Genomic DNA, 72,089 nt, shown 5'->3' with positions numbered 1-72,089 from the left:
AATACATAATGGAGCAGGGAAACACAAAAGATGGATTTTCATGTCGGAGGTGTGTGAAACAAAGATGTCATCCTACTGTAAATCTTTAAGCATTTTTTTTTTATCCACTTCATGGATTTGTTAATCTTAAAACCTTCCTAATGCTTTACTTCAGAGGCCTTTCTTTGTTGCACTTGTCTTAATTTTCAAAACAATATTTGAGCTGATTGTAGATGCTGACAGCAGTCTTTAGTTTTATGCATTGTGAGCTCAAATGGATTGCACACACTACATTCACATGAATCTTTGATGTGTGTTGCAAACAAAACTGGCAAGCAACAAATGGAAATCTCCAGTCAAATTGCCTCGCACCACCTTATTTGGATGCACAGGTGAAATGTCTTTCAAAGATACTATGTTGATGTTTTTAGTGCTTATGAGGAAGAACTCATTAATGAAACTTTGAAGGATATTTAAGTCAGAATTCACTATAAATTAATTGCACCCAGTGGTGTTTATTTGCACATGCTACTTGCATTGTTTAGCACCATATTCACTCAAAGAATTCTGCAAATCATGTAGTGGCATAAATTGACCCACAAAATTGTGATTGTGGGTGGTTAAAAAATAAAATGCAGTTTTTTGTGCTGAAACACCATATGCAAAAGTACCAAAATTACCATTTCATTATTTCAGTTTTATGCATTAGTATGATTGGGGAAGTGCTCGAAGACAAATACCTTATTCACGAAAGGCACGAATAATGACTTTGTAATGTCTGTGTTAATGTTTTTTTAAGCTTCCAAGCAAGCGAGAGATGTAGAATAACATCTTCTGCGTCTCAGTCGCTCCTAAAGCAGGCTGCACTCAGCATGTAGTGTATGAGGTGAGGAAGAGGTGACGTTTTGTTTTGTTTTTTCCTAAAACAATGAACACAGTCACCTGCAATGAAAAAGCATGAACTGTTATGTCATTAAGAAGTCACACAGTTGTTGTTATATATATTTTTATAGCAGAAGCCTTTTCATCTTTTTTTAGCTTTATTTTACCAATTGTTTTGCCATTTTTTTTTATTATTATTATTATTTTATAATGCTCTTTTGATTTGAATAGAGGTCCATGAGGCTGGATTCAAACTCGGGAAGCCCGCAGCACGATGGCGCTATATGTCGGCGCGTTAACCACGAGGCTATTGGCCAATTGGTTTAATTAAAATAAATGAATATGGAGCAGTTAGCTTTATATAGAACTTTTTTTGTTTTGTTTTGTTTTTTGTTTTTTGTTTTTTTGCATTCCACTGCACTGCTTATTTGAATGTGTGCTTGTCTCATATCTTCTGCAGCACTTCGCACGTGACATCTTAAAATTGCAGCAAGTAAAACAAGAGAAAACTTCTAGACCTCATGTTTGTTACTGAGTGCAGAAAAACGACCTGTTTAATTTATGTATAACAGACAAACATGAATTAAGTTTTTCAGTTTGTATTAAAACTGAGTCATCCCAATGTATGAAAAATGTATATGCAGTTCAAATACATAAATCTTAAATTTACGCCTAAACTTTTTTTTTTTTTGACTGTGGCCTCTCTTAGTGTACTACCGTTTATTTCATACAAGTCACTTAAATGACACATAAAAACTATGTGTATTTTGGTTGCTTTATGTGTCAATTCTAGGTCAGAATAGGCTAAATGCAAACTAAAGCAGAAAAAAAAAATCATGCTTTGTTGTTAGACAGATGAGGTTTAGTTATTCATGCACCTGTCTTATAAAACCAGGCTTCATCCACTGAAACTAGAAACACTACTGTATTGAGCTCCACTGGGAAGTGTACTTTTGGACTAAGTAAATGTTTGCTGTTAGCTTTTTCTCTCGAGTCCCTGCAGAGAAAACCAACAACTTACCTGATGTTGAATGTGCTTTTGTTTCAGTTACACTGCACTGCACCTTGCAACAGCATGTTTGCAACTCCCGTTTGACAGGTGTGATTAGTTACCTGTAAATTGGTGTAATTGAAACGGTGTTAAACAGTGATAACACCGTCTTTTGAGAAGGTAAGGCATGTGTTTAAAGGACATAATACATCATTAGTATAAAAGGAAAGTGTATGGAGGTCATATCATGAGAAATTGGATTTTCCTTGATCTCAAATACATTAGCACATGATAGCCCATATTTACATATCAATGACACCTGCTGGTGTTTAGCAGATTGGCCCACCCAGTCATGCTGAGGCAATAAGGAGGAAATAGCATAGACAGTCCAGCCTTAAGAGTTTGTGTGTCATATTTCAGCATGGGTTGTTTTGTGAACCTGTCACAATGTAATGTAGACTTTGAAAAGAGGCTGTTATTGCAGGATGGGCATCATAAACGACTGTATAATAGACCTGACAGCAGACCAGTAGCTTGTGAGTAATGCTGCATTTCATTCAAAGTCAGACGTTGGATACTCCTACTTGATATCTTTGGCTTCCATAAAGGCATTCTGTTGCCTGAAAATCAGAGGATTTATAAACGGCAATGTGATCATTAGCTTGTTCAACTGTCAACAAACATGTATCCTTTTGACACAAATGATAATTACAGGGGCAGATTACTGATTAATTAAGACTAATTTTTGCACATTTCCTTGCACAATACTATGTTATAACCTAAAAACATTTTTACCATAGTGCATGATTTATAAACTAATATGTTGACATTTGCCTCATGCAATCAGGTTTATATGTATGGCTTTTCTAATGTAGTAAACTTGCTCAATAGCTCATCTGGTGCAGCGATCTGGTGCATTTGTGATATGAAGCACTCGAGTCCTGTGAGACACCAGCTATAATTAAAGAGCTTGATAATTTGTAGAAACAAGCTAAAATGGCATGTTTTCATACGATTTTTCTTTCGATAACACTGCCGGTTAGGGTAGAGTTTAATGTAGGTGGTACTGTACATTATTTTAAAACATAATATATCATTAACCTAAAGCACCACTAACTGGACATTTCTTTGTCTTACTGCTGTGATATGTACAGCAACCAGTGTAATAAAACATTGACACGTATATTTATCTGAGAAAAAAAATGCTTTTAGTACCACTCACTGTACATTTCAGTTTGAAAGTGTTTGAAATGCACAACACTTGTGTGAAAAGAAGCAGCGTAATATATATTTTGTGAAAGTGCACATCTCATTTTTTTTTTTTTTTTTTTTTTTTTTTTTTAATAAGAAAAGAGTTGAAATGCAGTTATTCATTTGATATGTAAAGATGACTTCACATAGGATCCTGAAATAAGAATTGTCATTATGACTTTTTTGTTTGTTTGTTTGTTGAAGTTATCGACTGAAATGACTGAAGTCATTGCATTTGGAAGCAAAGAGGAAGTTCTTAATGTGAATGCATACCTTGACTCTAGGGGTCAATTAATAAAAATCAAGTCAGGAATCTTGGTGTGATTCTGGAGTCAGACCTTAGTTTCAGTAGTCATGTCAAAGCAGTAACTAAATCAGCATACTATCATCTCAAAAACATTGCAAGAATTAGATGTTTTGTTTCCAGTCAAGACTTGGAGAAACTTGTTAGTGCCTTTATCACAAGCAGCGTGGATTATTTTAATGGTCTCCTCACTGGCCTTCCCAAGAAAGCCATTAGACAGCTGCAGCTCATCCAGAATGCTGCTGCCAGGATATTTGAGCATATCACACCAGTCCTCAGGTCCCTACACTGGCTTCCAGTTATATTTAGAATTGATTTTAAAGTACTTTTACTCATTTATAAATCACTCAATGGCCTAGGACCTAAATACATTGCAGATATGCTCACTGAATACAAACCTAACAGACCACTCAGATAATTAGGATCGAGTCAGTTAGAAATACCAAGGGTTCACACAAAACAAGGGGAATCCGCTTTTAGCTATTATACTGCCCGCAGTTGGAATCTACATTTAAATCTAGACTCAAAACTCATCTGTTTAGCTGTGCATTTACTGAATGAGCACTGTGCTATGTGCTATGTCTGAACTGATTGCATTATGTATAATCCTTTTTTATTTGTCTTAAATCATTAAATCAATCAGTTTTAACTTTTTTTTTTTTTTGTTTGTTTGTTTGTTTTATTGTTGTGATCATTGTTTTTATGATTATTCTACTTCCTTTTTTGTGATTATTGTTTTTATTATTGTTTTTATGACTATTCTACTTTCTTTTATGTAAAGCACTTTGAATTACCTTTGTGTATGAAATGTGCTATATAAATAAACTTGCCTTGCCCTGTTTTTTGGTGCAAAAACTTTTATTAACCCTATAATAGACCTTAAGCAAAATGCTAAATACGTACAATATCATTCCTTTAGAAAATAAATTTAGACTTTATGATCTGCATAATTATAGCCTGATATTATTATTATTTTTTTTTTAATAGTAGAATTGCATAAAAGTATGCATGCAAAACTTTTGGACTAAATTGGTTATATGTGTATAATGGAGAGCAGGGGAAGAGGTCAGGAAAAATGGCTGATCGGACATGCTCAAGGGGATTTATAGAACTTGCTGGAAGGCTGGCAAGGATGTTGCAGAGATGCTGTAATGATCATATTTTGCTGTTGTTGTGGCAAATGAAAGTTTATTTATATAAAAAAACAAACAGTTTTTTTTTTTTTTTTTAATGAAAAAAATTGCATGAAAAATTCAAATTCATAAATAAAATAATGCGATAATTCTGGTTCTTACAGAAAAAAAAAAAGTTTACCCAGATACATAATTTGTCTTTAATTTGTTAATTTCCTGTAGAGTGCAGCTAGTGTATAGTCCGTTTAAGTGTTTTTAAAGTGTGACTTTTTGAAGAGTGATTTATTTTACCAGCCTATCATCAGTCAAGTAGAGTTTGCACCGGGGAAGCTCTTAAATGCTTTGTTAAGTTTGCCATCAATCAAAGTTGTGAGGTATGTGGTAAGTAGAGGGCAAATTTCTTCATCAGGACCTCACCGGCCCATGTGTATCCATCTGTGTGAGGCAGTGAGTTAAATAGACCAGACTGGATTTTAAGAAGGAAAATTGGCCTTGCCACCTGAAAATCAGTGATAGGAGTCAGCTCTGGACAGGGAGAGGATGGGACTATTTCTCTGGACTCCAAAAGACACTTATTAGGAGTGCTAGTGTGAATCCTGCTCCGAGTTCATGCCTCATCTCTGACGCTTGAGATCTGGGTGTAAATCTAACAAAGCTTAAATTTGAAGGTTGTTTTATATATTGCAATATGCTATAAGTATCCCCCTTTTTTTTTTTCATTTGCATTTAAAAAAATGAAGTGTGCAATTGGTAGACTCTCAAAAACTTTTGAAATTTTAAATGTGTCAAAATATTTTAAATGTGTAAGTGTGTCAAGTATTTCATGGTAAAATCACTGTGGCTTTGTGTGGCTTATTGCTTTAATTAACATCCAGAAAGCCATTTTAAGTAGCACTTTTATTTTTTTTTTTTTTATTTATTCTGTTATGTGTTGACAACTACTGTCATTATAAAATTATATGCTTCTGATACATAACAAAAATGTTTTGTTTTGTTTTTTTAAGTTGCTAAATATTCTAATTGCTCATTAACATGTCAAAACAATTCTGCATAACAATGTTGTCCCAGACACTCAAATTGAATAAAAGAAGGGTTTTATTCAGAATTAATTAGAAAAACCAAGGAAACAATATTTGACAAATAAGCCTTGCTTTTGACTGACACAGTGAAGTTAAACATTTCAAACGCATGTCAGATTAAAATATAATGTGGTTATTGTTATAAAGTCCCAAACTCTCTTGGCTTATTTTTGGCTTTTTTTTTTTTTTTTTTTTTTTTTTTTTGTACTTCCATGCTAAAAAAACAACCACAATGTGCACAATGAGAAATATCTCAAGTGTAAAGATTATTATATTATAAATCGCTGATGGGCCATAGACATTGTGTTCTTTTGAAGTGATTTATATGCACTTTGAATAGGACACAAATTAAAAGGGGAGCTCCTTTCACATTTTACAAAGGATTCATGACTTTTATCAAGAGGCTTCAGTTTCACATTTTATAGTAGTTTAACATACTACAGTTTTTTACAATTGCTTAGGCACGATTTTAAAAACAAGGCTCATTTTGTCAAAACCCTACACACAACTCACACATCTACACACACAAGTAGCAGAACATTTCAGATCTTTTGCAAAATGAAACACTTAATTCAAAACTGTACAATAATTTACCACAAGCCCATTTTGGTACCATATAGCAAACACATGGTTCATAGTCGGATTCTGTTTGAACCACTTACACACTGCTGTGCTCAATCTTAAACACTTGTAACATTTCTTCCTTTCTAATGATACAGTCTGGGTTTGATTTTTTTTTTTCTCTTTTTTGAGATATTGTTAAAGAACATGAATATATTGACCAAACACAACACACAAGACAAGTACTGCACCTTGATGAAAATATTTATTTCTTTTCATGTACTCAAGTCAGTCAATACTGAACATTTGAACGAAACATTCCTAACAAAACATTTTTCCAGTTTCCATACGGTATTACTGAACATACCATTGTACTGAAAGCTTACAATAATACTGTAACAAATTACATATCCAGTTCAGTACAGAATCAAAATAAAAAATAAAAACCTAAACATCTCTCCGCCTAGCTGGATCTGGCCACAGGGCCTCGTCAACATCACAGGCTATATTTTCATTTGCAAGGCAACATGGAAAGAATTTTTTGGAGTGACGAATCCACACTTGTATGGATGCTGCTTCAATTTGATCATATGCTTCCTCCATAGCTTGAATGAGGGCCATCTGGACATAGGGCCGGAGATCTTAAACCTTCCACCGCCATGCTGAAAAGAACTCCTTGATGGGGTTTAGGAAGGGGGAGTATGGTGGAAGGTATTGAACTGTAAATTGTGGGTGTTAATGAAACCAGTTTTGGACCAGAGCGGAACGATGGAAAGCTACATTGTCCCAGACGACAATGTATTGCATCTGGTCCCTTTGGTTTGCTGCTGTGATAATATTGTGTAATCTGTCTAAAAATGTAAGAATGACGTCAGTGTTGTAAGGACCCAAGCTGGCATGGCGGTGGAAGACCCCATTCTGTGTAATGGCAGCACAAAGGGTAATGTTACCCCCACGTTGCCCTGGTACATTGACAATAGCCCTGTGGCCAATGATGTTTCTTCCCCTTCTTCTCACTGTTGTCAGGTTAAATCCAGCCTCATCAATGTATATAAACTCATGCGGGACGTCTTCCGCATCCATTTGCAAAACTCTCTGAAATACAGCAAAATATCACATTGCGTAATCAATATACTGTAGGTCTGCTATACAGTAAAATTACATGTACTGTAAAAAGGTTATGTGTGCAGTACACAATGCTACAGTCAGTGAACAAAACATACCACCACATATTCACGCTGCAGGACTTTAACCCTGTCTGAATTTCTTTCAAATGGCACTTTATATAGTTGTTTCATCACAACTTGATGTTTTTTAAGGATACGGCCTATTGTTGACAGAGAGACCTGTTGGACATTATTGAAAATGATGATCATTGACAATATGGGCTTGAATTTCTCAAAGTCTGATTGCATTATTGGCCAAAACGAGGTTTATGATCTTTCTCTCTTGCTCCTGTGTGAATATAGGGCCCCTCCCTCCTTGGTGTTCTCGACGTTTAGTCCTATGTTGGCCAAACAAAATACATGTAGCTTACTGTAAAATGATACATGAATACATACCAAAACGGTTGATATAGTACATGCAGTAAGCTATGGATTTTCTGTTGACAGAAGATAAGTTTCTCACCTGTGCTCTTGACGAAATGTCCAAACTATTGATGCCACTGTGTACCTGCTTAGGTTAGGCTGTACTCTCAGTCCAGCCTCCCTCAGTGTTAGTCCGTGGTTTATTACATGGTCCACAATTGTAGCACGAATTTCGTTACACAGATTTGGTTGTCTTCTTCTTTGTGCATGTCCTACTCCTCCTCTAGGTCTTCCTCTCCTCTAGGTCTTCCTCTCCCTCTTCCTCTTCCCCTACCTTGGCCTCTTCCTCCACCTTGTTCTCTCCGGATTCCCCCTCTCATCCGTACTCTTCCTCTTCTTCTGACACCGTCCATTTTTGTTGAAGACAGGTGAACTTGCCTGTTGCCTTTTTATAGTGCTTAAACCTGATTGGTGTGTCTACAATTAAGCACCAGTGTGTGTGCACACCTGGTGGCTGTGGTTAACCAATTGGTTCATGGGGTGTGTTCATTTAAAAGCCTTTGCTTTAAAATTGCAAGAAAATGACACACTCAAAAAAATTACTCTTTGAATGAACATAAAAAAATCATGGAAAGGATTTCCACATGATTAACTTGCTTTATTTCAGCATTATGCAATTATGTTATTCCAAATTAATGTACTTACGTTGGGTCAACTTAATTTATTAAGTTTGATTCAACTTATTTACTATGGTTGGGCACAGCTTAATTTAATAGTGTCAGCCCAACTAATTAGCAATGTTTTGGACCAACTAATTTATTTAAGTTAGCCTAACAAAAGTGCTTAATGCTGAAAGAAAGCCATTTAATCACATGGAAATCCTTTCCATGATTTAATTACATTACTTCAAAGAATAGCTTTTGAGTTGAATAAATTAAAACCTTTTTAACAAAGTCTAATGGTGGAAACAACACACAACAAATGAGAAAAGGTGCAATCAAATTGTATTTCCAAAATTATAATGCACATTGTTTTACACAGTTGAATTGCTTGTTGATAACACAAGGAAATATATCTCAAGTTTGTTATGAGAATACAGGGAAATGGGCCCTCTCACTTGCATCCCACTTAATCTACTCTTAACATTTGCACTTTGTACATCTTGCACCTGTGGTTTTATGTGATTGTGAACTCACACAGAAGTTAATAAAAAATTTACCAAAGTTAGAACATTTTTTGCATAAATATATATTTAAATTTTTTACATTAAAATATTTGAAACGTAGGGACATTTTTTAAACAAGTTTCAACAACGTCTACAGTATGGTTGGCATCAAGGGTAAAAACAAGACAAATGGAGATCTTAAAATAAAGTTTAACTCCCAAAATTTGTAAATGTTTAAACTAAAAATTAAACATAGCTTAGTCTTAAAGGGATAGGCTGAACTATCCCTGTAATTTTTTATGAGAAACTGAAAAAATAATTCAGCATACAGCTTTCCTTAAGTGCCAATAGACTGGACCTTGCATCAGAGAGAACATTTTTTAATAAAAACAGAGCACAAAAAACCCCCAGATGAACTCAACACTGATATGGGAAACGGGGCCCTGTCTTTATACTCACATTACCCTTCAAGATTTGCACTTACACCTGTAGTTCCTAAACAACAAAACAGAAGGTACAAGTTTTCTGGTGTAGCTTTTGCTATGGCGATGTTTCTTAACGGGAAAGCAGTGTTTTGAGAACTTGTGCTTTGTTGGATAGTTTGTTTGCATCCAATTCCATAATGATCTTCTGCAGAACCTCAAAAGTGTACTTGAGCTCCTGGGGGTAGCTCAGGTTTAGCGCGTAGACAAGCCCCAGCAACATCACCACAGCAAAAGCTACATTGCCCAACTCACTCATCACTTCCACCCCCTCCAGGACAATACCAACATCCGCGGGGTCATCGCCAGGCTCTGCACCTTCTTGTCGAATGACAAAGATTCCAAATACTGTCTCCGCTATGGCCATTTGAGTGCTTTCATCGACATCCTGTGACAAAAAATAAAATGAACAAGGACAAAGATTTTTTTTACTGATGTGCATTACATGCATATTTATAGCACACAATCTTTACAGTATTACTGTTAAACAGCTATCACTAACTTGACCCATATTCATAATAATGCAAATGTAATCAAATAGCCAATTGACATTAAAATTGTTTAGCTGAGTCGGTGAAATACTTCAACTAAGCCATACCAAGGGCCTGTCTGTTGTAATCATGGGTTCAGTGTTAGTTATTCCATTCGAATAAAGGTATATTGTCTTATTGAAGGAAAAAAAAAAGTATGGGGTGTGTGTGTGTGTGTGTGTTATTGTCTGAGAGAAAGACAAGGAGAGAGGCTCCCAAACCGGCCTGGTTATTTCCAAAAAGATCAGTAATAAGTTACTTTACCGCAAACAGACATTTGATACACTGTTTTTGTTCATGTATAGAAGAATTACATGATGAAAAAAAACAGGCCAAATAATTTTTATGTGGTAGTGAGTTTTTATTTAAAGGATAATTCTGGTATTTAGCACTTTGAGTCTCTTTTCTGGTTTATGGATGAACTAGAGTCGTGGACACAGAAATGTTGATGATGGGTCCTGTCTCGACTTTTTGACTCGTTTAGAATCGCCTTTGAACGCTTCAGAGTGGCTGTCTACCAGCATTCACAAACCGTCCCAGGTTACGTATGTAACCATGGTTCCCCGAGGAACGAGACGCTGCGTCAAACGCTTGGGGAACGCCTCCAGCGTGAGCACGCTCTGAATCACATGTGTAATCAGTCCATAGAGAAGCGAGACGTCATAGGCGGGTGACGTCACGGACCAGGAAGCTTAAAAGCACGTGCGCCGGAGCCGGCATTCAGCTTAAATAAGAAGCGAAGTGCTAGCAGGGATGCAGGAAGTAGGGCCTGAGACGCAGCGTCTCGTTCCCTCGGGGAACCATGGTTACATACGTAACCTGGGACGTTCCCCTTCAGGAACTCGAGCTGCGTCAAACGCTTGGGGAACGCTATACCCACGCCGCCCTAGTTACAAGTCCCTGCCTAGTGTGTGTGCTAGGACAGGAGAACAGAGGAGCCAGGAGTGACTCGCAGGTCTAGATCATAAAATCTGACAAAGGTAAGGGGCGAGGACCATCCCGCAGCGTTGCAGATGTCCTGCATAGGGACACCAGAAATAAAGGCTTTAGAGGCAGAAATGCCTCGAGTAGAGTGGGCCTTAACCCCCAATGGAGAGGGAAGGCCCGAAGACTCATAAGAAAGAGTGATGGCATCCACGATCCAGCGGCTAAGGGTTTGCTTAGAAGCAGGGAGGCCCCTTTTAGGGGGGCCGAAACAGACGAACAATTGTTCTGAATTTCTCCACAGGGCAGATCTGTGAACGTATGTGTCCAGTGCTCGAACTGGACACATACAGTTAAGCTTTTGCTGGTCCGAATCCCGAAAAGGGGGAGGACAAAAGGCCTGAAGCACAACGGGCCGTGGTGGTACAGAGGGAACCTTCGGTACGTACCCTGGTCTAGGGTACAGAAAAACTTTGGCCATGCCAGGGGCAAAGTCCAAATGTGAAGGGGCCACAGAAAGGGCCTGAAGATCTCCTACTCTCTTTAGCGAAGATAAAGCTAAAAGAAGAACTGTCTTAATTGACAATAAATGGTCAGAGGACTCTTCGATAGGCTCAAAGGGGGGCCCACAAAGAGCCTCTAGCACCACGGCGAGGTCCCAAGTAGGGACCCGAGGTTGTACAGGAGGCCTCAGCCTCAGCGCACCGCGGAGGAAACGTACGACAAGGGGATCCTTGCCCACTGAAGTGCCACCGAGAGGGCGTGGTAGGCCGCAATAGCCGCCACGTAAACCTTTAGGGTGGAGTGGGCTAATCCTGTGGAGAACCGATCCTGCAAAAATTCCAGCACTGTACCGACTGGGCAGTTAACTGGGTCTTGCTGGTGGTCTCCACACCATGAAGTGAAAAGTTTCCACTTCAGGGCGTACAATTTCCTCGTGGAGGGAGCTCTGGATTGGAGGATGGTCTCAACAACCTCAGTTGAGAGACCGGAAGCTATGAGGCGTGCCCCCTCAGGGGCCACACCCATAACTTCCACAACTCCGGGCGAGGGTGGAAGATGGTGCCTCCCGCTTGCGAGAGGAGATCCCTCCTGACGGGAATCTCCCATGGAGAGCCGTCGAGGAGGGAAATTAGGTCCGAGAACCATGCTCGGGCCGGCCAGTACGGGGCTACTAATAGAAGACGGACCCCGTCCCGGCGCACCCTCTCCAGAACTCCTGGGAGCAGAGCGATCGGGGAAAAGCGTACAGACGAAGCCTCGGCCACGTCTGTACCATGGCATCCAGCCCCAGTGGAGCTGGATGAGACAGAGAGAACCAGTGGGGACATTGCGCATTCTGCTGAGTCGCGAAGAGGTCCACCTGAGCCTGGCCAAAAACTCTCCAAATCTGCTTCACCACCTCGGGGTGAAGCATCCATTCTCCGGGCCTCGGCCCCTGCCTCGACAGGATGTCTGCTCCCGTATTGAGATGCCCAGGAATGTAAACTGCTTTCAGTGAGAGGAGTTTGTCCTGGGACCACACAAGGATCTGGTGCGCCAGCTTGTACAAGGGGCGCGAACGCAGACCTCCCTGGTGGTTGATATAATAGACCACCGCTATGTTGTCGGTGCGCACCAACACATGGCGGCCTATTAGGTCTGGGAGAAAGTGTTTCAGAGCTCGAAACACGGCCAGCATCTCCAGGCAGTTGATGTGCCAGGAGAGATGCCGACCGCTCCACAGACCGCGGGCTGGTGGCCACTCATGACCGCACCCCAACCGGTGAGAGATGCATCCGTCGCTAGCGTTACGCGGCGACCAGGAGCTCCTAACACCGGGCCCTGAGACAGGAACCAAGGTTTCTTCCACATATCTAAAGCACGTAGGGCTCGCCGCGTGACTTTGATCATGCGGAACGGGTTTCCCCTCGGGGAGAACCCCTTGGTCCTGAGCCACCACTGTAGGGGTCTCATGTACAGCAGGCCAAAAGGTATCACGTTGGACGCAGCTGCCATCAGACCCAGCAGTCGCTGGAACTGCTTTACAGTGAGTGACCGGCCTTCTTTCACTCTCTTGACTGTCGTGAGGATCGACTCGATCCGAGCAGGTGACAAACGTGCCTGCATCGTGGTCGAATCCCACACCACGCCCAGATAAGTGGTCCTCTGTAATGGAGACAGCACACTTTTCTTGGCGTTCAGTCTCAACCCCAGCTCTTTCATATGGGCGAGAACAACATCTCGATGTTGAACCGCCATGTGCTCTGATTGAGCCATAATCAACCAATCGTCGATGTAATTGAGTATGCGGATGCCCCGGAGTCGCAGCGGAGCCAGAGCAGCATCCACACACTTCGTAAAAGTGCGGGGGGAGAGTGCTAGGCCGAACGGAAGAACCCGATATTGGTATGCTTCGCCCCTGAAAGCAAACCTTAGGAACTTCCTGTGTTGAGGAAGGATGGAGACATGAAAATAAGCGTCTTTCAGATCTATTGTCACAAACCAGTCCTCGGACCTGATTTGTGACACAACTTGACTGACTGTCAACATTTTGAACTTCAGCCGCATGACTGAGCGGTTCAAATGTCTTAGATCTAAAATAGGACGCAGACCCCCATCCTTCTTCGGAACGATGAAGTATCGGCTGTAGAACCCGGATTCTCTGTCCTGAGGAGGAACCACCTCGATGGCCTCCTTCCTGAGGAGAGATACTACTTCTTGTTCCATTACCAGACCCTGCTCGGGGCCCACCACAGTAGGGAAGACCCCGTTGAAAGGAGGAGGCGGAGCACCGAACTGAATGCGATAACCCCGCTCTACAGTATGCAGGACCCATGCAGATACATTTGGCAGTAGTTTCCACGCTGCCAGATAATCTACTAAGGGAACCAGCCTCTCGAGACTGGTCTCTGGATGTTTCTGAACTGCTAGATCGGTGCCCTGTAGCGGCGCACCGGCAGGAACTAACCGAACTAACTGTTCTAGAGACCCCCGCAGGGGTGGCGAGCCCCCCAGCTCCGCTACGTTGCCGGGCGGAAGAGACTGGGGGAGCTCGTCGGAGACATTGGTCTCCTGAGGGCACTGAGGAGAGACGGACACCGTGGAATGCGGTGCTACCCGCCTCTCCCCAGCAGGGGCTGCCCTCAGCGGTCCTGCACGAATGTCAGGACCGCTTCGCCGAGGACCTCTTCGCCTGAAGCACAACCCTCAGGTCGGGCTTCGGCTTAGAAGTCCCCGGCTTAGAGCGTCGCTGATCTCGGTCCCGCTGCGGAGGAGCACGAGAGGCGACGCTCTGCTTCTGACTCGCCCTGTGCGAGGAGCTGGCACTCGGCTGGGGCTGCTCCCGCCCAGCAACCCCAAGAGCTAGAACGCGACGAGGGAGGAACCGCTGAAACGCCTCCGCTTGTTTACGGGCCTCCTGGTATCTGTCGACGACGGAATTGACGGCGTCGCCGAACAGGCCAGAAGGCGCAAGCGGGCGTCTAGAAGGAAGACCCTGTCCTTCTCCTTCATGTCAGACAGGGTCAACCATAGATGTCTCTCCGCCGCCACCATAGCTGCCATGGACCTGCCGATGGCACGGGCGGTCTCTTTGGTGGCGCGGAGAGACAAGTCAGCGGCTCTCCTTAGCTCAGAGATGTTATCCTTGCTAATTTCGTCGCACTCATCTAGCTCTTTTAGCAGATCAGCCTGGTATGCCTGCAACACCGCCATGGTGTGCAGACAAGAACCAGCCTGACCTGCTGCCGAGTACCCCTTACCCACTAGCACTGATGTTGTACGCAGCGGCTTAGTGGGTAAGACCGGAGCCTTTAGAGACGAAGACGCCTCGGGAGACAGATAGCTTGCAAGCGTCTGTTCTACCCGAGGGATCGCTCTATAACCGCGCTCTGTTGTCCCCGCCACACTCCCATAGTAATCAGAGGCGGGGACAAAGAGACGGGCCGAGAATGGTTTAACCCACGATCTCGACACCTCGGTGTGGAGATCGGGGAAAAACGGCAGGCTCCGGTGTGAAGGAGGCGGCCGATTACGCAGGAAGCGTTCATCTAACTTACTTCGCTGCGGTTCGGCTTGTTTCTCGGCGGGCCAATCGATATTTAATTTAGCTACCGCACGAGTAACCACCTCCAAAAGCTCCTCGTATTGGGGCGAGTGTGGGGCCACCGCAACGCTTTCATGTTCAACCTCCTCAGAGGAAGAAATGAGAAGCGTTGAGGCTGTTCCCTGGGTGGAAGGAACCGCAGAACGGGCTTCCGATCCCTGAGAACGGGCCCCGGATCTACTAGGTGAGGAGGGAGATAGGGGTTCACCCGTCTCCATTCCCTCTAGTAGATCCAGCTGCGAACCCCACGAGTGCAGCTGCCGCTCCGCCTCGGCGGAAGCGGGGCCAGACCCGCGAACGCTGGTGAAGGCTCCCTCCGCAAAGAGAGCCTTCCGGGAGCGGAGAGCACGCAGGGGAAGCCGCTCGCAATGCGGGCAGTCGGCCCCCTCGAGAGCCGACTCTGCGTGATCCGCTCCCAAGCAAACCACGCACAAGCTGTGTGTATCCCCGCTCGGAATAAAACGCGAGCAGGGAGGAACACACGGCTTGTAACTTGGATTGCTCTTATGTTTTATTTTCCTACACACTTTGGACATCGTGTCTCAAATAAAAGTGGTACACTGGCACCAAAAACAGACACGTGAAAACACACACCATACACAGAGCGCTTCGCTGAATAAATGAAGCTGAATGCCGGCTCCGGCGCACGTGCTTTTAAGCTTCCTGGTCCGTGACGTCACCCGCCTATGACGTCTCGCTTCTCTATTGGACTGATTACACATGTGATTCAGAGCGTGCTCACGCTGGAGGCGTTCCCCAAGCGTTTGACGCAGCTCGAGTTCCTGAAGGGGAACAGATTTTATCTTACCTTTTCCAAATGAACTCCAGGCACGCCAGGTAAGTTCTTCATGTGATAATCTCGTTATTTTCCGAAGCCCGCGGTTTGTCATCTCGTGATCTCGCTAATCCATTTTCGGTGCAAGATCAGTCTGACTATATTGAATCACGTTATCTCAACATGACTGAATTTAACAAATGTTAATTTGTTGAATTTCATGCTTATCCTACATTATGTTATCACGTTCACCTTTGAAACATGAAATAATTTTGTTAAAATTACACGTTACGCTTGTTTTAATGTAATAACCAGCTAATTTCCTTTTTTTGAGTGCATCATGATAAATTTCGGTGTCAAATGCATACAAGTTTGTTTAGTGTTTTGCAAATAACTGTGTGTAATGTTTTGCAAAAAGTGTGAAGCTGACAATGTGCTTACAGTTGTGCAAATCTAGGCCGGTGTTTTGCTCCTTGAGTGTAAGGTTTTGTTAATTGTGGGAAAGTTTTAATTTTAATGTGTAAGCAATTGAAAAAAACTGTAAATGTAGTGAGTTTTGTTTCATCAATTAGACTTAAAAGCCTGCATGCATTTTGCCTAATAACGGCTGTGCCTTTATTCACAGCATTATTTCAAGTGCCCTGTTTCTTAAATACAATGGCTACATAATAAAAATACTATACTATACTATAATACCATTAAGATGTAGTTCTAGACACGTGAATTTGGGTTCATTTTCGTTATCGTTTTGTTAACCAGCAACATTGTGCACTTTTTATAGTTTCAATGTCTTTGCTGAACCGTATGACAGACATTAGCTAGTCTTGATTCTATGAAATTTTAAATTCTGAAGTAGCTGATAACGTCCAGTTTTATAAAGTCCTATAGGGCCTTACTTATAAAATGTTGCGCAAAAAAAAAAATCCTAAATTTGATCTTATGATTATTTTTCAAATGTGCATACGTGTGATTTATAGAATGAACATACACACAGAAAACGCACGTACGCCTCTGTCAGATGTAAAGTCTATGAATCGCAAATGATCTTAAACTTACACACAACTGAATGGTTTCAGCTCTCTGCCTTGTAAATGACTCCTAATTAATGTCATTAACATTTAAAAGATCACCAGTCATCTTCCAAATCCTTTACATTAGAACAGTGAGTTGCAAGAACAGCTTACATTTCCAAAAACTTGCAGTACTCCGACAAGAAAAGTGTGTACATCTGCTCAGACCCTAACGTGACACATAAGCACTTTTCTGCATCAAAGGAAGTTTTTACAAATATGAGCGTTGGTGTGGATTTAAGCACACGCACATTCTAAGATCAAATCTGTGCATACGCACACTTTATAAATGAGGCCCCTAGAATGGAATGGAATTCTTTGTATTAGCAAAAATGTGAATCCTGCATTGTGATTATTTCCGTGTTATAATACTTAGTCATGCTGAGCTATTAGCAGAATTTGACATTACGAGACAAGGTGGCCACATTATATAAGTTTCAAGTCTATGCTGCAAAATCTACATATTCGGTAGTAAATTTCACTTATTCGTTTACCATGGAGAAGAATATTTATTTAAAATATCACAGACGGAAAAGGTTATACCTTTTTAGTGCAGCATGGGGTTCAGTTGTCGGCTACCTGAAAGATGAGGTTATACATTAGCAGAGAACATTTTATACCTGATTCATCTAAACGAGGATTTCTGTATTTCATAGTGCAGCATGTTTCACTCTGCTGTCGCCTTCACCTCTGAGTGCCACACGGTTTGACACATTCAGGAACATCTGGTTGTGTGGCCCCATGCTGCTTGCTCACTATAGTGAGTGAGGCTTTTCAATATCTTCAAATCTGTGTGGGTTTAACGGTGATAGCCATGTAATTTCCAAGTGTAATTAATACAATTATATTTGTTATTTAACCAATTTTCCCCTGCATACCATTGATCAGAAGTGTCATTTACCTGTGGCTCTAGTGTATTTAGTCACATGATATTTAGGGTCACATGATGTGTAAAACATTGACCAAGATGGCAGATTAAGCTAAGTTACTGGCATTAAGATGAATGGGAGTGATGTCGACACATAAATTTCTATAGGGGTCAATGATGTGGGTCAATATCACTGTAGGGTGCCTTTTGGTGTCCTGTAGTTTTGTGTAGGAGGATGCGTGTTATTTTGCTATGTCTCATGCACTGCTCATTCAGTCTGAATGACAGTAGAATATAGTCAAATCATAAATGTTTGTTCTCTTATTAATATTTTGTTAAATAAGAGATTACTCATTTTGAGTGTAATGATCATTTGCTAATAAAAACAATATTTTTTATTTAATAAAAAAGAAGAGTTTGTTCATGTCCCTTGAATGGCTGTCCACCCTGTCATATTGGGGAATCTGCCTTTTTAAGAAAAGGCCATCCCCTTTAGTGATATCTGGACAACAGATTTTTTTTGTCTCTTCAGTGGCGGGAATTTCAACGGCTGAGGTGAGTAAGTTGGTGACTTTTAGCTGACACATTAAGCCAAAGCTTAACATGTCCATGCTGTCGGCATAAAATATGCCGGAAGTGAATCAAATACAGTATTTCCAAAATATGTACGTTTAAATAATGCTCAAATATCACAGTTTTCTCCAAATAAGAAAAAATACATATGTGAATTGTTTGAGTTTCTTTAAAAACACATGGTTTACCTAAATTATTTTATGTATTTATAATTTGAAAGCAAACAAATAACCCTGTTTAGGAAAGGGATCATACCTTTCAGAAATATTATATGCATCTTAATATTGCAATGAAAACGTATTTAATAGTGTTATATATATATATATATATATATATATATATATATGTGTGTGTGTGTGTGTGTGTATGTATATATATATATATATATATATACACACACACACACACATATATATATATATATATATATATATATGACAGGGTGGACATATCTTATAGTTTATGCTTCGAATAATGGCTCATAATTATCTTTAAAAAAATCTGTGGGAGCTCAGCTAATACGTTTCTATCGTACTTGAGTGTCTACTATTTATGACATGACTTAAAGTGAATGGGAAATTAAGACCAAAATTTTTGTTTTTAAGTGTTTAAGTGTTTAACCTGTAAGTGTTTACCGAAAAGAAAAGGACAACTCCTTTTGTACTCTTTTATTTTATTTAAATATGTATTATTTTTTAAAGGTAAAGACTATTACAGATATTGTAAAATTGTGTGATTTACCCATATACACATTTTAGGCCGTTACACCCTGCCTTAGAAATGTTTAATTAATCTGATATTTTAAGAAACTTATTGACCTTATCCACACACTCATGGGAGTTTGCAACGGTCCTCTCTAACATAATTTATGTCAATTTTGCCACATAAATGTTTCCACTACATGGCAAATTTTCCAATTATTAATAAGCAGTGGCACAGTTTTGTTGAGACTTTTTTTCCCCACAAGAAATAATAATAAAATATTTTGCCATACTTCTTAATAAAATTGTCTTTTTAAGAATTTCATACATTTAATGAGTCTGATATTTATGACTTTACCCATCCTTTTTATTTTACAAACTATTAAGCTTTTGTCTTAGACTCTAAATGCATACTATGCAGTGTATGGTTCATACAGGCATGTTGTTGCATTTTAAAACATAATCCTCCAAATCTTTTTCTTGGTCTGAATGTGCCTTTGCAGTGCCTGACTGGTATTACCCTATCTGAACGTAATTATCCTATCTAAAAGGAATTCTTGTAATCAAAAACATCCTAAACTAAGACAAAAAAGGCAAAAATACTCAGCTAAGACATCTATTTAAGCTCTGACACCTCAGTGTTTTGTGTTAGGCCAAACATTGTAAATATGTTTGCAGGTAACTGAATACCTATTATCCAATATGCAAAACACTGGATAAAATTAATCCCTATTTTGAAAAGCTTGATGACTCCTTTTATACCACTTGTGCTTTGATGGAATTTCTGTGCAGTCAGTTCATGGTTATCTGTCAGAGCTGTATAAATTTGCAATTGAATTAGCCAGCCAGGCCTCAGTTACATTTTGAAGTTATTCTATCAGCTGTACCTGATGCAATGAATTACATGAAAAAAGCCAAACACAAGCCTTGAATAAGTCAATCCTTTGTTACAGCAAAAGAGAACAAATTTTCTGTTATTTTTCCAAGCAACACATCTGTCAGATAACATGCTGAAGCGAAGATTTTGTTCTTTGAATCACATGTTTCGTACCAAGAGACTTAGAAGTTTGAATTCTTCAGATGGGTTAAAAGAACTTCAATATAAAATCTTCAGCTCATACGGTGGATCATATTTGATATGAAAGAGTCTGCAGAATCTGTTCACAGTTGGAATTGGCAAGACTTGTGAAGGGAAAACACAGGTGAAGCCATGTTTAATATTGGCACACACCAGCAAAGGGAACTCCACCTGCATAATCGGATTTTTTTTTTTTTTTTTTTTTTCGGAAAAAAGGGAAAATGCATAATTAGGGTTAAACACCACACACAACATCCATTTGTGTTTCAAATGAAAGATGCCAGTATTTGTCCCACAGCTGCAGGAGATACACCAAACTCCATCTGTCAAACCTGTTCATTGTAAAGTCCAACACAATAGGTTTTCATGTCCAGCTAAATCAAACACATTTTCTCACAGGGGACCAGATTACCAGCAATGCATGAATGGTATAGAGCTTGGCGTAACAAGTGTCCTATTGTGAAGACGCACGTGTAGGGAAGGCAACTGCTTGGAATTACAGTGAAGGGCAGGATGCATCTTTTTATCCTCGCAAAGACAGCCAAATATCTCTCTGGATAATGTAAACTGTACACAAAATTTGAAAGCTCTTTTGAACTGCAAGCCATTATTATTATTATTATTATTATTATTATTATTATTATTATTATTATTATTATTACTATTATTATTATTATTTATTAGAAAGCAAAACTACTTATTAATAATAAAAAAAAAAAAAAAAACAGTTTTCTGCCAAAGCAAAGCCATGTGGTGCAACCAACATTTAGGAGAAACAAAAAAAAAAAAAACAGAAAATAATAATAGAGAAGACCTGTTGAGCCTGTCATTTAAATGATTACCATCCACAGAAAACACAAAACAGGGGGCAAGGCCTGGTTGAGCTGCGCTAGAGAAGACAAAGAAGAGCTGCTTTAGTAGTGTGTTGTTGCTGTGTCGCGGTTATGGCAAGGAGCGTTTCATCAAAACACACTGGACCATTTAACAAATCAGAGCTCAATTTGTATTTCAGAAGAAGGGGTTTCATTGAAACAGGAACTGAACTGTGCATTTAAAGGGGTCATATGATGATGCGAATTCATGTTTTCCTTTATCTTTGGAGTGTTACAAGCTGTTCATGCATATATAACATCTATAAAGTTGCAAAGATTAAATTCTCAAACCCAAAGAGACATTCTTTATAAAAGTTAAGACTCAGCCACTCCTTCCTAAAATTCAAATTAAACACACCCCCACATGTCACGGTGTGGGAAGATTTGCATAACACTGCCCATATGTATACGCAAAGAAACATATATGCCGCAATGTTGTGGAGACGCTGTGTGTTTCGTTGCGAAAGTGAAAGTACTTTGTTTGGCCTTCCAAATGAGTACACTAAAAATCAGTGGTTAAGTTATATTTACAACACTGTTCCGGAACAACACGGAACAAGTATTCGAGTGTGTGCAGCACATGTTACTGAGGACTATTTCCTGAACCTGGGAGAGTAGCCTACAATGCTGGCTGTGCACAAATGCTGTTTATATAAAGTGGGGCATTTCCAACTTTGCAAGGATAGTCTGGTGCTTCTGACTCACAGCCCGTAAGTACATTTTCATATTTAAAGAATTTGCTACTGGCTATTCAAGTGTTTTTTTGCAGTGTAGGGTAGTGCTTGTTTGTTGTTTATACGTTCACAAATGCAGACATGGTGTTATGTTTACGCAGCGAGACGCAACACGTAAAAAGAGAGTACGAGTCAATATAATCAGTAATTATGTCTTCACTGGATCCAATAAATGCTTCATTTATAATGGGTTTTTATTGTTGTTGTCTTGTCACGGCATCACAACATGGTAAGGGACATAACATTTCCATCACACGCTTGAGGTATTCGGCCAATCACAATGCACTGAATAGCTGTATAATGTTTTTTTTTTAACCTCAGATCACATAAACTAATTGCATTACACCAAATACACAAAATAATGTTCTTTTTAGCAACATCATATGACCCCTTTAAGAGAGACTGGGAAGAGAGGTGCTACAATAATGTAAAATGTGTGAAAAAGAATGCATTTTTGGAACTAACAAACATCAAAACCTCTTCTAGAACACCCCAAAAATCAAATTAAGACTTCATAAAAAGGCATTGTGGGACTGCTTTAAAATATAAAATAGGATGTAATGTCACGTGGTGCATTATTTATGAATTAATAATTCATAATCAATCAATCAAGCAAGCAATCAAATAAATGTATAAATAAATAACATTGAAAAATAAATTGATATTATGATGTGTGCACTCCAAATTATTCAAGGAGTACAAAAATTATTAATTTATTAATAAGTTGTTATTAAGTTATTGAGTTATTAAGTTATTAAGTTATTGATTTTTACTTGAGGAAGCCAAATGCAAATATAAGTGTTTCATATAAGTGTTTTTACTGGCTTTTACAAGTGTTTATTTTTGTCATGAACTTTTTTATTTTTCATTAACCCTGGTACGGTCCAACAGTGTGATTCTCCACCTGTTAATAAAAGTTTATTACAATAAACACTTTTAAGGAAACTACTGAATTTGCCAAGGTTTTCCAGGTCAAGTAAATGCTTTATGTTTGTTTTATCAGTTAATTATATAAAATAATTGTTTTATTATATTCAGATGGACATATATTGTGATTATGAAGTGTAAACACAGTTTCTTAGTTTTTTTCTGTATAGCTGTTTGCCAACTGACACTTCTGTGCAATCATTTATTTCCCAGCCAATTCATTATTGTGGTGTCAAGGATGTCATACTCACCTGTCTCTAAAGAGCATGTAAGATCAAATAAACTGTGATTGGTCCCTTAGCATGCTGACCAGATGGACTCTTCCTGATGTATGCATATGACATATTATGATTATGTTCACTGCTGGAGCTCTATGGATGCCATTAGGAGAGAACCTAATTTTTTTGTGCAGTCGTTGCTGCTGTGGATAATGTATGTGTGGATGAGAAACAGGGATGTAACAGTTAGTCTATATGGTTGTTTGCGTTCACCATACTGTGAAATGTAGTATTGATTAAGTGGCACAGCAAATAAATACCACTGCGATTACACTAATATTTTAGTTGTATTGTTTAATTGAGGAAACAGATGTTTGCTATCTTCACCAACTGAATGAACAATTGTTTCTGGATAGAGAGGTGATATGACATGAAACTTTTTCAATATGTACAAAACGATTTTTCCATCATGTGCTGCACAGATTGCTTGCAGATATCTGAGTGGACAATGAGTGTCATTTCTGCTTGTAGACTAGAAACTGTACTGTTTATTGACTTCCAATGTTTTTTTTATGCAGCCACCATGGCCTCTTTGCCCTTGGTTTGACCAGTGATGGAAGACTTGTGAGGCAAATGTAGTCATCGACACATGTTGAACTTCATCCTGTGTGACAGTGCAATCTATACCTCATCTAGGAGGACACCAAAAGTTCTCAAAAGTTCTCTTCTCTATCTACAAACCATGGTGTACCTGTCATCATTCAAAGATAAACATGCTGAACTCACAGACACAATCACCCAGAGGCTGCTGCTCAGGAGACTCATTGGAGTTCTTTCTAATGTTTCATTCATCAACTTGTTTCTCCACCATTTCAATCTAGTAACCTGGATCCGCTCTTAAAAATGCTAAAATCATGCTTCTCTGCATGAGTCTGAAAACATGCCTGGTTATATACTCCTTTTTTACATATAATCATCACTTTATAATTTATTGCTGCCATAATGGCTGGTAAATGTACAAATATAATTATTTAGGAAAGTGAAAGCGCTTGTAATGACTATGAAAAATGATCCATAGATATCTGTGATTTAATATGGAATGTTTAACATGCAATGCAATCACTTTTTCACTGCTAATGTTTTTAATGTTCCTAATGTTTTTTTCCACCTCCTGTGGCTGAGCATTATTTGCTCTCCTGTGGATTATTAAAACAGTTTGAATGCGCAGATACATCTTGCAATATTGATCTGTTCAATCCTAATGTTGTACTGAGAGGACCTATCTTCACAAAAATATTGATTCATAGTGTTTTAACTGGTATATTTACTATTTATTAAGCATGAAATGAAAGCTTTTTGGGGGGGGTGAATCAGGCAACTCTCATTCAGAGAGCAGATCAAGTACTGACAGGGACACCAAACTTCGTGGAGTTCTTACAGTAAAAAAAAAAAAAAAAAAAAAAAAAGCAAAGCTAAATGTGAAATTTATTACAATGGGTTTATGTGATGTTGTTATTGGTTTATTTAAATTAAGACTTGTTTTAAGGTTATGTTACGTAAATGTTGTTAATAAATTTGCTGCAAATACATACAGTACATACATACATGCATACATACAAATTAATAATATTGTCTATTAATAATATTGCCTGTAAAAAAAAAAAAAAAAAAAAAAAAAAAACCAGAGAAATAGCAGCAAGAAAAAAAATCTCAAAAATGTATTGCACAAAAATATTCTTGTAGCTTCATAAAAATACAGTTGAACCACTGATGTCACATGGACTACTTTGTCGATCAACTTGATACTTTTCTGGCCTGAGACGGACAGAGCTTGTTCAAACACCCTAAAAAGATTTTAAGTTACTGGAATAATTTATGGTGAATCAAGTTAAAAAATAATTTGTGTGAATTACCTTACTGTTACCATACTGGTTACACCACACACTGGCCTCAGTTATGGAGATTTAATGTTAGGTCTGATTAACTGTGATTAATCACAGAATACTGTGGATTTTATTATTATTATTACTGTGCATTTTACTATTGTTATTATCATTATTATTATAATTCACAGCCTAACTCTAACCTTTTAATGCTTACAGCACAGCACTATACTAGAGCAAATAATGCCTGGTTAAGATGGATTGCAGGTGGCTAAGTTAATAAATGAGATGCAGTGGTTTGAATAATATGGCACAATTTCTTCATGAATTTGCCTCGTATTTGATTGCTGTCTTTGGCATCTGAGGGCATTATTCAGATATCTTCTGAAACTTTTTATCAGGAGAAAATTCAGAAGCGGGAAAATGTCTCAATTTGCTCTCCATATGAAACAACTGAAATATTAAAGAGATCATCTTCATTTTTTTTTCCTACAGGCAAGTAACTGGGGTAAACTTTTCTAATGCCCTCGCTCAATTGCTTTCTTGTTTTATTCCAAATGAGACGGTTTCAATTCCCAACATAGTCATTCAGAGGTGCCCTCTAAGAGATCTTTTGACACTTTTACTCAATCATTGTAAGTGACAGAAGAGGAGAGAGAAAAGTGGGGAAAATTTTGAAAGAGGTAAGGTGTCTTTTATTCTCCCATTACTATGGAAATGAATGGCTAAGCCCATAGTGAAGTCTCCTCATGACTGTGTGTGGAGGTCTGTGTACTCTAAGAAAGAGGGACAACAGAGGAAAGGGACCAGAGGAAAAAACGTTCTTTGTCCACTGCTGCTTTCTCCTTTATTGAGCAGAGTCTTGCTGTCAATCATCTTCACATCTTCTTCTGCTCAGCTTGAGTTCATGCACCCATCCTTCAGCTTTATACCAAAAGTTTTTCCACAGGGCTTCCGCTGTTTGATTTCAAAACTTTGCCATCAGGAAAGTTATTAAAGGGTATACACAGTGCTTGTGAGCTTGCTTCAGACATGGCTTTGTAAGCTCAACCAGAGAGAGAGAGAGAGAGAGAGAGTTTGTTGGAGTCACATAGTAGAAAAGGACAGTGTCAACAAATGTTCATCTGGCCTGATTCGCTCGAACTCCTGCATTTAATTCTAAATAACTTCCTGGCTGCTGCTTCCTGGTACGTGACCATCGTGGATACAAGTCCGGCAGGGCTAACAGGATACACCCGTAACTTTGTTTATAGCTTGCCAGTCAGGTGTGACTGTTTAATACTAGACTGGTTGATACTCCATTTCCTGCTTAGAGAACAGGATAACTTACACCTAGTCTCACATAGCAAGACCTAATGTAAGGTCAGGTCTGCATTACTGCTTATTCTGGCTTAAAACATATATACAGGAGATCACCAGTTTACTGTACTATGTACTGTATTGTGTTCCTGCATGAATGCGTTATAGTTAAATGGCATCAATTGAGAAAGATGCTCTTTTTTAGGTCCAGATGGTTTAGTTTGTCATGTTATGCCCTAGGGGGTTTTGGATATCCCTTTTTTGTAATATGCACTGTTAGACCTTACTGGGCTTTTTACAGTAACATACTGGCAGCACTGTTGCCAGCTAGTTACTGTACGTCTTTTACATTAAACCACTACAATAACTGTTTGGAGATACATCGTTAAAATGATCTATTAACTCACTTAAGTCACACAGTCTTAGATGAACATCAACTGTAAATAACAGATGAACACATTAAATCTGTCAAGATCTTGCCATTAATGAGACACAAACACCATCAACATCAAACTTATTACAGACACCACTTTCACTTTATTTCTGTCATCTGTTTAAGATCTTATTGAGAATTTGGGTTTAGCTCTAGTTCATAGTGGTTTGATTATGATTTATGTTACCATTATGGTGATCAGTGTTAACTTTAGTTGGACCCTCGTTGTGTGTGTTATTTTTTTGTTGTACATTATATATTACAGAATACCATTAATCATTACATCTAACAATTTTGCTTCTATAGTATGAAACTGCTTTGTAAAAGTTTAATGTGGAATAACTTAAAAAACTTTAAAAAATTTGACCAGTTATGTTTTTTTTTTTCGTTTGTTAGTTTTTTTCTACCAGCGAACACACTAGTAATACTACAGCCAAACCAACAGGCCGCCAAGTCCCGCACAGAGTGGTAGCCTGTAATAAACACTGAAAGTCTGTAATATAGCAAATTGACAGGATCTTATAATCACTCCTTTCAAGTGTCATTATAGCTTGTTCAGTTCCTACATTTTGGTGTGAGAAAACCAAAATCCTTCAGTTTTAAAAGAGCACACTCCTCATTGCAGATAGTTGCAAAGTTCTTTCTCTACTCCACTTTGATTCATTTTCTTATATTTTCTGCAGACATTCTTGTCATAAGTACCACAAACACAGCTAAGGACCATTCTAGTTTTTTTTTTTTCAGTTCTTGTTCACCACAGTCACTGTCCAGTTTGTGCTGAATACAGTGCAATCAGTCATTAACCATTTTTTTTTAAGAAACTGTCAGGGGCATGTCACAACTGTCAGGGCATGTCAAAACTTCTACAACAGCCCCTCAGACCCCAGAGGGTTAAAGGAACACACTTCTTGCTGCATCACATCACAAACACGAACAGACAAAATGTTATCAGCACACGCAAAGCAGTTTTGCATTTGAACTTTTGAACTTGCATGACATGTATGCTTTCTTTCATATCTGGATGCCCAATCCAGCATAGTTGGGTTACTCATTATAAACAATCACCAACACAAATTGTGTTATATCAACCTAGATTCCTTACCCAACAGTCTCAATCAAGCTTTTGGGTTGAAAAAAATAACCCATCATTTTTTTTTTTTTAGTGTGTACACTGTTGGACACAAGAAAAATAAGGTAAACCAGTGAGAGTCCACGGGCAAGTGCACATAGCTGAACTAAAACCCAGTCTCGACATCTACTAGCGGGGGGCTAACCGACCCATATTAACCAGTGTGACCCATTGGGAGATGAACATGGATGTGCAGTGACCCCTACAGACACTGGACAGCTTTAAACCACCACGTTTTTTTTTTTTCTAAACAAAGGTCTCGAATCATTGGATTTTACAGCGCATGTTCCGAGAAGAGATCCCACATGGTTATCGAAGCCTGTAGAAATCGTAATGACTGATTTATTCACTCCAACCCCTGGTCAAGGTTAAGGGTGGCATTTCAGGCACTCGTCTGTTTTCTCATAAAGCCCTTTGAGGCTTTTTATTAGTTTATTAAACGCTGCTTTATGAGGTGCACATAACTGCATCTTGCACATTGATGCATCTCTCTTCCATCTGGCCTCTGTCTAAGTATATGCTTATGACTGATTGCAATCCACCCACAGCCATGCAATTTGGCTGAGTAGCCTACCTTCAGATCTGCAAGTTGTTATGAAGATTTCATCTGTTTCTCTTAAGTGTGGAGATCAGCACTCTTGCCACAACAACACGAGGCAAGCAAATCAACTGTGTTTTGACGCAGCATTCTGTCGGTGTGCTCGTAAACCCGCTTTCCCGTGTGGTTCAGCAACTATAAAGCTTATGGACTCCTGTCAGATGGTTCCTTGGCATCGGATGCATCTCTGGGCTCCAGCTACTCCCCCCTGTGCAATTTGTGAAGCTTCCTGAGCCGCTGCCACTAACCATCGCCTGTGTTCTCACGCCTGGATAAAAGAGACTCGAAATTGAAGGAATTACAAACACTGGCAAGGGAGAAATGCAGACATCGGAACCACAGTTTTGCATCTTCTGGCCCTTGAAATATTTATGCTCCCTACAAAAAGGAAATGCAAACTAGGGATGTTATGTAGGGTCTGGCCTGTTGAAAAAGAAAGACTTTCTGGCTAGTTAGGAAGCCTGGTAAGGACACCGGAGTATAAACACAACATATGCTGGTGGCCAACAATGTTGTGGTACAAACAGAAGAACAGTGGCTCTTTTTCTGTCCACCTCTTCTTTGTTCCCCCTCACATCAATGTAGGTGGCCAGCAGAAACCCTGCTTTCATGTGGCACAGGCTGGCTATTAAAAATATGCCTGCAGTGAGCTTCCAGTGAGACAGCCAAAAAAGAGAGCTGCATTCTAGGACAGTGCTCCTTCTCCCTTTTTCTTGCTCTCGCTTTTCTGCTTCTTCCAAGTCACTGCCTCATTTGTATTTTGCGGCCTTTCGTCTGGCTCCACTGTCTAATTCACTTGAATGTTCCACCTGCCCACCCTTCAAGATTTGACACATTTTATAAACATCTACTAAAAGGACTGTCACAGGCCTCCAACTGGCACCATTATCCGCTAATTCACCCTAAAAGGAAGAGGCTTTTATTGCAATCTGCTCATGGAAGAAAAAAAACAAGTGAGACGTCTGATGTCGCTTCTCATGTGCCGCTTGAGTCCTTCATCTGGTCCTCATGCTCTGCTTCAGAGTGACAGTGTCTCTGTGACTCAGTCTGTGCTCACAAATGGTGTGCTGTCTGGTTTTTGCTAATTGCCAATCTCGATATTTGACTTGCTGTGCTTCAAAGTAACCTCTGTTTATCTGTTGTTATCTTAAGCTTATAGTTTATGGAAATTCATTTATATCTGAAGAAGGCAGGATGTTTAATGCATTTGAGATGTGTAAGGGGGGAATCTCATGACAGAGTGGCATGATTTTTCCTTGAGCAGTTCCCTTGAGAGTTTTAAAAGTCTATTTTATCTTGCTCCGTACTCTCCTCAGTATACTTTGTTATTTTTACTTTATTTATTTTATTTTATTTTTTTTGTGACAGACCATATTAGACCAAATTTAGAGCAATATGTTAACTGCCCATATTGCACTTGCATGCCGGGATTTACCATGTTAGAACAGAATAAAAGAAAGATGTAATTTTTGAAATATGGTAATCGAAAGTGCATTGTGTAGGGAGAAAGAAAAGAGTAAAAGTACACGTAAAAGTCCATTTTAAAATAATTTAAGAACTTTTTTCTCTCTAAAACAGAAAGAAATAGTATGCATGAAGGGCATAGTAAAAGCAAAATAAAATGTTGCATTAAATTAAAATCAAAATTTTGCTTTTTTTACTTTGTGACATAATTTCATCACTACTAAGTACAATTCCCCATTAAATTCTCATTACAGTGTTTTTGAATTGTATTTCTCAGTGAATTCTGAGTAATGATATACATGTACAATAATACAATGATTAAAAACAACACAACAAATGCTACCACGATCAATTTAGTTTACCTATTCTTTTGATTTCTATGTGTTTTTGAGACATTAACTGGTAAAATATTGGAAAGTAAACTGCATTTTGCACATCTGTTTATCTTGGTGAAGGGTTTGGCCATAGCATAACTGGTGTTAACTTGGAAAGTAATTTATGACTTAGTGGTTCACATTCTGTTGAGGGTAGCCAGGGATCTTGCCATAGCATTAGAGGGCAGATGTTTCTAATGTCCAAGCTCATCTTCTGGCTATTGCTGTTGTGGCCTTGTGCAAGACAGTTCACCTTTAACCTCTGATGAATGTGTGTCATCGTGCTGCCGCCAATGGCATGCTGATAAGTGGAACATGCAATAGGAACATGCTCTTTGTATAAAATAAAAATGCAAACCTGTCTACTATGTTAACTGTCATTCTTCATTTATGGGTACCCAGCAGCACAGAAGCTACCCATCTTAAAAACTGACTCACGAGTAACTCCTGTGCAAAACCAGCAGGCACAATCTTGTGTTTTTCTGTTTTGTGATTTTGTATATATAACCTCATGCATACCAGTTTACCATTACGACATCCTTCATGAACAAACATGATATCTGATGTACCTCACATATGCAAATATTATCTTAAAGGGGTCATTGGATGCCTATTTTCCACAAGTTGGTATGATTCTTTAGGGTCTTAATGAAAAGTCTATAATATACTTTGGTTAAAAATTCTCAATGGTTGTGTAAAATAACACCCTTTTTGCCTTGCCAAAATAAGCTCTGCAAAAATCATGTCATTCTGGTCGAGGCTGCTTTAAATGCAAATGAGCTCTGCTCGCCCCACCCCTCTCCTGTCTACCTTCCATAGAGTTGCTTAATTTAAGTTTATTGTATTATTATATTAAAGGCCTATTGTACTATGTAGAGTACAATGAGAGAGATTGAGTGAGTGTGATTACCTGCATCTGATACAGCATTCACTCTTCAGCTCAATCTCATATTAATGTCTGCTGAGAAAAACACTATCTTTGTTGTACTATCATTTCATCTGTGAGGGGGATTTCCAATGACAGCTCTCCTCAGCGCATGTTGGTTGCATCTTACAAGGTGTTCTGAAAGTAAAAATAATGGCCTTTATTTAAATATAAAAGTATTTACTGTTGACTCACTCTTGTCACCATCTAATAGCATAACAATGTAACCAAAATCACCGTCACTAACACACAGACCATTTTTCAATACTAAATACTAAATACTATTACTAAAAATACTACTGTTATTAATATAAAATGTAATGACAATAATATTTAATATACAACAATAGTCATTGTAAAACTTTGCCCTCAGCTAAAATCAAAGTAAAGCAAAGCCTTTTTTTTTTTCAATGTATATATCAGGCTTGTATATATCCACAAGTGCTATGTATGGCCTTGTATGTTGATGTTGCCCCATAGACCTTATACTGATATAATGTTATAATGTAATATTTTCTAGATTGCTCCTGATGTTTGGTGCTCAAAATTCCAATTAATTCAGTATTTGGATTTGTCTAATTCAGCTGCTCAGGTTTGTTGCATTGTGCAGAAATGCAAATATAGTTTTCAATGCTGCTTCATCATTAGTTAGTAATAGGAGCCAGAAGAAAAGAGCTTCGTTCAGATTTGTGTATAGCCTCTTTTCTCCTGCCCAATGGAAGTGTGAGTGATGGACTCCCTGCAGTCCAGTCTAGAGTGTTGCAAGATTCATCTTTGTCTGGCCTTGTGCAGCAACTCACTTAGAACTGTGGTTCTTATTTACTGGACTTGCCAGAGAAGAGAAGTAGAGAGCAGCAAACTCAAACAGTTCATCCCCAACGGGCGACACTTCCACAGCAATATGGATTTCCTCTGTTTGAAGTACAGTGGGAGAGAGAGAAAGAGCAAGGGCCTATTTGGACATGTTCCCAAAGAACATTACTACATCGTGAATGGCATCAGTGTGGTCCTCAATGTTTCATTTTGTGTTTCCTGAAAATTCCCCAAACTTTCTGTGAGTGAAATACTTGCCAGACCCTTATGTAGTATCTATCAATAATTAAAAGCTCTTGCTGACCCTGGTGTAGACCTGCTCAATACGTCTCCCAGCTGAACCAGCCAACTTTCGACTGCTCATGAACTAGTGTGTTCCAGAGGCATGCCCGTCATTTTAAACATTACCACAGCAAGCCAAGAGAAAACACAACACTTAAAGGTAACAAGATGGCTCAGGTCTCTAACCTGTGCAGACCCAAGCTTTGCCTTGTCGTTGCTTTGTCTTCATCATCTCCTAAACCTCCTTTGTCTTGCTGTGTTTCCAGACATCACACACTTTCTCTGAGTCCACAGTTTGTGGGTGAAAGGCACACTGGCTTCAGTAGATTGTTTTTTTTTTCCCTCCATGATAGCAGTTATGCTCATGCCAACAGAGGAGGGTAAAGGCATTTTAGCCCTTCTAATAAAACCTACAGACTTATATTAAAGGAATGTTCAGAACAAGATAAACTCTACTGAAAGCATTGAGCTAGTTTTGTTGTTGCTCATCTCTATGTACAGTAATGTACACAAAAATATAATAATAATAATAATAATAATACTGTTTTAATAATTATGAGTATTGTTTATGCAGATTTTCAGTTGTGTGTATATATATGTGATTACAAATAATTCTATTTTTGGGGGATTTTTTGTCGATAACAATAATTACCATTTTGCTGAGTGTGTTTTTGTGCTGATTTAGGCTTGTCATGGATAAATAAATATGATAAATAAAACCGCCAGTAGGTGCCGGCAAGTGTCTGTTTTAATACATGATTATACATAATTGAATCCTTCAGTCAAATGATTCTTTTTAAATGGCTGATTCAGTTGATTAATTTGTGCTATTTTGTGTTATTATTATTATTGTTATTTTAAAACTCACTCAGTTAACTTGTCTGTTGAACTGGAGACCAGCTGGAATGACCAGCTTAAGCCAGCTAAGACCAGCCAACCAGCCTAGGCTGGTTTAAGCTGGGGTTTTTTTGCAGCAGCGAAAGAACATCAGAAGTTGCGCTTTAAATATTTTGCGCAAAAAATTATGACAACATGCGTGAGCAAGCGCACAGCTATTTAATACCGAGCTGTGATTGGCCAGTCACTGTTTAGTTTAGAAATTATTATAAGTAGATAATTTTATCATTAATTTGGATGATAGGTTTTACATAATACACAGCATTTTTAATCTAAAGGGGATGGTAAGGGGGGATGGTGGTTTTACAGAGGGGACGCTTTTTGTCATTTTTTTTTTCAACAAGGGGGATGCCGTCCCCTTGCTGCTGTGAGCATGTAAGATATATTGCTGCTGCACATATAACATATATGAATAACCCCCATAGCATAGAAGAATTACCTCATAGCAGATCTATACAGGTGAAGCTGGGTTTCTGAAGCATGCTGCAAACTGCTTACAGCTAGCACTAGTCGTATATTTGAATGCTGAGCAGTGAGCTACTCTGCTACCAATCAGCTGTGCCGTGTGATAAGATGTCATTAGGTCAGATTGAGTTAGACCTATCAGGATTGCGCCATCTAGAGTTTCAAGCCAGAACTCTGTGCGTGTATATATATATATATATATATATATATATATATATATATATATATATATATGAAGAGTTCAGATGCAAAACCAGCTAAATCCATCTGACGTCTTTCTTTAAAAAATGCATTTTTATCAGGCTCAGATGTATAGGTTTCTATGTAAGTACTGGTACTTCTGATTGAGCTGAGGCTGGTATTTTTTGGTATTTTATTTGATGGACGTATAATATGTGTCGCGAGCATTCACTCAGTATCATTTTCTCATTTTTGACTGAGATGGCTTTTAGCTGGTTTTGCATCTGAGCTCTTCATATATATATATATATATATATACTTTGTATATTGTTTTGCATTCACGTAGTTCAGTTGGAAAATGTTTTTTTTTTTTTTTTTTTTTTTTTTTTTTTTTTTGGCAAATCAAGGCATTAGCTTACTTACTGCTGCCCATCTGGTTTAGTGAGTCCACAATCTTCTAACCTTAGAATGTGACAGAAAAAGCTGCAGTAAGCATGTTTATGCCTAGGATCAAGCTTGAGGCTGAGCCCACACTGAGGCAAGAGGGGTGAGGAATCAAGCAGCCCTCTGTTGGGTGTCAGGGCCCTGATTCACACTGAGATTCTGGAGGAAGCCACCATAGGGAGCATAACCACAACACTGGAGATGTAACTGCAAATGCTGACATCGTGTGACTGCTCTCCACACTTCAAGCACAGGTTTGGTGAATGGGGTCCTGTGTGTTTCTACAATGGCTTGGAAATTCCTCTTTTTGGGAATGTTCTGTGAATCTCTCTCTTTTTCTGTCATATCAATGTGCTTTGGCAGCTCCTGGGGGACAGAGAGACAGGCTTCATCTTTAGCATGTGTAAAGCTCCTTCAGTATGACTTCAGTGTGTGACTGTGATGGTGTCCTCTCATCTAAACGACCTCTTAAATGAATCCACCTCCTAACCCACTTTGTAAGTCATTTTGCCAACCCACACTTGAAAATTTTCGTAATCTCATCCTCTGAAGTCTCTTGGTTATGGAAGTAATTCCCATTTATCTTATTCATAAGGATTTTAAAACATTCTTTTAAAGAGTTCTAAGCCTTGAATTAAACCAACTAGCTTAACTGAAAGTGTATCATACATAATATATGAGTTACATTATAAAATCTATATCATATCTACTGTATAATAGATATATAGATGTAGATATAGTCTGTATTTTAAATAAAGAAATGTGTATACATGCATACATCAAAAAAATACATAAATAAATCTAACTACTCCAGTCAAAAGTTTGGATTGATTGATTGATTGATTGATTGATTTTTCTAAAGGGAATCTAAAGAGTCATGTGACAGTGAAGACAGGAATAATGGCTTCTGTTAAAAAAATAAAAAATAAATAAAATGACCCTGGTGAGATGCAGAAGGAGCTTGGTCCAGAACCTTCAGTCACCAGAAGCCCCAGCCCCAGGCAGTGTAAACCAACATGTATGAGTAAAATGGCCTGCAGCCCGCAAGAAGAGGGAGTGGCAGCAGTTTGGAGTAGATGTTGCCCGGATAACATCAAACATGTGGAAGTGTGATACTGACAGTCACCTTCAAGCCCTGACTACAGTCACTGTAAGTTAAGGAGTTGAATGGTTCGGTCAAGAGGATGAGAAAATCATCAAAACTCCATACATCAAGAACAGGAAAGCAGAGAGAAACTCCCAGGATGCCTGGCAGTCTTGAGCATACTGGAGTAATCACCTAGTTGATCTTTGAAGCACAGGAGAACAGAAAAGCCTTGGTTGTGCCGTGGCTTGACTTGGTCAATGCATGTGGGTCTATACCACTCAAGCTGGTAGAGACTGCACTGAACTGGCCCCATGCTCCCAGTAAGATCACAGACCTCATCCTGGACTACTATAACAACTTGGTTATAGTGTAGAGTTGTGTCTGTAACATCAAGTTGGCATTGCCTAGAGAAGGGTATTATTACTGGATGCACAATTTCAGTAATCTTTTTGCATTTGCCATGATCTTGGTTGTCAAAACTGTTGAGGTAGAGTATGGAAGCCAGCTGTCCAAGTCTGGGGTACGCCAACCACTGATAAGAGCTTACATGGACGACCTCACAGTCTCAACATCTTCTGTTCTGAGGATCAGATGGATCCTCCAAGGTCTGGGAGGCTTACCAAGTGGGCAAGAATAAGCTTCAAGTCTGCCAAATCCAGAGGCAAAGTCACATACAAATTCCGCTTCATGCTGGAGGGCACCCCAATTCCATCCATTAGTGAGAAGCCAGTGAAGAATCTTAGAAAGCTCTTTGACTACAGCCTCTTTGACTCCATCAGTGAGCTTGAGACATGGCTTAACAAGGTTGATAAATCTGGCCTGCCTGTGAAGTTTAAGTGCTGGATATACCATCATGTTATCCTGCCATGGATTCTATAGCCTCTGTAGTACATGAAGTGCCAATTACATTGGTCGAGCTCATGGAGAAGAGAGTTAGCAGCTATCTCTGCAGATGACTCGGTCTATTACACAGCTTGAGTACAACAGCTCTGTATGGGAAGAATAACACCCTGAAGCTCCCTTTTAGCATCATCACAGAGGAGTTCATGGTCTCCTGCACCAGAGAAGCAATGCAGTACAGAGAATCAAGCAAAGTATCAGCAGCTGATACTGAGCTCTGTACTTGCAGAGAGTGTAGAACCTCAAGGGAGCCGGAGGAAGCAGAATCAGGGTTAAGGCACAAGGCCATAGTGGGGGCGGTGGCTTGTGGAAGCACAGGGCTCAGCAAGGAAAGGTGATACCTTGTGCAGGAGGAGGTGAGGGTGACAGTGGAGAAAATTCGTATAAGCATGATGGCAGACATGAAGTAACAATGGGCATGGGGCAAGGATGAGATGGGAAAATGCAACGGAACCAAGCCCAGTGAACCCCCAGCTGTGGGGCAAAGCTGATACTCCTTCCTGCTCCCTTTTTAATGGAAAAGGGTCACTAGATCACATCCTGAGCTGCTGCCCAAAAGCTCTTGCACCTGCTGGTGGCATGACCAGGTCTGAAGGCAGTAGTGAAGAGGGTCTCCTTGGCCTTTGCAAGAAGTAAGTACCACCACAGAGCTAGGAAGGAAATAGAGTTTGTGAAAGAAGGAGAGCGGTGAACATCGCAGCACAAAAATCCACCAGGCCTTCTCCATACAGCACAGGACTGGCAGCTTTTGGTTGACTTGGAGAAGTAGCTGAAATTCCCAGCACATAGTAACATCTCTGCGACCTAACATCATGATTGTGTCTGAGGTCTTGAAACAGCTTGCTTTGATAGAATTTACTGTGCCCTGGGAAAATCAAATGGAAGAGGCATTCGAAAGTAAAAGCGTCAGGTTTAAAGGTCTGATTGATCAGTGCTGAGAGAGGGGTTAGGGGGCTCACTGGGTCACAGAGCATTCACTAGGTTGGTGTTGAGTGGGCCCCAGAGGAAAGCAGCCATTAGACTTGCAACAGAGACTGCAGAAAGAGCTTTAAGATGGCTATGGATAGTCAGTGGCCAAATGCTGATGGGACACAGGTCAGGGCTTGATCATCCCTGACTAGGTCACCTGGGTGAGGGTGTATGATGCTGAAAGACCTAAAGAACCCCTTACATTTGGCACAATATTAAATTTCATGGTAACAACTTCTCTGATTGGTGGGGTTCTCTGTTGGACTATGGGCAATGTAGTTCAACAGAAATTCAGGTATTACACTGACGTAAGAATCACACTGCCTTGTTGCCTGTACATATGTAATCTTCTTATTATTAATTTTGAAGTTAATGGAGGGTATGGTTTCTTCATATTGCATCACTTCTGCCCTGTGACAAATAATCTAAGTCACTGTTTATTTGAATTTTTCTGGATTTTTTCAGAATTTTTCTGTAAACGCAGTGCATAATTCTGGCTCTCGCATGGATGAGCAGCCTGTTAAGTACTGCAGGAGCTGCTCTTCCTGTGACATTGCTGACAAACATGTGCCATTTAGGAAATGTCAGCACTGGGACTCACTGCAGGTCTGGATGGCACTCACACACAGCCTCAGATGAGGCTTTTTCTCACAGCTGTCTCATAGGCAGCAAGGAGAGAGGAAGGAGAGTGAGAGTCAGTGATTAAGCTTGCCCAGGGACTGCCTCACACTCTCCATTAATATTGCAGCAGTGGGATAGCTCATAATCACGGCCCAGCTCGCCTGATTTGGAAGGATATTGGCTCCTCTGGAAACCCCTGCCTGTCAGTGAGTCAGTAAACTGTTGTAACGTTAGATGAATACGTATAATTTTCCAAATCAAGCGGGGGTTATTGACAGAGAGGTCTCATTTAGTGGGCAATGCAAGGTAGCTGTAATTCTAACGATGACAATTTGTTAAGAATACTGTGAAGTCATTGTGAATTCAAAACGATTCTTTATGGTATTTCATTCCAATTTGATTTATGTATGTGTTTATTACTGTTATGCACTGTAAAAACATGCCTGAAGTGGGAAGAAGCTTTGTAATTCCCCTAGTGGCAACAAGTGTACAGGTGAAGAGTTCAGATGCAAAACCAGCTAAAAGCCATCTCGGTCAAAAATGAGATAATGATACTGAGTGAATGCTCTTGACACATATTATACGTCCATCAAATACTTTTTCTTTAAACTCACTAAAATACCAGCCTCAGCCCAATCAGAAGTACCGGTACTTACATAGAAACCTATACATCTGAGCCTGATAAAATGCATTTTGTAAAGAAAGACGTCAGATGGATTTAGCTGGTTTTGCATCTGAATTCTTCAAGTGTTTTACAATAAAATGACTGTTTCAGTTCCACAAACGCCCCCTGCCCATATTTGGTTAAATAAAAAGCCAGCTCCGCCCCAAACTCACACCATTGGTTGACAGAATGTTGTTGTTGTGATGCTTAAATAAACAGCAATATTTAGTGTTGCTGATTTTGAACAAATCAACCTGTGAATAGTTATTTCTCATTTGTCTCTGGTAATTAAATTGAAAAATATTTTGTTTTACTAAAAAGAACACTCCTGTTCCAAAGTTTGGGGTCAGTAGAAAAAAGGTAATAGTTCTGCTCGTCAAGGGTGCATAAATTCATCAAATCATTCATTTGTCAAAAAATCCTGAAAAAAAAAAAGTATCACAGTTTTCATCAAAAATATTAAGCAGTTTGACAATTGACCTCTTTTACTACATTTCAGTATTCGTTAACACTTTATTTTAATGGCCTCATTTGAACATTCTGTTGACAATAAATAACCTTGCACCTAAAGGTCAACTAACTTTCATTAGAGTAGACTGTCTGCTTAATAACTGCTAACTCTTTATTGTGATGGTTTCTCAACAGACATTCTACTCACTACAACCTTGAAAGTATGTCAGTCCACTAATATTCTACTAACACTCTAATGAGAGTTAGTAGATATGTAGGTGCAACGTTGCTTATAGTCAACAGAATGTGTTAATGGGACCATCAAAATAAAGTTAAACCCAATATTGTGATTATTTGCTAAAATGATTCACAACCCCAGTGATGAAAAAAATGATGAAATTACTGGATCTTTACCTGGGCCCTGTTTTCCTATGTCAAATGCAAAATACATTTTTAAGAATGCATTCGATGGTTATTTGGCCCTGTGATTTTAAACTACATTCAAATAGAAATTTTAATGTAATTATTATTATTATTATTTAATTTTTAGAATGTTTTAAATTATAATAATATTTTACTATATTTTTATGAGGTTTTCAGTGTATTTCTGATCAATTTAATACAACTTTGGTGAGTATAAGAGACTTATTTCACAAGAACAAGCCATGACTATTGTAATAATCTATTTTTAACCATGACCATATTAAGTCCGGGTAAAATAAGAGTAAGTAGAACACACAGAACATGTTTCTTCTTTCTCTTTCTTTGTCACTGTTATCCATGTCAATGACTAAGTGCTGCAACACCGTATTTACAGATAAAACAGATCAGCCCTGCCAAAGACAGTTGTAATTTCCTCTGAGTATCCGAGCATAAGCCTACAAGGTTTGTTTGTTTTTTTTCTAAGAACTACTTGTTCTTTTCCCACAAACTAGTCTCATTTGTGGTACTGAATGAGCTGTTTTCATAATGACATTTTTACTGCAAGAGTCTGTAATGTGATGATTCAGAGTGAATTTCTATGTACATGTTTAAAAATAGACTATTCACCTATTCTTGACGTAAATCATTTGTTTGCATGTTTTAAATATTAAAGTTCTTTGTTTCTGAAAAGAAATGGCACATTAATTCAGGTGTTGTAGTTTCAAATTTAACAAAACTGTATACTGTATAAATGATATATATTTATTTTTGTTTGTATTTTGTAGGGCTGTTAAAGTTAGTATGTTAAAATAATATTTATTATTATTATTATTATTATTATTATTATTATTGTTGTAAATGCAATACATTTATATTTACTTTAAGTCCTGATAATAATCAAAATTAATTGCATAATTTAAATTCAATACTTTGAATTAATTTTAATTTGCTACATTTTAAATGTACTGAAAGTCATGGTTTTTATCTGCAAGGAATACAAAACAATATTTATATATAAATGTATTTTATGTGTTAATCTTAATTCAAATATGAATTTAATTGAAAATAAATATTTTCTCAGATAACATTTTAATAATTTGCTTTAGCTTCAGTAATCTGCAACAATATAACAGTTGGTTATTTTAAAAGTTGTCCTTGACAAAGAAAATATCATATTTGGGGGTCCTTGGCATCAGAAAGTTTGAAAAACCCTGGCATAAGACATTCTGTGAAAATGAGAGAAGGATATTTCTAGCACATGTGATGGGATGAAATTCATTACCGCTTTACTAAATTAGCAGAACAGTGAAAGGAAACCATCTTGCCTTTGTCTTCCATATCCACTGTGATTGAGCACCAGAGGCAAGGAATGATTTATCAACCGGATATTAAATTTCCATAGTACTTTGACAATCTCTCCCTTGGCATCAAAGATAGGCCTCACGATTACCTGGGCTTTTCCTTTCCACCTTTTTTTTGCGTATTCCAACACCTCATACAAAAGTGATTGAGGTCTCTTTTGTGTAATCACAGATGGAGATTGTATTGCAAAGTGCCCATTGTGACTCTTATCTAAGAGCTCGATGTTAAGGATAGCAATTTTTGTAGGGTCTGTTATGCAGTCCTAGAATTTGCTGTCGCTGCCATAAATTGTAATCGTAGACGTTGTTAGAGAAACTTCATCACTGGTTCCAGATCAGTGAGGTGCCGATGTGTTTCATCACTGAGCCTTATAGCAATTATCATTAGAGAAAGCAGTCCCGAGAGAGACTTGATTAGCTGTCTGTAGTTTAGAGTAAGAGCACACTTATTTAAGAACACCGGCAAACTATCAACAGCTTAGAAACGGCACAAAAGCACGGTGCTAATTAGCAACCATATACCTTGGAAGACTGTCGGCCAATTACAAGGGAACACACAACCCTTTATTAGTCTGAAGTGTGATTTTTTTTTTTTTTTTTTTTCAGATGAAGCACTACTCTAGGCCTAGAGAAAAAAAAAAATCCATGAAAGTTCACATTTCCGTGACAAAGCTGAAATGGTTTGTGAGGGGGATTTCCTGTTGACTTTAGACTACCCGTTTTAAATCTCTTTTAAATGTTCCCTTAATTAAAAGATGAGACACCAAATAGTTTAAGGTGAAATAAATATTTATGGACCTTTGGATTTGTGCTTCTGAAGAGCAAACAAAATGCCACTGATAAAAATCCAATTTTGCATGCTAGAAAATAACAGCAGAAACATTTACACGCTCTCTGTTGTTAATGTCTAGTCAAGTCTCCTCAGAGTGTGCATTAAGCTAGACAGCATATTTTCTTTTTTTTCCCAAGTAATAGCAGTACTGGCCCAGCAGCAGCTATTCAGAAAGACACTTTAACCTTCCTTTTCTCTTCAGTGAGCTGATAAAAGGGATCTGTGAAGTGAAATACTCATGCCTGAGAAGAACCTAGCAGAAATATTTCATGCACCAAAAGAAATTACACATTGCATTTGTTTAATCATATCAAAAATAAAAACAATGTATTTTATATTAAATTATTTTAAGCATATAAAAAATAGCTTATACAGTACAAAATTATGTGTATTTTTATAATTAATTTTGGCCTTGCTCGATATGTTGATTTCATCATGCAATCCAGTGCAGTTCAGTGTTGAATAGCAACTCATCAAATCAACAATACTGTTAAAGTCAGATGAAAAAACAAACAAACAAAAAAAGTGTGGAAACCTAATGTTTTTTTACAAAAGGTGAAAATAAGCAGGTCAAGTTGTATTAGCATACAGTTGCAATCAGAATGATTCACCTGCAAGCCATTTTGCTGCAGAGAACAACATTTTGTGAAACCAATTCAACAAAGGCATCAGTACACTTTTAGAGAAAGTTTATTAATACATATTTGAGTAATTCTGAGAATGTAAGTTGGTGAATAATAAAAAAAAAAAAAAAAAAATTAAACTGGCTCTAAACGTTCATGTTCAAAATTATTCAACCCCCAAAAGTAAAATTTGGTGCAAAATCACCAGCAAAAAACACTTTCTATGAAGCCCGTATTTATAATACATTATAAGGGTATTCTTAAGGCATTATAACAAATGCATTATGTATTACAAAAAAAAACTTACAGTATGTTGTATCATCTCATGAGTATTCATAAGAACAGTTTTAATGTATTATAATTTTTACTTATTTGTGGTTATAGCTTTTAAGAGTATTGTGGCGTCACCAGTGTTCTCCGTGCTGCCTTTTTGTTTATTTTTTATTTTTTCCGTTACTCCGCCTACAAAAATATGACGAATTAAGGAAGACCAATTAGGGGAACGTGTGTATATAGTATACGGTTTAGAGACCGGAAGGAAGGTCGTACCGGAACTTGTGGGTCACGTTCCCTCGGGAGGCAGCTCTTGCGGGTGGATTTGGTGGATTTCCGGGAATGGTGGAAGAGGAGGTTTTCGCCCTACTTCGAAAATCGGCGTTTTGGAGTCGGGAAAAGGAGCCGGGTTCGCTTCCCGCGTCCGACGGACTTTGTTTTTTTGTTTTTTGTAACTTTTTGGGGCAACCTCCGTTACAGTATGATTACCTCCTCATAGTTATAACGTATTATAAGTCTCATATCTTGCCATGTTACGCATGTCACTTTACTTAAAGCATACAAAGACCACTTATAAGTAATGATAATAATGATAATAATAATATTTCTCAAAGAGCCATTAGATCAGGTATCATGACATTTGTATTATCAGATTGATTATTTTGATGGTACTACATGTCAGCTAACAGTTATTATTAGTAGTAGTAGTAGTATGCTAAATATATGCTAACACTGTATTTTGATGGTTCCCAAAAGACAAACTGATCATAAGTAACTTTGCAAGTACGTGAACCTGCTACCTAGCCTAACCTTAACCTAAGTCTACTAATACTCTAAAGGAGTGTTAGTTGACATGTAGTTGGAAAATTGCTTATTGTCAATAGACTAGGGGGACCATCAAAATAAAAAGTAATATAATGTAAAAAATACATGTAATATGATATAGTCCATTATAAATTAAGTAGATTTTATATGCTGTCCATTGTGTGTTATAAATAATAAATAAACCTCAAATACTCAAGTATTATAATGTATTGTAATTGTTGTTATGATTATTCATGAGATGATATAACATATTATAAGGTTTTTTATAATGCATTATGCATTCATTATAATGCCTTAGAAATACCATTATAATGTATTATAAATAGGGGCTTCATAGAAAGTGTTACCCAAAAACTTTTATTCTTTAAAACCACCAATAAATGCTGCCTGGAAGTGCTTAGAAGCTTCTGTCACCTACAATCTTGGCCCTTTTCTCGCCTGAATAAGCTTTCAGATCACTGGTAATCTTTGGTTTTCACATGCTTTGCCACTGCTTTCTTCAAATTCAACCAAATATTTTCAATGAGTGTTAAATCTGGAGACTGAACAGGCCACTCAAGAACATTCCGTGACTGATCCCTGAACCATGCATAAGTAGATTTGGATGTATACTTTGGGATGATTGTCCTGCAGGAAAGTCCATTGATCATTGGCTTCAGTCTTTGCACCAAAGCCATCACAATTCTTGCCAAAATGGCCTGATACTTCAAAGATATCCTTCACACAGTCATGTTTTCCACTTCCTGCTACAGTAAAACAACCCCATAACAGGACTAGCCCACTTCCATGTTTGACGATAGAGATGGTGTTCTTCTGCTTATAAGCTGCCTTTTTGTTGTACCAGATATACCACTGATCCATAGGTCCAGAAAGTTTGGTCACATCACACCATAAAACATTCTTCCAGAGCTCCATAGGTCTATCCAAAAAAAAAAAAAAAAAAAAAATCAAGTCAGCCTTTTTGTTCTTCTTGGTCAAGAGTGCATTTCAGCAAGATGAACAACATGACGGCGATACTTGTCTTGTGTTCATCTTATACTTTGCATTGAAATGTTGTTCCTCCTTTCATCAGGTCATCTTGCAAGTCATTGGCTGTACATTGCAGGTTTTTCTAAGTTCGAAATATTTTATGATATTGTGCTTTTTTTGTTTAACCCCCTCAACAGTTTTCTGGTACAACACACTTTAAACTAAGGAATAAGGCTGCCAGCTGTGTCTCTAGGAATGTCTTGGAAATCTTAGACTTTTCTTAGCCTTAGACTTTCTAATATAATAAAACTATTTCTTCTTCATAGCTTCTCTATTATTCAATAGGGGTTGAATAATTGTGGCATAGCTGTATTATGAAAAAAATTCTAGAAGTCAAAAACATTACATTATATATTGATATTATCACTTTTAATTTGACAGTAAACTGTTGTAGATGCAATTTTTTATAAAGTCCTGGATCTTCAGAAAAACTTGTATTTGTAAAGCGCTGCAGTCTCGGGGGGTTGGATAATTTTGATTGCAACTACTTAAATTTGTGTGTTAAGTAATCTTTTTCATTTAGTATACTATTTTGATTTTAAGATTATTGCCTGAGATTATTTGTTTAAACAAAACTGGAAGGCAAGAAATGCTGAATACAGCGTTATCGGACTTTAGCCATTTATATGTTTATACGTAATTGAAAAACCACAAGTGTCAAGGCATGTCAAACTTCCGCAGGGCCCCAAAACACCCTTAGACCCCAGAGTTTTCAATGTTCCAGTTTATTGTACTGTTGACAAAACATTACAATGTATTACTTTAAAATTGATACTGCCCCAATGACAAACTTCCAGTGCATCTTTACAAGAACTTGTACGTAGAAACTTTAAGAAACTTGAACAGAACATAAAAAAACAACAACTATTTAGTTCTACAGCTGAAACGACCAATGACCTTATCCTATGACAAGTTTAAGTTAATGTTATGCAACCAAATTGCTTGAGCAAACTTGAGCTTGAACACTGGTTTCAACATTATCATATTGAAGAGACATAAGCTATTTGTGATAATACAGATTGTTAAAGAGATTTAAGGGTTCCCAATGCGGAACTGAATAAAGCTAACAAAGCCTTATTTCTAAGTCACGTTATACAGAATTTATCAAGTTGAATTCTAACTATTGTTTACAACCTCATTTCATTAGGCAACATTAAATATTTGTCCTTTTAAACACACTGGAGAACCACTGATAAAGGCAAAAGGTTTATCAAACAAGTTGAAATTTGAAAAGATATGACTGGCTGCATCTGGATGTACATTCACAGTATGTGCTGTTTTTAGTGAAGGACTTTTCACAGACATTATCTGATGTTCTTTAACTTAGAAAATACTAACAGCTTGAAAATAATGTAACTGTACAATAAACAAGTACAGTTCAACCAAAAATAACAAGTTTTTTGGTATCTGCAGCATTTTAAAAAAATGCCCCAGCTCACAGATCTCTGCTTTTTTTCGATTTTTCAGCTTCTTGAACCTGACAGCTCCTCAGCTTTTGTGGCCTCATGAGATAGAAAAGTGTCCACTGGTTCCACACTTCAGATTCTCAGCAGATACAGTAGGTCACATCCAGGTTTTCGGTTTCATGAATACTGTATATTCAGGCATTCTATTATTTGATACAGGTTTTGCATACTGCAGATCCAGAAAATCACCTTAGCACCAGTTGCACAAATGTCACTGCAATAGCAGAACTTTTCTTTCAGAAAAGTGAAGTTAGTTCTGAGAAAAGCATTTGCATTTGTTTGAAGATGCATCTTTGATCTTTTGTTATCTAATGCAATGACATTCAGACATTTTAAAATATGACAAATGCTTTGTAGGGCCACTGAATATGCATTAAGCAGACATTTGAATGCTCTATGCACCTTGCAATCCATTATTTTTTTTTTAGAGACGACTCACCACAGTTCCAATATAACTTATTTATGGATACTTTATCAAACTTTAGATTATAATACATACAGCTATATTACAGTGTATTACAACTGTACTTATAATAAGTTGCAAGATCTCGTTAAGAATTTTAAGGTGCATTATAATCCATTAAGAATATCTTTATGATGCATTGTAGGTGTATCTACAGACTTCAAAAGAAAGTGTTAAAAATGGCTTGACTCAGTCTAAGCATACTAGACCATTGCTTCTATGAGCTGATTGGGACTGGTCGTCTGATTTCTGAGCTTTATGCAATTGACTCCTCAGTGAGAACAAAGTAAATCACATTGAAGGCCGCAGCGGTTTTCCATCCTAAGGAAAATGATTTTCTGCTGGCTTCCTCAGCACTTCCAGAGTCCCTTTTGCCTGCCCGTGACACAGATCGCAGTTTTACAGTGGGTGTGATATGAATTGCTCTCCTCCAGTATTTCCCCTTTTCCTTTTTCTTTTTACAGACATTTGCATCAGCTCCAGTTGCAGTCTCTGACAGAACATCCTCATAAAGGGCTTCATTTGCCCATGCGTGGGCTCTCTGCTGTAAGATGAAGATGCCTGACTTTCTGCTCTGAAAATCTGAATAAGAAGGCCAACCAGTCTCTATGTTTCTGATGGTATATGTGAAGCCATTCATATATTTGCATAATTGTATGCCATTTAATGACATGGGTAATATCACAGTGCCATTAGGATACACTGCAAAAGTTTACTGGGGGGAATCCATTAAGGGCGACATTCCCCACAGTGTTAGAAATAATTTTATCATGAGAATCCCTTTGGGAAATAATTCAAAATTCATTATCACATTTTTATAGAGTTTAATGCAACAGTTGGACAAACTTTTCTTTCATAAAAGAAAGACATTTTGTCATGCTTCATAAAGTGTGTTTAAGGGTTATTTAAAAACATAATCAGTCCTGACAAGCAAGCTTTATACATGTAATGAATCTGAAAGAGTATTAGTATTCAGTGCTTATGGTTAAAGCCGGTTCTGCGGAAGCCTTGGAATTACCTTAAGCGCACACTGACCGTATATAATGAGGTTAAAAACTATTAATTTTTAATTACCAACTTCCCAGCTATGGATTGATCAGATAGAAATTTCAATATCATCCCAATCAGATACATAAATTTCAGTTAAATCTCAGATGAAATTAGTAAACATTAAAGGAGAAGTCCACTTCCAGAACAACAATTTACAGATAATGTACTCACCCCTTTGTCATCCAAGATGTTCATGTCTTTCTTTCTTCAGTCGTAAAGTAATTGTGTTTTTTGAGGAAAACATTTCAGGATTTTTCTCCATATAATGGACTGCTATGGTGCCCCGAGTTTGAACTTCCAAAATGCAGTTTAAATGCGGCTTCAAACGATTCCCAAATGCGGTTGTAAACGATCCCAGCCGAGAAGGAAGGGTCTTATCTAGCAAAACAACCAGTTATTTTCATTAAAAAAATACAATTTAAATACTTTATATAATCTCAAATGCTCATCTTGTCTTGCTCTTCCTGAACTCTGTGTATTCTGGCTCAAGACAGTTAGGGTATGTCGAAAAACTCCTATCTCATGTTCTCCCTCAATTTCAAAATCATCCTATATCGCTGTTTTACCTTTTTTGTTAAGGGTGTTTGATCTTCTTTGCATGTTCTCTTTGGAAAGACTGGGTCGGAACTTCGGATGTAGTCTGGGTCGGATGTAAGATGCTTTTGAAACGATTTTTGAAGTTGAGGGAGAAAATACGAATTTTTCGACATACAAGTTTTTCGAGCAAGACAAGACGAGCGCTTGAGATTAAAAAGTATTTCATTATTGTTATTATTTTTTAATGAAAATAACCGATTGTTTCACTAGATAAGACCCTTCTTATCTTTACAACCGCATTTGGGATCGTTTGAAGCCACATTTAAACTGCATTTTGGAAGTTCAAACTTAGGGGCACCATATCAGTCCATTATATGGAGAAAAATCCTGAAATGTTTTCTTCAAAAAACATAATTTCTTTACAACTGAAGAAAGAAAGACATGAACGTCTTGGATGACAAGGGGGTGAGTACATTATCTGTAAATTGTTGTTCTGGAAGTGGACTTCTCCTTTAATTTCACTTTACCTTCATGTTAGGGTGTTTTGCTAAAGAGTGTGTCCAGCGCTGGTCCTAGACTTCTGGTGGTCCTATGTAAAATGTTGCAAGGGGCCTCTGTACATTCATAAAAAACCCAAAATTTACCCCTGATACCTTAATCTGTTCCTTCAATCCAGTTTCACTGTGAACAAACAACATACAGGGCCCTATCATGCACCTGATACAATGTGTTCGTTGCTAGTTTTAGCCCGACACAGTTATCATTTTCATGTCCTGCACTACGCTGTTTAAATGGCAAATGTGTGCTGGTCTAAAAACGAGGTGTGTTCAGGTGCATTGTTGGCGTGTTGCTATTTTGAGGCAACAGAAAAATACTGCACCAGATACATTCTGCTTATTACACACACAGGGACGTGCAGCACACAAACATGCCAAATATTAAAAATGAAAGGCCTACAATGTAAAAGAGTATTATTGTGTACATAATGTTATAATGGATGGTCAATCGCTTTCTTATGCGAGGTGTTTTTTTTGGTTTCACTTTCACTTTCAAACACAATCACGTTTAGCAAGGAGTGCTGAAACTACGAGTTTGCAACAACGTAGTTATGTCATCAGTTAAGACATGAATTTTAAAAAAGGCGATTAAAACTGCCTTAAAACTGTGCATGTGCAAGTATTTAATATTTATGAGTCACATTTAAAGCAGCGGCAGCTTTTAAAGTAACAGCAGCCAAAATATCCTAATAACCAGCTGCTGTGATGTCTGTTAAAGGGGTCATCAAATGCCCAGTTTATATGATTCTTTAGGGTCTTAATGAAAAGTCTATAATATACTTTGGTTTAAAATTCTCAGTGGTAGTGTAAAACAACACTCTTTTTACTTTGTCAAAATGAGCTCTGCACGTTTAGCCGCTAAACTTCCTAACTACCACGTTATAAGGAAAGGCGATTGCAAAGATTCATAAAAAAACACTTATACTCACTTCTGCTGTAAGTGAAGCTGTAACGTGAATGATTTGCGCAAACATAGACAGATATATGTGGATTGGGAGGCGCATTCCATTCACAAACAAACGTAATCTACTGCATCTTCAGCGGCTCAGATGTCAGGAGTAAATGACGACCACTATGTTCATTATTACATCCAGCAACACAACACCTCAGTCGCTCAATCAGAAATATTGTTGTCTAATTTACATCCCTGCTCCGGCATCAAAACAATGGAAGTCGGACTGTTACAGCTTTAGGTGGGTCTGAGGTAAGACGCTTATGTCAATCAACTATCGTGGGAGCGGCCTCTGTCGATCTGATGCCACACCGATAGGCATCTGAGAATGGCTCGATTTGAAAAAGGGGATGAACAACTGCATGGATTTTTATCATTATAGGGTAGATTTGTACATACACTGCCAACACATTAATGTTCAAACAACACATAAAAGTGAACTTTGCATCCGATGACCCTTTTAATCAAAGGACAAAATTAGAAAGAGGAAATCAATAACTTCTGTAGTTTTAACCTTTATGTTTAGTGTTTCATGACTTTATTAAATTAGGCTATATTTTCTTGCTGAAGGGCTAAATTACATTTATTATAATGGGTTTATGTGAAGATTGTTTTAAGTTCACTTAAATTTGAAGTTATTTTTTTAAAGCCTAATAAATGTTAAAATGATAGCTCTTAGTTATACTATAATGTTGAATGGCTATAGTCAATGGTTAAATATTAGGAAAAAAATCAGATACATCAGCTAGAATCAGTGATAATTGCCTTCAGTCATAATAGAAGATGACATTAAACAAATATTTTAAAATACTTTCTTTATGTTGTTTCTACATCAATTTAAAGATTGAATGTGAATTTATTGCAATGATACCCATGATAACCTCCCCGCGCTGAGCTACATCGTATCATGTGACGATGATAGCCAGAGATATTGTCAAAAGCATCAAATACTGGCACTATTAAGAGGATTTACCATTTCCAGTTAATGTAGGCCTGTTACATTATTTCTATTATTATTAGGCCTATTATTATTATTATTATGTTACTTTTATTATTAAATTATAATAATTTGCCCCGCAGTAATTTCATAGCACATCACTGCATGATGCACTTTGAGGATAATAAAACATAGGCTATTAGCTTACTCCTCATTGATTTTTTTTTTTTTTTAACAGGTCTTTTAATATATACAATTAATTATAGGTCTATAATTAAAATTATTAATACTGTAGTCATCAATGAAAATGAAGAGCGGCTTTATTTCATGCAACGATTTAATGTTAAATATGTTTCTTTTCATGCAGGGCTTGACAATAAGAAGTGCCCGATAGCCTGGGGCCAGCGTGAATGACGCTCGGGACAGTTGACGAATCTGTCACTGGCCCAGTCGAGCCACTGCTGCGTCATCACGAAAGTTTATCAATTGCTCGTGTTTTTAAGTCTTGTTCATTTGAAATTTCAAGCTATCACAGAGAGACGCGTCTCTGGTGGACAGATAGCCTAAAAAAGTATGTCAGAATATCGGTCCTGACGAGTAACTTTGTAGCTTTAACAGTGATTAATCTATGTTTAATTTATACAGTGGAGTACAGATGCACCGATCGACCGGACATATTTCAACCGATCTCTGTTCCGGGCTTGCACACAAACTGCATGCAATATTTTTCCAAAATGTCATGTGTGTGGAAATATTACGAACTTTTTAAACATTAGTTCACAGAGGACAGAGACGCTGAAGATCGATGAAGAACGCAAAAAGGAAAAAATACTGTAACGTTAGCAGACAGAGCAAGATCACAGTGCACAATGCGCGAAATATTGTAAATATCATCCAAAATATAGTAATGGGTTTATATTAATGTGTCTCTGAGGAGAAATTACTTTAAGAAAGGTTTGCATGGCGCTGCTTTGTTTACAGTGGTAACCAGGGAAACGCTATATCATTAGTCCATAAGCGCCACCTGCTGGCAGAAACTGAATTTGCATTCATTCAGCCCATCTGCTGTTTTTCCCTACGCATCGTTTCATTCGTAATAAAATAATAGTAATAAAACAATTTTTGAACAAACAAGTAATGTTTGGACCTTATATTTGTTAGGCTAGTAGGTTTTGCTGTGATATCCAAATTGGAATCGAGAATTGTATAATTTAATTGGTATGTAAAATTGTGATGTCGTATAAGCTTATTTATTACAATAAAAGATAACATGGGTCAAAACAATGATGAACAGCAACTATTGGGTTTTTTTGTTCCAGGCCCAGTGAAAATTTTAACTGGGCAAGTAAAATTTTGAACCACTGGCCTGACTGGGCCAGTAGAAAAATCCTTAGCGTTGAGCCCTGAAATCATTTTCACTATTTGGGCCATTAATATAAAAAAATATATAAAATATATTAAGTGACTAATTTAAGACAGTTATATACTGTTATCAGCATATGTTGAAGTAAATTTCAGCCATGCCACTGCTCCATCTCGCATATTACACCTTTCAGTTTTTTAGCCACATAGCAGTGGGTCATTTAAGAAAGATTTTACAAGTTTTTCTTCCAACCATGTCTGTATTTCTCTGTATTTGATCATGGTAAGTGAATCGAGTGCTAGGACACATACAGCTACTGTAGATCCTTAAGTGTAGTTGGATGCTGTCCATTACATTGAAAGCCTCTCTACCATGACATTAATGATATTTCCTCCACAGCCATTTTGAAAATGGGCCACGGCATCATAAATCCCCCACACATCATGCAGCGGAAAGTTATGATCCCCACGGTTTTCCCTCTTCATTACGGCTCCAGACGACGGCAGGCGTGTACCGTGAGGTTGCCACCATCTCAGCGCTGAAGCTATGTGGCTAATGACTGCAATTACAAAGGTTACACTTCTTTTGTCCCTCACAGCAGACGATTGATCTCAGCTGGCCTAATGTCAGGGGCTGTCAGTTAGGGGTGGGTTTTGGCCTGACAGCATGACAATGTGAATTGACAAGACTGTGGCTCTCACTCTATTATTTAAACAAACAACACTTTTTTGGCCCTCCCACTCTTTTCCGACTCCTTTTTGTGGGATGACGAAGTGTTTATCAACGATTCCACGGGCAGATTGAAGCCTGAGGTCACCTTGGTGTGTGTGTGCTGATGTTATGACTGAGTTGTGGGAGAGACTTTGGCTCTTTCATCTCAGAGGGTTTTTTGTTTTAAAGGATGTCGGGAAGAGTCAGTCGGTTAATGGATTTACACTGTTTGAATGTTCTAATTGGCAGTTAGCAGCTTTTGTCTGTTTTTTTTTTTTTTTTTTTCTTTTTTTTTTTTTTCCACCAACCGTGTTTCAAGATGCTTGTCAGTTTATTGAGCGTGAAGTTTGTTAAAATGCCTCAGGGATGGTCATAACTTCCTGTGCAATCAGCATTTTAATTGTTGGGGAAAATTTAATTAAAAGTTTCATTATTTTATGGACATTATACATAAAGTTTAAACAGATACAGTTCGAGAATTAAATGAGTAAACATTGCCACTTCTCCAGCTTTACGGCCTCCTAGTTTAGTTTTGGGAAAGAAAGAAAGAAAGAAAAAAAAAATACACTGCTGGTCAAATGTTCGGAATGAGTAAGCATTTATTGATTGACTGAAAAAAAATCTCATAAATTATGCTCACCAAAATACAGTAAAAAAAAAAAAAAAAGTAATTATACAGTAAAAGTGTGAAGTATTATTAGAATTAAAAATAACTATTTACTATTATTATTATTATTATTATTATTATTAATAATATAATGTATGTATATATATATATATATATATATATATATATTTTTTTTTTTTCTTATAGTCATTATTCAAGATGAGTTTCATATTTAAAGCAGATATGAATGCAAAAAAAAAAAAAAAAAAAAAAAAAAAAAAAAAAAAGAAGGAGAAACATATATGTCTTCCACGTTGCAATTAGAGGCAGTGTTGGTAAACATGCCAGAAGTACATTTCTCCACAGCTGTTAACTGAGGCAATGGTTAACCTGAGCTCTATAGTACATGTACTCAGCATCTCAGTGGAAGGATGGCTAATTAACACAGCATCTGCTCCACTGACCACAGACTTTCATCCCTCCAGCAGCTCCCTCTGGGTATCACTGTAAGAAATGTCTCCTTTAAAAAAAAGAAGAGTGAAAGAGAATCTGAGCACAAGTGATCAATTTGCAAAACTCTTGTTTTATTTATTCAAACCGACATGCTAGATATAACAAATAAACGCAACTGTTTAATCAGCTAATACGATGGTTCAGTTTGATTCTTGCATCATCCAGCGACCATTTGAGATCTGTTATCTAAAAGTTAACAGAATCTACATTTCTCATCGGCTGCCACATTTCAAACACATTTCACACCACTTTCACTTCTGAAGCTGGAGATGATGACATACAGCAGCAGCGATCTCCTTAAGCCGATATGTATATAACACTGCTTTCATGTCCTTTTTGAAATTTCCTGTGCATTAAACTCATTTTGGATTGATCATCTTTACAACACCCTAAAATATACAATGGTCAGCACTTTGATTTCCTTAAGGTTCCTTAAATTCATAGTAAAAACTTAAATCCAAAACATAATTTGGTCACACTATGACTTTTGCTTCAACAATAAACTCTTAATTTTTGCTTATTAATAAGAAAAGTGTGGGTATGAGGTCATGCAGAATAAGGCATTACTATGTTTTATAGTAATATAATATATATAATATATAATATAATGTTATGTTTTTTTTGTTGTTTTTTTTTTTTTTTTTTAATAAACAGACAATTTGCTAGTAATATACATGTTAATAACCAGCTAGTTAACAGTGAAAATTGGTCCTTAAAATAAAGTGTTACCTATACTTGGGTTGAATTGTATTTCTTTTATTAATATACCCAAAATGCATTTATTGCTGTGTTTAATCAATTTTGCACATCAAAAATCATGTTTTGTTGTGCAAGCTGTTGTCTGTATAGTAATTAAGTTTGCTCAAAAAGTAGTAGGAGAGCTTATTACAAAACACATTCTGTCACTACCACTTCCTGATCCATACTGGGAATCCTTGTAATGCTTTAAATGTTTGACGAGCTGGTGAAAAATGATTGACAGATTGTGCCATTCCTCCACGTATCTAAAAACAGGTGTTAAATCTGATGAGGAGGCTGTAACTTACTTTTGTGGGTGTTTGACACGCCATTGAACTGTTCTGATCTGATCTAACAGCCTTTGAAATTAGCATGTGGGCTAGACTGGCAAAGTTTGTGCTGTCAGAATCAATTAAAGCATCTAGAATGTCACTGGACTGCATAAATATTAGTGGGAGTAAATAATCCTGTATAAATACTGCATACTTACTTTTTTTTTAATTTGCAACCAGATATTGTTTGATTCCTTCTCATTGCTGTTTGGCTGTTCAGACCACCTGACATTATGCATGGAAATAACCCAAACACCTGTCTGGCATGATTCGAATGCTCATAAAACATAAACAAAGTTATTTCAATAAGCAAACTGAAAACAATACAGGCCTGTAAAATATCAGTTATATCACACTTGTCATCATATATTGTCCATACACATTAAAAAAAAAAAAAATGCTTAGCTAAAGAATTTTTGTGGGTTGAATTCACAAAACAGCTGTGCCTATTTGCTCACGTTTTTTTTTTTTTTTTTTTTTTTTTTCAAGCCTGCATCTTATTCTCTAACCAGCTCCAGTACAGTTAAACCAGGCACTAGTATTGTGAGTATTAAAACTGATAACACAGAGACTGCATTAAATAGTGTTATCAGCAGGCATTCATTTTTAGAAAATGTATGTATTTATTATAATCCTCAATTTTGAATTCCAGCTTTCTGTCATGTCACATTTTTATTTCCTTTGTATGCTTGAATGCATGATCCTGACAGGCTTTTAGAAAAAATAAAATAATAATAATGAAAAGAAAAACACTTAAGAATGAGAAGTTGGTGCAAGGTTAGTGTGAAGCTAAGTATGTTTTTCTTTAATGTAGAGAAACGGTGTGAGTCAACCCTTTGAACATTCTTGAAGTAATGAAAGAATATAATTACACTTTTGTTATGAGACAATGCACAACATTAAATATGATGAATGTAGTTGTGAGTTATAAAAATTGAATGAAGCTGCAGAGATTCTAAGAAATTGTGTATCATGCACTGACAAACCCAGAAAGATTTGTAGTGTAAAGGTGATGATACACAAGGCAATTTTTTGAGCAATGCTGCCTGGCAATGTGGCCATCAACAGGCAACCAGGTGAAGCACAGGGTCCATGATTGATCTAGGTATCCAGATAAAAAAATGTTACCCATTCTCAATGGAAAAGTGCCCAAGCAACATTTTTCTGTGAATCATCACCTTAAGAAAGAACAGTGAAACCTTTCTCTGAGAGTACATTTTTACATGCTAAAGCGTTAGTGAATCTGCCCCAAAGAGTAAAAAAAAAGTTTCCAGGGCTGGTTGTTCAGGGAAGAACTTTGCAGTGTCTGTAAATGCTGAAGAGTAGTAGTAAAAGTTGGTAACATGTTGGTAAATTATACAGTGGATTTATTTATTTATTTATTTTGCCACAGATTTAGTGGGGTTTTCTTTTTTGTAGGAAAATAGTTGACAGAGCAGTCAGATGCTGGATGATTTTGCATTTTGATGTGACGTAACAGAGCACCCAAGTGCACTGAATCAGAAACTAAACAGGTGCAAAAAGGAGAGATGTATAACACTGTTAAAATCTATTTTTGTTGTTTGCTTCAGAAATCTCTCAAAAACTACATTGGTGAGACCACAAAAACCTCTCTACTTGCTAAGTGGTCAATAGTGCAATCAAATATGTGACCCTGGACAACAAAACCTTAAGTCTTAATCTTAAGTCGCACGGGTATATTTGTAGCAATAGCCAAAAATACACTGTATAGGTCAACATAATTGATTTTTCTTTTATGCCAAAAATCATTAGGATATTAAGTAAAGATCATGTTCCATGAAGAACATGGAAGTATTTTGTAGACTTCCTACCATAAATATATACAAATTTAATTTTTGATTAGTAATATGTATCGCTAAGAACTTCATTTGGGCAATTTTAAAGGAGATTTTCTCAATATTTTATTTTTTTAATTTTTATTTTATTTCATTTTATTTTATTTTTTTAATTCAGCTTTCAGATGATGTATAAATCTCAATTTCAGAAAATTAACCCTTATGACTGGTTTTGTGGTCCAGGTCACATATCTACTTTTAGGAGCATGTTATGGTCCCCAAAAAAAGAAGCTGTTGAATTTCTGAATTTCTGCTAATAATTTACTCTCATGTTTCCCATGTAGACACAATTTATTTGCTCGTTGAAAGCCAAACTAAATAATGTCAAATAATACTAAAGATGGGATTAAGTGTACAGTACAAGTGCTAACTGCTGAAGCTATGGCTGATGTTTTTTTTTGTTTGTTTGTTTTTGTTTTTTTCCAACCCCAGGGTCCAAAGGTCTACCTTGAAGAAACCCAAACTGGGTGGAAAAAGTATTTTCCTCTATGTGAAAAGAGTTTCTATTCAGTCAAGTGTGGTTAATTTGAAACTAATTACATTTTGTTATATCTTCATTAAACCCTTTACACCTCCTTAATTACCCTGTCATTTAGCCATGGATCTCTGGGGTCCAGCTGAAGTCCAATTCACTGTAATATTCGATTCATTTTAATATAAGAAGAAATTCAGCTGACAAGGTAAAAGCCTAAATTTAAGTTTGAGTGATCTCTGGCAGAAAGAAAATGAGTATTGATTCCATGTGTGTAGATCCTAACCATCTTCACTTTTAATTGACCATGCTGGCATCCTTAGGGTTCAGTTTCTGTCTAAAGACATGTCCATAACAACAATCTTTCAGTTCACAGGCAGTTGTCAGGGGAACGGGGAGTGAGTGGAAAAGCCAAAGAAGTTAGTCAATTTGTCAAGACTAAGAACAAGCTCGCTGATAGAAAGGCCAAGTAGGGGGGATTTCTCATTCTGGATATTACTGACCCCGATCAATTTTTAAGTGCCAAATGAGAGAAACCAATCCCTCACTTTGCTGTTCTAATTTGTTTCCTGACAGTGCAAATACACCATCGGTTGGGGGCAGGCAAGTGAAGATGATGTTACCTGGCTGTACTGAAGAAACATGCTTACATAAACACGGTACTCGACTCTCCTGCTGGGATCTCTACAGCGAGCTATAAAGACTCTGTAGGGGCTTCATTTCCAACAGCGGTGAATTCATCAGACTGTGTTTGTTGGGTCAATACCTTTAAGGAGTGCCCGATACCTGCTGATGAGTTTGTTTTCTTGTATGAGCTAACAAATGCACTTTGATTGTAGAGGTTCATATAAAAAGCAATTTTGCCTTTATTCAATTTGTCCTCATCGTTTTAAAGGTGCTTTAAACTAGTGGTCCCTGACTAGGAAGCCTCAGCAAACTTCCAAAATGGCCATATACAAGAGTATGTAATATTTCAACACTCCCAAATTTCTGTTAATAAAACAAGCAGCTTTGCCATAATTAAAGCATAACTTAGCCAAATATGGGAGGCAATCAAATATTGTGTAGGACAGTGGGGGCTTTTGACTCAAAAAAAGGCTGGAAACCACTGCTGTTTTTGGAAAAACTACATATGTGAAACAATAAAAAAAAAAAAAAAAAAGAAAGAAAGAAAGAAAGAAAGAAAATCATCTGAATAATTTTGTCCATTAAAAATATTGCTAGCATAAGGATGAGTGTGAGTGTGGCTCAGGGAAGTTAGCGAACTGCTAAAATCATTCAAAGCATATTTTAAGGCAGAGCAGAGTAAAATAATATTTTTCTTAAGCTCATTAAATCAGTGATATCCTGCCATTTGTTCTATTCATACAATTGTCTCTTCCCGCATCAATTTCATGAGTCGCTTTTTCTTATAAGGCTCCTCAGCACTAAAACATTAAAAGACTTTTACTTCAAGGCTTGGAATGAAATGAAAAACTCCAGCTGACATCTTTCAAAATGGCAGGCTGGAAGAACTAAAGGTATAAAGTTTAACAACCCAGATTCCCCATAACTCGTCTGATGGCTGAGCGTCTCCTGTGGGCCGACCGGCACAGACCTACATAGGCAGTGGCAGTGGAAAGAAATCCAGCTGGCATCAATCTGTTAGATCTCACTTCACCTTCAGAAGGCGAATCAAAGGTGCAAGAGGGTGAGTTGTAGGTTACATGACTTTCTAACATTAACTCTGTCATGCCAACACTGCATTGCTCTTGTTGCCCGAGCCTGAAGATGATGCTTCAACCAGAAAATCTCAACTTCCAGTCTTTCTGGATGATGTATCACCTTAGGCTCATGGAATTTCTAGACTGTTCCCGCTCTCTCCACCAACTGATGTCCTGCATGAAGACTCGCCCCATCATACACCAACAGCAATTCATCATGGTACGATGACCAGTGCACTACCAGCAGAAATGGATGTTTGAATTCAACAGCTGGTGCACAGAACTTGCTGCACCATCTTACTGATAATCCAGGGGCCACAAACTGGAAACTGGATCTGACAGGAGCTGACATGGACAATATTCTTGCCAAACCAGTGGCCAGCGGCTAAGTCTGTCCTCTTGAAATGAGCAAGCCTCAACAAGGTTATCTAAAATGTCTTGGAGGTGTGTTTCATGCTCAAAGATATCCACAGCCCTCGCAACCTTTGCAGCATGGCAATCTGGATGTGATTGGATGAGCGCAGCTGTAGACATGGCAGACAAAATCATGATGGATAGGCTACTATGTTTTTTTCCTCAAGTCAAACAGAGCAGGAAATTACTTGTTTCATTGAGACTAGAACTACTATACCACATTTTATTAAGCCGGTAGTTCCTGTCCAACCATGTTAAATACATGATATAGTAACAACATCCATAAAAATTTACACGACAAGAACTATATCTTCTAGCAGGATGGTACAATGTTTTTGCTTTGTTTTGCTTTCCCCGTTGCTATTGTTTTAGTTTACATAAGGCTATTTGGTAGAATAATTGTGTTTTGTTAAACCCGACACTCTTTATTTGACTCTATAGCGCTCTTGAGTGAATTGCACTTGTACACACTGAGATTTTCAAAAGGAACATTTTTACTCAATATGTGCTGCATGGATAATTTTACACTAACAAGCAGAGGGCCTTACAGCTGAGCGCAAAAGATAGTTGAAGAACAATTTCAAAGTAATGAATTCTTCCTTGAAAGAATGAGTAAAAGTGGCAAAATAATGGAGATTTTCCCTTCAATTCAGTCCACTGACACTCTCCATGCTGGTGAATAAAATGAGATGACCTACTTTCCCTTAACAGCTCAAGACAAAAAAGAAAACACAGCGGCTGAGCTTTTGAGCATGTAGACAAATGCATTCTCAAGTGTTATCATTAAAATGATATGATAATACTGGCACTTATACAAATGTACAATACAAGCATTCTTTTATTTTTATTTTTTATTTTTTTTGTTAAATGCAATAGTAGGTAAACTCATTTACTCACTAGTTTTACATGCTTTCACAGCCTTTTGTGTTTATAATCATGCTCTTGGAATCTAAACTCTCAGAAAAATTTTTTTTTTTTTTTGTCAAGACTGGAAAAGTTGTTGGAGGCTTACTGGTGGTGGCGCTAAATTCATGCATCCATTGTGTGTTTCATTTATAGCCTATATGTATCTTTTTACGACTGCGATTGCATTTAGGCTTCAAAATTCATTATCATGATGATCAAAACATTTAAAAAATGAAACGTTTTGTTGGTCACAAAGCTTATTTTTTGCCAAAATCCAGAAGCCAAAGGAATATTTTCTTACATTTTTGTCTAGGGCACCAGGGCAATGCTAACTCCCAAGTTCGCCTACAAAAATACATAATCACTACCAACATTCTATTATATCAGTAATTTTGAGCAGTCAATCTGACCCCTACCACTATATCTAGCAATTTCTCAACAGTATACACATAAAAAGCAGCAAATATAAACACATTTATTCAAACACAACTTCTGTAGTGTGCTTTTGTGTCTGTATAGTGAGTGATGTTGCAAAATCAGATGCCTTGGTAGAACGGGTTGCATATTAGTTTGCCTCCAAATATACAGTGCTTTCTCACCAATTAACTTTTTAAGATGTTAATGAGTCATTGCTTTACATAATTACCCAATTAGCCAACTAAGCAAGGTCATATGAGTCTTTCAATTATGCTGGTGGGTAAACAAGTTTAGAATCATTCAGTGCACTGCTGAGGTTTGACTGGTTATCAGTTCAACTGATGTGTCACACAGTCGAAATTAAGCAGTAAACTAGAGGACACTTTTTTTTTCTTTTTTTTTTTTTTTTTTTTTTTTTTTTTGCATGTGACTGATAAAAAGCCTTCTCATTAGCCAAACTACTAAGGATGATTGTTCTATTTCACAAAGTCTCTCAAAATGGGCTTAAGTGATCTTATTTAAAGAAATGGATTACATGGACTGCTGAAGTCTAAATATTCTGTTGCAACATAGATATTGCCTGTGCTGAAGCCCTACAAGAAGTGCAAACCTCAAAGAGCTTTGAAATGCTAATGGTCATTATATTGATCTTTGAAGGCCTTTCATATTATACTGAAAGATACGAAAGTGGCCTTCATGTACAATGCAGAGACAATTTACAGGGAAAGAGAGGATACAAAAGCTTTTGTGTCCTCACTGTAGAGTGGGCTAAAACCAATCCTTTAAATCTATACTGTGACTGAGGAAGAGCCGATAAGGAATGAGGTCTGTCTTTTATTTTGTGGGTCACTTGCTGGATTTGTCTTAATACCTGGAGGAATGTACTAGTAAGGAGTTTGAAAACTGTGTAACATCCCAGTTAATCAAATGAGAATCAAGACAGTATCTAAGACAGGATTAGGCCATAGTTCAATTAGGAAATTTAAGTATTTTTTTTATAAATGTGAAAAAACAAACAAACAAACAAACATTACTGGTGTGCATCTTGAGACAAAACAAAGACTTTATATTTTAAGATCAGCCAGGGCAAGTATCTTTCAGCTGAAACAACTCAGACTTACATTTTAGTCTGGGACTAGGCTTAAGCCTTGTCTATGAAACTGGGAGATAGTGTTCCAACAACTGTAAATGTAAAAGGTTTGCTGACAGTTTTTAAGAAAGTTTGAATGACCCATAAGTAACTAGAATTAAGAATTAATAAACAGAATTAGAATTAGTACTCTACTATTAATAGATAAGAATTAATAGAATTATCTCTTCAGTGTTACATAGGCATTGGTTCAGACAGGCAATACAAATCTGATTTTCTAGCATATCTAACCCATAGCTGTTCAAATTTTTTGCAGTCTGAACAGTAAATAAATAAACAAGTTAATAAGTACGTTTTTAAGGTCAATGAGGGAAGGGCTACTTGAATGGCCATTTCAAATGAAAGTGAAATGGAAAAGAAACCTTTCAATGAAGGGCCCTTTCACAAGGCTGTTGTATACATGCAGTACTTTACTTCAAGCAAAACTAATTTCTAAAAATTATAACAGTATCTCAGTGATACTGAAATAACACTGTATCATCAATCGTACAGATATTAGCATATATTTTCAAAGTAAAAAATGCACTTTGTATGTAATATTAGAGAGTAATGCCCTGAATAGTGAGACTAATTTGCCCATAAGATCCAATTATTACAAACCACAACCATATTTTTGAACATGTGTTTCAATTTGAATGGTCAGAACAGACTTAAATTAGTTTTCAGGCCAGGCGCGGCATGACTAACATCATACACAAAAAGCAGTCTGTCTGAATTTGCTCATTTATATTCACGTGTGTCACTGACTTTGCATTGAATACAAAATGAGTGAGCAAGTTAACAGTTTAGTATAGCGTCATGCATATGCAGAATGTGGAACTTGTACATATATAAACACCTCATAAGTTCAACAACTGCAAGGTAAAATTTCCAGTTTTATGTTCTTGCTATGACACTCATGTCTCTGTCCTTATGTGTACTTTCAGGTTTTTTTCAGGGTTAAGGTAGGTTACATCTTTTTTTCAATTTCTGCATCTACACGCATAAATGTGGAATGGTTCCAGTCGTGTCCTGAACGCCAGTTATTGTATCAGCTTGCACAAAATGCTATTCCGTTGCCTCACAATGCAAAATTCATCTACGGCTCCAAATGATGTCAGTCCATTTCCTAAGTTATGCCTGAAGCAGAAATCAGTTTCTTGTGACATTGTGTAGTATTGAGATATTTTAGAGCACTTATTTACACCAGTCAGAGAGCATGAGTCCTCTGTTATTCAGTTACCTTGCAGTAACGTTCAATAACGCTGTTTTTTTCCCTTTCTCAGCGGCAAGCGAATCATATCAAGTCAAAGCCTCTTCACTGCTCAGCATCGCTCAACACTTGGCAAGGTGAACCTGGATGATTCTTTCATCTGTGCATTCAACGGACCGAATAAAAGTGCAAATACAAAAGAGGTTTTAGCCATTCACAGCAGCGCAGTAGCAAGGATGCTATTGTTTGCAAGTTAAAAATAAAAGTGCACTTCAGGTCACAGAGGGGAATGTTTAGGGTTGCCTCATTTTCACTCAACCTTTTTCTCAGTGTTATCTGATAAGTGATTCTTTTTGGTCGAACCAGAGCACACAACAGGGCAGCATATTGAATGTTGTGTTGAAGACAAAGGTCATGAAGCATCTTTTATAACAAACCAGAAAACAGAAGGTCACCATGGGCTGCTGTCTCTGTAATTCAATCAACATGGAGAGGCCAAAACGATACTTTAGTACATAATGAAGCTACCATAATTTGTGCAAGCCATCCATGTTTGCACTAAAATGTAATAGTACTGTGTTACTAATGTAAAAGCAAAGAAGTGTAAAAAAGAAGTGCACTTATTTGTACTCAATGTGGACTTTTAGGGCAAGATTTACTAAACAAGGCAAATTAGCGCAAGAGCGCAATTCCATAGAAGTGCCAACTGGAGTGGAAAGTTCTGCGGGTGATCTCCTGACAATGTGCAAATAAAAGAACACATCAACATCTCATTTCCATAAGGACCAACAGAATCTACCATGATTGTTTTCCTCTTCATTGTCTTCCTCTGGCATTACAAATACATTAATAAGAGTAGAAAAAATTCTCTCCTTTCTATCACACATTCTCTGTTCTCTGCGGTGCCTCCTTCTGGCAGCAACAAGGCAATATTTGTGCAGCCATGTCAAGCTCAAAATGGGTTAAGACATGCTTTTTGGGTGGTAAATAATGGCGCAAATACCAGTAAACCAGCAAACCTTAGCAAATCATGCATGATTCATAGAAATACTCTCCACTTGTAAATTGTATGTCTGAAGCAAACACCTACAAATGCATATCAGAAAAAATCTATAAAAGCTGCCTCCGGTATGTGTACCTTTTCAAAAGGTACATTTGTATCTAAAAGGCCCATATTGGTACCTTAAAGCTACATAGTAGTATCTAAAGTGTACATATTAGTACCTAAAAGGTACAAAAGTGTATCTTTTGAAAAGGTACCACCCCAGTGGTAGCTTATGTACCCTTTTTTCTGAGAGTGTAAGGTCAGCCGCAGTGTAAGGTCAGGTCCATGCGATTTTTATCACTAAGTTTACACTGCATGTCTTTAGTAAATCCTGACAGTAGTTTTTTCAAGCCATAAGTATACTGTTCCCGTAATTATCAGTTGCATCTTATGTGATAAAAAAATATGCACCATTTTTACAAAAGTTAAGACTGAATGTGCATGAAAATGTCAAATGGTGTAACCACCAGAAAATGAGAAATATTAAATATTTTATCCACCTAGATGGCATGTAAGCTTACTCACTGAAGTAAATGCTTCATTTTAAAATATCACATGAAAATATATTTTATTAGGGTTATCTCTAAATGTAAATTTTAATGCATTTTTGTAATATTTGGTGGGACATGCTGAAAACACATGTTTTCTAAATAATCTTTGACAAATTATGTAAAAAATGTTAAAAACCGTATTATTATACTAAACTAGATGATTATATTTTATTCAACATTAATTTTCCTGTATATAATTATATTTTTATGAAAAATACTGGTTGCACAAACCCGTTACACAATGTGACCATGTTGCTTCTACAGCCAAAGGCCATTGTTTGTTGAATAAGTTCAGCTGAAGTGCTTTTTTTTTTCAATGCTAAAAAAAAAAAGAAATCTGGCAACACAAAATTATCATAGTGATGAACAGTGAACTCATGGCTCATATTGTAATTACAGTTAAGAAACAATATCTGACAAGAAATCATCATAGTGATGAACAGTGAACTCGTCTCGTATTGTAATTACAGTTAAGAAATAATATCTGAAAAGAAATCAGGGTGATGAACAGTAAACTCATGTCTCATATTGTAATTTTAATTTTTATATTGTAATTTCATATTGTATTGTGCCATGTATTGGGGAAAACGGGGCTCTATTATATCATATTAATTATAAAATATCAGAAATTTTATTCATTGTATTTTACAAATGTAAATTGCAATCTTTGATTAACATTTTTTATCAGTGAATTTATTTTCAAATGTAGACACCCACTTCCTTCTGCTACATAATTAACCTCTTAAATCATTAATGTATATTAATGCCATCGTAGGTGACTTTTTTCTTTCAATTGAATACAATTGGAATGACAATAAAAGTGATATTCAATAGTCCAATGAACTGCATCCATCCATCATAAAAAAAAGTGTTCCAGATGGCTCCAGGGAGTTAATAAAGGCCTCCTGAAGCGAATCAATGCACTTTTGTAAGAAAAAAATATCTATATTTAAAACTTTATAAATCATAATCTCTAGCTTCTGCTATCATACATATGTTCACTGGAGAGTGGCGTTCCAGCAGATGATGTAGAACGTAGACTGTTGAGAATATGCTAGTCTTGTAAGAACTAAGTTTTGTTTACAGCAAAGAAAAAAAAACAATCTCCTCTTCGCTTATATTGAAATCCTTCGACATTTTTCTTTACAAATCTTCGTTTTGTACTTACTTGTGACCTCAACGATTCTGTGTTTGTCACTTCTCACCGGAGTTTACAGTACATCCTATGTCATCCACTGGAATGCCATTCTCTCGTGAACACAAGTACTATAGTTAGCAGAAGCTAGAGATTACGGTTTATAAAGTTTTATATACGGATATTTTGCTTACAAAATCACATTCATTCACTTCAGGTGGCCTTTATTAACCCCCGGAGCCATCTGGAGCACTTTTTAAATAATGGATGGACGCAGTTTATTGGACTTCTGTTGGACTATTGAATATCACCCATTCACTGCTATTGTAATGCTTGGAAGAGCTAACGCTGACTGTATTCGTCTGAAAGAAAAAAAAGTCATTTGCACCTTGGATGGCTTGAAGGTGAGTAAATCAGGTGGTAATGTTCATTCTTGGGTGAACTATCCCTTTACAATTTTAAGTGGATGGAATAGAAATATGCATTAAAGCTAAACATTTCAAAAACACAAATGTAGATAAAGAACCACTTTCTCAAAAAATACAGCATTAAACACTTGAAAATAGTTTCAAATAGTAGGTTAGTTTATATTACATCTTTAATCAGCATCATAAACTAGTGTTATTTTACTAAATTGGCCCCTAACATAAAGGCTTGTAATAGGAGTCAAATAGTGTAACCGGTTCCACCACCTGACATTTCAATTTAAAATCAAATTTGACAGGCATTTTCATGGACACTTATGTAAGTACATGGCCTTGGTGGGAATATTTCAAATGTAATTTTTAAAGTTATACTCAATTTTATAATATTGATGAATTATCGATGTATTCCTGAGGTCATACCATTTGACATGTATACCTAAGAATACTTGTCCATACCCTAAAAATGTCAAATTATCTCACATTTTACAGCGTTACTAGCCTTTGCATGCAGCAGTTAGTATTACCAGAGGTCCTTCTCTGTGATATAGGCCTAATTTCCTGTCACACGATCTTCTTGCAAAATATGAACAAAATGGCTCCTTGAATGATGGTTACACCACCTTGACACTGACTTGACTCACATAATTCCACAAATTAACTATAATACTCTGAACAATGGTGCTCTGTTTTATTGAGAATAAAGGTGACTTTTTTTTAAACAAGATCAATTATTTGGTATAATAGTTTTGTACAATGTTTTTACGGTTACACCATATTGACATTTTTGCAGTCATCCCCCAAATATTATCTCAAAATGAATTAAAACCAAAACCAGGTCCACAAAAAAAGAGAATGTATGCAATTATTTTACATATTTATTTTGAAATTTTAACCCTTTTATATTTAATTAAACCATATGGACACACAAAAAAAGTAGCATCACATCATTATATTGTCAAATTCGTGAGAAGACTGTATGATCAAACTGATGTAATTAGAAAATTCAACGTGTGATGGAATCAAACTGCAAAATTCAAATCTGCTTTCACAACATGTTCATTGTTCACATTGTCACATAGAGAGAGGGGCTGGCAAGACGCTTGTCATGTATATGCATGAAACAGCTGCTCAAACAGTCTTTCTGGGCTTATAATACCATGCTTTTTTATGTTACAGATATTCAAATAATCACAGAAGTACTATGTTTATAGTTAGTTCATGTCAAAAAAAGACTGCATTAGGCAGTTATATACAGGCCACTCAAGCTTTCTCAAGCTTTTTTTTTTTTTTTTTTTTTCATTTAGCCCTTTAGGACAACAAGTGGATGATCTAGTTTACTATAAATACCATTGCTCTGATAGACTTAGACTCCACATTGCACTGCATAGTAAACAAACATGAATTTGCCCACAGAGTCTTAGCTTAATGATATGATTAATGATAACATTCTCATGATAAGATAAAATGTAAAATGCAAAAGCTTTGAATCAAATTCATTTCTTAGTGATTGTAAAGCATCTAATGAAATGGGTGAACTCTATTTACAACTTATATTGGAAAATTACAAACTTTAAATTGTATTTATGTATGTATCATTCATTCATTCATTCACTGACTCACACATCAATCATTCATCAATCATTTCAGCTTTATTTTAAAATAATAATAATAATTGATCAGAATGCATACATTTTTTTCAGTATTTCACTAGTTTTTTGAATAATGAAATGCTTTCATCACTGGGAGAAAAATAAATAAATAAAAAACAATGATCATTCTGTCCTTTCTTTCCATCCACCCCGTATACTTTTTTATTCTCACTCTTAATCTTATTATAGATAGATAAATAGATAGATAGATAGATAGATAGATAGATAGATAGAATAAGAAAAGTATAAATGAAAAATATTATTGTTAATAATAATAATAATAATAAAAACATGCTGTGCTAAATATACCATTTTATCTCCACAAGGCAGTCCTTAACCTTACTGGAACCAAGCCTTAAATAAAAAATGACCTCATCAGCAGCAATGCTACTAATGATTAGAAACTATACAAAAGAAGAGCTGCACTGAGAGACATGAAGACGGAACACTCAGTACTACCTTTCCATTCCATATGTGCCACTTGCTTTCCTTAGATCTCTCCACTAACACAACACAAGTAAATACTCACCTCACTTCACTTCCTGTAGTGAATGATTCGATTAGGTCCTGTATGCACTTGGAGAGGATGGGAGCTTTATGTGCACTTCAAATGAGATGGATGCTCGTGTCGGGGGGCGTGGGGATCTTCACATTTGAACGCTTCACCTCCCAGCACAATAACTAATGAATTCTGCACTTCACTCCAAGTGTGGAGACAGGTGCTTATTCTGTGCATCAAGAGTGTTTGTTCTGTGGTGCTCAACTCATCAATGACCTTTGAGATGATGGGCAGGAGGCACTGAACTCATTCACAGTCTAACAGCAGGTGACCAGAGCATGACATTGCATTTCCTTTTGTCTGTGTGTGATGTAATACAAACACAAATTAATTTTCAGAATTTGAAATAAGGCAGCAAACAAGATGCCTAATTGTAATTTGAATTTAATTAAATATAATATAAAGTAGACTGAAATTCATGTAACTGCTCTCTTTGTTTGATAATACATTTATCACGTGTGTGTGTGTGTGTGTGTGTGTGTGTGTGTGTGAGAGAGAGAAAGAGAGAGAGAGAGAGAGAGAGAGAGAGAGAGAAACTTTGTTTTTTGTTAATGTGTGGCTAATCTATCTATTTATTTTTTATTTTACTTATGTACTTTTATAAGTACATTCCTCTTACTGTCACCCTAATTCGAACTCTAATTCAGCACCCTGTGAGGTGTGGTCTATTCATCTCAAATATCAGTTTAGGAATTAAAAAGTAGGCATTTGTAAAATTCTGTAGGGACATGTTCAGCATTTGCCCCTTTCAAACTTTTATTCAGTACAGAGCGGTGCTTTGATAACAACTGTTAAATATGCATACATTTAGGGTTATTTATTTTTCACCCTTCTGTCTGCCTGTTTTTCTGTCACATTTCATTTTTCATTCTCTCTCTTTTGCTTTCTTTTTGGTGAACACAATCTACTCAACCTTGAGCACCCCTAACCTTCAAAACCCTCTGTAATCCACCAGCCCTGAGCTATCCAGATGCAGCTCTTAAAGTTATTATCACAGTTATCTAATTAAATGTATTCAATTTGGAAAGTTCCCCAATTAGCTTTCCACTGTGCTTTACCATCTAATACTTTGAACGTATTGTGAGTCATATCTTTCCACTTTAGCTGAAGTTAAAGCAGAGTTTACAAAACCATACCTCTTAAGCAGAGACAGAAAGGTTATTGCTAGGTACACAACACATATGCCTGTTGTTTAGGACTATACAAATGAGGATTAAAAAAGAAAAACTACCACTGGCCTTCGGTAATGATGGAAGACTTCAGTAATGATAGCTAAGACCTCAAAATATTGCAACACTGGGGTAAGTAGATTGGAATTGAGGCTGCAAGTAGAGAACAAGGGACAAAGTGCAGGATAAAGTCATAAACAAGAAATTAATCAAGAACAGAGAATGACTTGGCAAAGAAACTGGCAATTATTATACGCAAAGCCCAGGTGCATCTGTTAGAATCAGTGCCACAAACAGGGCATTACCTCTATCTTTTCAATTTAGTCTGCAATCTGCTTTATTCTGCAACCTGTGGTCAACAATACAGTGGATGAACACATGCATTTCTACTGTTTCCATAAAAATGGCATTAAAATAATAATATCAAAACAACAACACTAATAATAATAAAAAGGCTGATATTGTTATATGTTATTATTTAGTGCATTATTTATTTGTGGGCAATGTGGTATGATGTGGTGTAATGGTAAAAGGAATATACCCTGCATTAAGTTTATTTTTTCTTACAGTTTATACTTTTTAAGCACAAATTTATTACTTCTAAGTAGTGTGTGATGAGTTCCCACTCTGGGTTTAACTTTTATTATATATACACATATATATATTCTGTATTTACATGGTTTCTGGGCTACAGGGATATGTAAACTAACAGCTCAGTGTTTGAACTAAAAACAAACAAGCAGTACTATATTATGATTTTTTAATGTCACAGTATGCAACACTTAAAATTTAAAAACACTCACACTCACAGTTAAGACATTATAAATATGACAGAAAGAGTCATGTCTTAAGTCTATTATTAATATTATTATGATTATTATTGTGTACTTGTTTTTGCTACATTGTGGGGACCAAATGTCCCCACAAGGATAGTAAAACCTGGAATTTTTTACATTGTGAATCATACATTGTGAATCATACAGAATGATTCAGAAAAATTCACAATTTTTGAGAAAGTAAAAATGCAGAAAGTTTTCTGTAAGGGTTAGGTTTAGGGGTAGGGTTAGGGTAAGGGGATAGAAAATACAGCGTGGACAGTATACAAACCATTGCGCCTATGGAGAGTCCCCACAAAGATAATAAACCAGACATGTGTGTGTGTGTGTGTGTGTATAAATGATGAGGTAAAGATTTTTTTTTTTAATCAAATGTATTCATGTCCCAGTCATATTTTCTTTGTTAAATAAACATTATTTACACTATCAAAAAAGAAAGAAAGAAAGAAAGAAAGAAAGAAAGAAAGAAAGAAAGAAATACATTCTAGTTTATATTTTTACATTAACAATGTAATCAATATTCTGTTTACTGAATTCAAGTTTGAATCTCATCAAGTTAGTGTCAAGTTTTACTTATTATAATAATAACTGAAAAAAAAAATACATTTAAACAGTATCTTTTATTTGTGAACTTATGTTCAGCTACTCTTTTTAATATTTAACTTTTAGCTATTTTTTAATTTTTCAGATCATCAGTCATCAAAGCTCAGTAAAAATTGGTCACAGACACAGATATTAACTTTAAATTTCACCAAGCTGATTACTCAGGCCATTGACAGGCCATTGGGGTTTGTTAGTGGTTAAATCTAAGTGTTAGAGTTCTTTACTTACTTTTTGAAATTATTCTTCCCATTACTGTCACTCTTTTGTAATTTAGACTAATTTGCTAAAGCCAAGTTCACACAACAGGATTTTAAGCTTCATTTAAGCCCGATTTGCAAGTCAACAAGCTCGCCGACAGGTTAGGCTGTGATCAGGGAAAAATCAGCTGGTGATCAGCACTCGGCAATCTTTATTTGTTACCTATTCAGCAACGCATCAAAGAGGCTTCCTGACGCCTCGACATCACCTCACCTGAAGCCAAACAAATATTTAGCATGCTAAATATTTGGATAGGTCGGCCAACTCAATATCACCTGATGTCAGGTGTCACAATTAGCTACAGCCAATGAGAGAACAAGGCATGGGTTGAGGTCAGCGGAAGAAAAACAGCAGCAGCAACAGGGCTTCAAACTTCACACTTCTCACACTTGGCTTAAAGGGGTCATCAGATGCCCATTTTCCACAAGTTGATATGATTCTTTAGGGTCTTAATGAAAAGTCTACAATATACTTTATTTAAAAATTCTCAATGGTTGTGCAAAACAACACCCTCTCTTCTCTCTGCTGCTCTGCGAGATTGTTTACTTTAGCTGCATTTCGCACGTTTAGCCGCGAAACTTGCTAACTAGCACGTTATTAGGAAAAGTGATTGCAGAGATTCATTGAAAAAACCCTTATACTCACTTCTGCTGTAGGTGAAGCTGGATCATGAATGATTTGCGCGAAAATAGACACATTTATGTACATCAGGAGGCGCATTCCATTCACAAACAAATGTAATTCCACTGCATCTTCAGCAGCTCAGATGTCGGGAGTAAATGACGACCACTATGTTCATTATTACATCCAGCAACACAACGCCTCAATCGCTCAATCTGAGATATTCTTGTCTAATCTACATCCCTGCTTCAGCATAGAAACAATGGAGGTCGGACTGTTACAGCTGACAGGTCTGAGGTAAGACGCTCGTGTCAATCAACTATCGTGGGAGCGGCCTCTGTTGGTGTGATGCAACACCGACAGGCATCTGAGAATGGCTCGATTTGAAAAAGGGGATATTATTTTTACAGATTAATTAAAAACCACTGCATGGATTTGTATCATTATAGGGTAGATGTGTACATACACTGCCAACACACATTAATGTTCAAACAACCTGTAAAAGTGAAGTTTGATTGCTTTAGGTGGTCTGTTAAAACACAATGGGCACAGGGGAGAGAGACTCCCGCTGTAAATTTACATGCTGGTGTCGCTATTAGCCTATACACTTTTTAATGTTATATTTTGTAAAATTGGCATAGTTTTATTTTTGTACTACTTTTTTTCCCGTCCAGTATTTTGAGGAAACACTGCCTCCCTTGCCTCTGATATATATGCACATATATACAGCGCCTTGCGAAAGTCCAAGTAGTGCCTTTATATTTTTCTTTTTTTTTTACGTTTTGTTGCTGCTTTATGTTAAACTGCTTTACATGACTTTTTCCCAAATAAATCTACACTTCATACACCATAACGACAATGCAAAAACAGAATTGTTTTAATTTCATAAAGAATTGTTATAATTTCATAAATTCATTAAAAATACAAGAGTACATTGCTTAAGTAT

At 37.2% G+C, this 72,089-nt stretch overlaps 1 pseudogene; it reads left to right on the top strand.

The window, feature by feature from the left end:
* Positions 1-35,143: 35,143 nt before the first annotated feature.
* On the top strand, positions 35,144-37,003 carry LOC127175760 (uncharacterized; annotated as a pseudogene).
* The last annotated feature ends 35,086 nt before the right edge of the window (positions 37,004-72,089 follow it).

The sequence above is a fragment of the Labeo rohita genome, chromosome 14, assembly GCF_022985175.1.
Source record: "Labeo rohita strain BAU-BD-2019 chromosome 14, IGBB_LRoh.1.0, whole genome shotgun sequence".
In the NCBI taxonomy this organism is placed as follows: Eukaryota; Metazoa; Chordata; class Actinopteri; order Cypriniformes; family Cyprinidae; genus Labeo; species Labeo rohita.
The sequence above is the reverse complement of the archived record's forward strand: the minus strand, read 5'-3'. Positions and strand labels throughout refer to the sequence as shown.